General features: G+C 38.5%; 2 protein-coding genes and 1 long non-coding RNA gene across 3 annotated transcripts in view; 2 read left to right on the forward strand and 1 right to left on the reverse strand.

The window, feature by feature from the left end:
• Window positions 1-10,673: 10,673 nt before the first annotated feature.
• Window positions 10,674-30,592, forward strand: LOC120295894 (probable disease resistance protein At4g27220). The gene is made up of 6 exons (XM_039317502.1): window positions 10,674-10,992; window positions 22,662-23,294; window positions 23,396-25,299; window positions 25,417-25,515; window positions 29,420-30,430; window positions 30,542-30,592. Exons 1-6 carry the CDS (start codon window positions 10,674-10,676, stop codon window positions 30,590-30,592), a joined length of 4,017 nt encoding a protein of 1,338 aa, XP_039173436.1.
• Window positions 30,593-65,365: 34,773 nt separating this feature from the next.
• Window positions 65,366-68,070, forward strand: LOC104420780 (ammonium transporter 2 member 3). The gene is given in 8 exon segments (XM_010032560.3): window positions 65,366-65,681; window positions 65,684-65,875; window positions 65,878-65,993; window positions 66,789-67,074; window positions 67,484-67,505; window positions 67,507-67,611; window positions 67,613-67,642; window positions 67,644-68,070. Coding segments are annotated over 8 exon segments (1,494 nt in total).
• Window positions 68,071-70,089: 2,019 nt separating this feature from the next.
• LOC120295524 overlaps window positions 70,090-72,089 on the reverse strand; it is a 2,875-nt gene continuing 875 nt past the window's right edge. Inside the window, exon 2 of the long non-coding RNA XR_005552918.1 lies at window positions 70,090-70,578. This is a non-coding gene — a long non-coding RNA (uncharacterized LOC120295524). The remainder of the gene's footprint in view (window positions 70,579-72,089) is intronic.

A 72,089-nucleotide genomic window follows, 5' to 3' on the forward strand; every position in this document is an offset into this window, starting at 1 on the left:
ATTGTACTATTTATCTAGAAGGGTTCGGGAAATTTTCGGTTCCGTATTGGTATTTAATTTAATAATTTTGGCCAAGGTTAGTATTTTTAGAAATTAAAATGAATGAATTAATTAATTTTCGAAATTAATTAATTAATAATTATTTTCCGGAATTTAGGCCGAGATTGTCGGTGACCAGAATTTTGTGCTTGATTGCAATGATGTGGTTAAATTCTGCAATTGAGTGTTAAATTATGCAAATTGAGTGCTGATTGGATTTTTGTTATTTAATTCCAAAAATTGTGAAATTCCAATGTTTATTCAGAAAATCCCGGGTGTCGGGTTTTAACACCGAAAATGGATTTTAAGTACTATATCAAATAGTGGGGTTTGAAAAAGATAGGTATCAGTCTTCTGGTTCGAATTGACCGTGTACCCACATACGACTATTTTCAGGATATTTTTAATACGAAGGAAATAGGCCAGGATCACTATTTTAATGGAGGCATTTGAGTGCAATGCATAGTGTCCTGGGCTGAGATTGAGTGGTCGTGTGTTGGTTAAGAGAACCAATCTCGAGTAATTATGCCGAACGTTACTAAATCCCTTTTCGGGTTACCCATGCATTAGGATAGCGGGTCACAGTAGATTTTGGACGTATGCCCCTTCGGGGAAGTCGTCTAATTGAGAGACGTTGCCGTGCTCAAATGGGGTGAGACGACGCCTGGCAATGCTAGAAGACCGCCAATAGAGTTGGCCATACCCTTGAGGGGTGTAATTAACAATTGGAATGCATGATGGTTGAGTTTGATGCGCCAGATTATGGGACAAAATTGTGTGACATGGTATGGGACGTGCTACAACGATTTGGCCATATAACTGGACCCCGTGATTTATTGAGTTGAGTGATGCGTTTCAATTCTTTGGATGTATTGATTCTATACATAGGCCCCGTTTGGTTCAACTTTCCCAAGGGGCTTTGCACCCGCAAAGCCCCTTGGGGAAAATTTTTGCGTTTGGTTCGGCTTTTCAAGTTTGCATTGAGCATTTGGAATGCTAGTCTAGGTTTTAATGATTTTTTTATTTCCAATATTGCCCTTATTGATATTTGTGTTTTCCTTTTTGCCCTCGAAAAGTACTTGTTCATCGTCTTCTTCCTTCTCTCTCACGAAGCTCGGCCGCGAGGGCGCTCGGCCGCGAGCGGCCAGATCTGCCGCGGGAAGCCTCGCTCGAGGTCGCACGACCTCGGGCGAGGTGGCTGAGGTCGGGCGACCTCGGGCGTCGCTTGGGTCGCGCGACCCGGGCTGCGTCTCTGGGTTGCTCGACCTCGGGCGGCGTCGCCGAGGCCGCGCGACCTCGGGCGATGCCCCAGGTCACGCCCGAGGTCCCGCGCCTGAGGTCGAGCGACCCAGGCGACGCCGTCGACGGCGACAGCGACGCCGGCACTCAACAGCCCCAGAAAACGACGGCGAGAAAATCCTTCCTGAAACCCGCGACGATCGGAAGAAGATGACGACGACCACGAGTTCAAGAGCGCGCTACCCGGGAGGCCGGAGAAGGATCGAGGGAGAAATCGACCCAGGCGACGTCGCTTGAGGTCGCGCAGCCTCAGGCGGAGTCGCCTAGGTCGCTCGACCTCAGGCGGCGTTGCCTGAGGCCGCCCGACTCAGGCGTCGCCTGGGTCGTGCGACCCGGGGTGTCGCCTGAGGTCGGCGACCTCAGGCGAGCCGCCTTCCCCCATTGCCACCCCTACCGCCGCCACCACCACCACCAGCCGCCTCTCTATCGCCATCGCCCGCCTCCCCACCACCACCCCCCCCACCGCCAAGCAAATGCATCTCCTCTTCCCTTTCTTTTCCTTTATTTTTTTCCTTTTTCTTTTCACCTCAAAACTACTTTGCAAAATATACACAAAAGTGAGTTCCCAAACACACTTTGCATTCCCCAAATGCCCATTCTCTCAAGGATACTTGGGGAAATGCAAAGCCATTTCCCCAAAGTTGAACCAAACGGGGCCATAATGCATATGAACTGTGCTGACCTGCAGGTTGGAACTGAGACGAGGTAAATCCTCTATGCTAATTGTATGATTGCGTGGTTAGGACGTTTCTTGGCGTATTTCCCTCCTAATTGGGTTTAGAGTTTAGACTCGCTGAGATTTTATCTCACCCCGTTGTGGGATAACATTTTCAGGGTCGTCGAGTGGAGGACCTAGAGCTAAGAGAAGGTGATCAGAAGCGTAGGTCAGTTAGGACCACTTCTTTTGGAAGGCTAGTCTTTTGTAGTCTTTTGGTCATAGACCTTGTGCTTGACATTATGTGAATATATAAAAGCATGTTTGTTTCGTGAATTCGTATCTAGCTTTTCTATCTCGAGATGATTATTGTCAGGGGATTTCTTTTCGCTTCTGCATGTGCAATAAAATGGAAAGGGTCGGCGACTCGTCCTGGGAAGTCGCAAATTATTATCGACCAGATAGGGATGGGCACATGCTCGATGTTCGGGGCGTGACAAGTATGTTGTCCGTGACTTGTTCTAGCTTGAATGAACAATGCTTTGATATCACTTGTGAAAGAAAAATTCTACTTTTCTTTCTCGCAACTTCAATTCCAAAGAAATATATTTAATTCCCACTTGTCTACCCGCTTGAGATTTCTATTTAAATTTCCTATTATTGGAAAATTGACCGAATGTCATTCCGGTTAATGGCGTACGACGACTAATGGCGTCGGAAATGATGGGATTCTGATTTTAAGAGCTGAACGGCTGGGAATGGGTTGGGCCTTATTAGCAAATAGCGTCCCCCGCGGGTGGGTGGGGGGCTGGGCTGTAGCCGACCAGGCTTAACGCACTTACGATGAAATTTCATCTAGGGAGAGCTAAGTGAGTTGGGCCACAAACCAGAAGAGCGCCCCCTTTTTAACACCCATCATTTTTTAAGAGTTCATTTTTTTTTAAAATTAGTTTATCATTTATTTATTTGTTTATCCATTCTTTTTCACTGCTTTTTGTTGTTTTTGCTATTTTCTATTTTTGTAATTTTACAAGGACCGACGCTTGAATTGTTAATAAAAATTCAGGTGTAGACAATATACGTAAAACATTGTTAGTGCCATGGAAAACTCGGTACTAATGTAAAAGTTGTTTGACAAGTGTATTATGTATTGACTAACACATTCCTTGTAAATATTTTCCACAAAACCAAAAATAATAATAAGGATAAAAAGAAAATGCCCCTCCCCTCTTGAAATTAGTCAAATTTAATAGTATAGGAATCAAAATTACATTCTATATCGGCATTACCGAAAAGTTTTTTTGTTAAATTGTTACGCCCCCATCTTCTTGCAAACTCATCTTTAAGTCTACTACCACGAAGCAGATTGAAACTAAATAGTAACTAATGTATGAAACTCCTTAAACATTAATGGTTAGATTACTTCCACAAAAATCAGGACAAAAATTGGGCATGGGGACGAGAGAGAGTGTGTAGTGAAAGCTTGTTTAAGTGGAGTCTGATCATTATTTTCCTCTATAGTTGCAGTGAAACTTAGCACTCGTGGACATATATTAAGATTAGTCAATGCAAAAGCCAACTCAATGATTGCCAAGTTAAACTAGAAAGGGCTTAACAAAAAATTTGAAAGGCAAAAGCATCACATGATTCATTCTAAAGCAAGCTCCAAAAGTGATTGCATCTCTTAATATTTCTAAATATATAGAATTTACATATTGAGAAATGATGATGAAAATGTTGTAGCTAGAAGCCCAAATCAAGGTAATGAGATACAAGCTGGTCAAAAGCCATAACTGTAAATCCTACTAGATTTCATTTCCACTATGGATACAATATGTTCCTTGGTGGGTAGCGTAATAATTCAAGAATGACGGATTTTGCATCGAATCGAATAAAATAATCCAACCTTAGACATAAGACCAGGAACCACTATGGTTCGCTTGTTAAGCCACCGGAATGAGCTACAAAACGATTCTCATCCAACTGATCCGATCTAATACTTCGGTTTTGCAGCAATCCTGATGTCGAATCCTGCGGTAACATCATCACCATTGAATCTAGCATCAATCGAAAGTGAATCGACAAATGTCAAATTCCAAGACCTCAATGCCGCATCAAAAGCGACTTAAGAAAATTGATGGGAAGAGAAGGAGGGGGGAGGAGCCATGTGGTGAAAAAAGGAGGAACGGCCTACTGTTGGGACTACGGTGGCATTGTCGGAGTGGCCCCTAATCCTTGGATACGTTGGAGATCGGACTTATCAACAGCGGTGACAGTGGTGTCGAGGGCAGTAGCAATGACCTTGGCGTGGGAGGGAGGAGAGGAAGAAATGGAGGGGTTTCTAAGTAGTGTGACTGGAGGGACCAGAAAATGTGAAATCAGAAGGGAAAACCAAATCCCAATTGATTTGAGAATTTTAGTTGCACCTATGTATTGTCTTACCTTCCGGTCTAATACATGAATACTACCAAATTATAAATTTTGGACAAAATTACCCTTATTTAAGTCGTCGGAAAACGTCAGTTGGTGGCCAGTACATAAGCTTAGACCCTAATTTGAGGCCAGTTTATGCCCTAACTTATAGAGCAAGATTGACACTTTTCTTTTTCTCCATAAAGGAAGCTTGCTAGATGAAAATGGAGAAGCTGGACTTGAAAGATTTGCAGGAAGACTTCTCGGCAACTTTGACTTAGTAAAACTTTTGGACTATGATCACAAGAAAATTTATCGGATGATGATTATTGTATCTTTTGTTATTTCAATTTTGAAGAGCTTGAATGCTTTAGGATCTTATTTCTCTTGAATTCTTCTTCTTTACAAGCACAATTGTCTACAAAGAGCATTCATATGATACGCACGGCAAAGCAAACATCTATTCATGGTTAGTCAATTAAAACAATTTTTTACACCAACATCTACTAAGGCTTCATCCATTTCGTAAAAAATATTACGTTTTTGGAAAATATTTTATAGGAAATCATTTTCTAAGAAAATGATAATATTTTCCAATGTTTGCTTGAAACTTAAAAATGAATTAGAAAATATTTTTCACCATTCGGTTTGGAAAATTTAATTTGATTTCCCTTTGTGTACTAATTTTAACAAATTTTTTATCTTTAAACAAATCAAATTTTCAATTTTTATTTTTCATTTATTTTCTATTTTTTTCTTCTTACATCTTATTTTATTTTTTCCTTGTATTTTTTTCTTTTCCTCCTCCTTCTTCTTTAGTTGATCATCATGACCACAGTGACAGCCGAAAAGCTTGAGGCCTTGAGCCTCACCAAATCGGCAAGCCGATGAGCCAAAGGCTCACACTCACTAACTTGGAGAGGCTTGAGCTCAAGGCCTTGGGCCTCGCTAGATCGGCGAGCGAACTTGCTACTCAACAAAGGCTTGCTTGATTGGTGAGTGATGAGCATAGCTTGCCAATCTGGCGAGCCCTAAGCTCACCTATGGTTGGTTGCCGACAACCAGCCTAGACACAAGGAAAAAAAAAAGAAAAAAAAATTCAATTTTAAAAAATAAAATATAAAAAAGAAAGAAAGGAAGGATAATGAGGGTATGAGATAAGAGAGAACGAGTGAGGAAAATATTTAACTTAAAAAAAGCGAAAAATATTTTCCTCTATATTAAAATACTTTTTTTTCATTGATAAAAATATTTTCACCGTCTAGTTTATTCTTATGAAACCAACGCTAAAAAATCTGGAAAATATTTTCCTGAAAGTTATTTTTCGCGAAATGAACTAAGCTTAAATTTGCACCGTGGAAATTGATTTCTAGTCACCGCCGTTGCCCTCGACCATGCTGCCAAATGATATGATATCACAAGAAAGTCCCCCGACGTGGAAGGAGCAGCTTTACTATTTCTATTATTATAGAAATGGGAAGTAGTCTCTATGCAGATTGAGCCACTCTGAGTGGGTTTTTCATGGTCTTTCACTTCCAAGACCTCTCATTACTTTTTCAAAATGGTGATACCGCATCTTATATGAATTGTCTGGTAAGATCTTGAGCTTCAATTAGCACCGATATACCTAGAGCTCAATTATGGTTGCTAGCACTTACAATACCATGACCGCTTTAGTGTTCAATGTGCACTTGTTGGAGATTTTTTTTCATCTATATTGTGTTCATATATAATCCAATAGAATACTACAATGATACTCATTAATAAATGTATTAGAAAATGATGTTAGCTATTAATTTCTTTCATCCTTAAGCACTTTAAAACAGATAAATTTATGCTTGGATTTCTTCAACTTCAAATCATTACTGTCTTGCTCTTTGCCCTCCAATTTTATCTTTGGATTTCTCATTTCACTTATGTAATTTCATAGCTCGATCATTCAAACATGTAAATGTGTAGAGTATTCCGGATGGATTCATTAAGCAACATATTCAGGAGAAGCAAAAAGTAACTATGTGCTTATCACTACTTGTGACTCGGTGCCTCCATGTAACTATGTCCTTTTTCTTATCCACATTTAGTGTTGAAAATCCACAAAGACACTACCTTAGATCTCCATGATTTGTATTTCTAGAGTCCCTATGCTAATCTGCCATCATAAGATACATGTATACAAAAACAAATGCAGCAAATGGCCTATCATCTATGAAGAAGTTGCCTAGGAGTGAGCTTTTGGAGCTCACCAATTTCCTACCCCGCGTTAGAACAGAATGAACAGCACATAATATTGATATTAATAACCATGAAGCAAAGGAGACCCAAGATAATTAATTCAACCCCTAGAACAGTAGAGCACATGATTAACAAATCAAATTTGACAAGATGAATCATTGACTAATTACACTCGTTACCAAATGTGACAATTTAGAGAATAACGTTTAAGCTATGCAATGATAGGTCACCCATCAAAGTTTATGAGGGCAAAGAGTCAAAATAGCAAAGCTATTACTACATCGGAACAAGAGAGGCTTGTCCAAAATTTGCGAATGATTGCTTACCCTTTCAAACAAAAGAAGGCAGGAAAAGGACGGAGGAGACGTGAAGCTTTCTGAGGCTAATACCAATATTACAAGCCGATGAAATTAGTGTAATAACAATCGTCCCATCCTGCACCAACGTTATTATATTGAGCATGTGTCATTGAATTATCTCATTTTTCTGTGCTCATGTTGGTACCATCATAAGATCAAACTGAAAAGAAGTTTGAATGCATTATCGTCATGGAGTGGATAGTTTGAGTGGAAATTTACTCAAAGCAACGTAACTAACACACTGCATTAAGAAATTAGTGACTGCCAATCTGAAAAAAGTAGAGGATGAGGAAGCACTTTGGTTGGAGGAACTTACCAGTGATGTTATACAATTCATTTCGCTAACTCTCATTTTGCCAACTCTCATTTCCCATGCCACGAACGATTCTCGTGTCTGATAGATCCTGAGGGTGATGAGTGATCTAACGAGGCCAGATTCCGTAAAGATTCCCCCAGGTTGGATGGCGACGTCTTCACTCAGCCTAGGAGTGATGGGTGGCAACTCCTCTTGTAGCTCCTCTTGAAACTATAGGGATGATATATCGCCAGCTGACATGAGTCCATCTTTGTAGGAGAATTTGTAAAGTAGTCAAACAACTGCACAATGAAGTACACTCCGCGACAGGCATGAGACCATAGAAAGCAATGTTAATTTCAACTCCACAATAGGCCTAAGACTATAGAATCGAGGACTTGATTACACTAATTAATCAGATGGTGCCCTTTCGGTGTCTAATGTTGTTCATTTTACAAAAAGATATTTATCAAGCAGTTTGAATAGATTTTAGATCTATCCCTAATATGTGATTATGCGGGTGCGCAATTATTATAATAGCAACTAGCAACCAAGGACATCGAATAAATTGCATGGCAAAATGATTATTGAATGCTAATAGATAAGAAAGATATCATTCCTAACTAGTCTAGGGGTAAATGACAATATATATATATATATATATATATATATATATATATATTTATTGAAAAATGCGTAATCAAGTGATAATTCTTGTCAAAAAAGAAAACATTGAAATGCTATGGCAAAGCCCAAAGAGTTTGTTTAAATATTGAGCATGATTTTTTTATCAATGATTTTCCACAATTTTAAGAGAAGACTTCCCAAAAGACTATTTTAAAGCTTTTTCCAAGGAATTCTATTTTTCAAAAGCTTTTTCTAATTTTTCAGAAAATTTAAAATTTTTAATTCTTCTAATTTTTAATTATTTTTTTATATTTTCGAATCTTTAATAAAAATAATTTTTTATTTTGAAATGGGACTCGGGCTGGGCCCATCGCCTAATAGGGGTTTGGCGAACAGCCTCAAAATCTCTGATTTCACTTTTGAAATAATTATTCTGCCCTCAACTAAATACCAAAACCAGCCCACATTTGCCAAGCCAACTTGAGTCCAACGCCCACTCCCATCTCTTAGGTCGTTGTTCATGGCCTCATCTTCGGCTCGAAGACGGCGACGAGACGGTTCATGGCCTCATCTTCATGACAAATCGGGCTATGTGGTATGCCGCCTTGGTATCTTCGAGCCAGGATCGTTAGGCAAGGGAGGATTGAACCGAAAAAGAAACTCACCGGCGACAGAGATTTGGGAGCGAAAGATGGTGTGCGCATCAGCCAGAGGTCGTCAGAGAGGGTTCGAGCGTGACAGAACTATTGGAGAACTCCTTCTCCCTATCAAGTTTTACTCTCCTCCTCAACTCTCACTTGGATCTCCCTTTGTTCTCCGAACCTTCTTCGTTCGATTCTTGTGGCCGTGCAAGAGAGGAGCGCACTTGACCAGCCCCACCTTTGGTCCTTCACCGCCGCAACGTCACCTCCTCCACCACCGGAACGCTACCACCACCAAAGATGTTGAGAGTGCAGTCGGTTCTCTCTCTCTCTCTCTTTCTTTCTCCAAGAACTAGCCTCCCTCTGGCTCACCCTCTCTCGAGCTTGCTCTTTCTCTCTGTGTGGCTCCCACAAGCAACTCTCACCGTCTCCTTCTTGAGCAGCACTCATCGTCTCTAGTTTTCAGCCGAACCCCTCGAGAAGTAGCCCTCGCCCTTTCTCTCCATCTATTTTCAGCCGATCAAGAAGCCCTCTCGAGCTCACTCCCTCTTTCTCTCCCGATCTCACTCACCGGATCTCTCTCGCTCTCTCTCTCTCTCTTCTCTCCTCTCCCCCAGTTCTCTCCCAAGCTCAAGGAAATATCCCGTGGTTTGCTCTCACCACGTCATTAGCTGACGTGTCAAGCATTGTTTTGCTTCCATCCAATTACAGCTTGGCCCATATTTGCTAATATGGAATTTGAAATTGCTAGTAGAACACCTAGAGATGGTGAATAGGTGTGAAAACAGATTTTTACAAAATGCAATAAAAATGCTATACTTTTAAATTGAGTCTGATTGACTACAGACTTTGCAGAAGGGTTTTGATTTTAACAACTATTTTAAAACACATAATTATATCACAATAAATAAAGTAAATGAGGTCGGGGAAGAGAAAAATATACACAAGATTTATATTGGTTCGACTTTGATCAAGCATACGTCCACTCTCCCATGATGATAGCCTTCTGGCTGGTTTCCACTATGAATCGAAAGAGAATGTTACAACCTGTGATCTCGACTTTTTAGTGAAGTGATTCTACTACTCTCATAAAATCACTCTCTAAAGTTTCTCTCTTTCGAATACAATTTTAAGCACTAAATAATGAAGGACAAGTGATTTGGAAACTTCAGACTTTGGAATTCTTCTTTCACACTCTCCTCGAATGACATGAAAAACCTCCTTAAATACTCCTCAATGCCTTCTCGACCGTTGGCACTTTCCAGAGAATTTCTTTCAATCAACATGTTGGATAGAATAAATCAAGGAGATCTTGAGCCATTTAAAGATTGAGATGAAAGCTCGTCAATCTTATTCGCCCATACAATTAGGATCTTGATTTCCACAAGTAGATTCTTTCCAAATAAGCTTGCCTTCCAAAATGATATGCTTCTTCGAAAATGATTCCCATTAAGATAACCAATATGGTAAGTGATATTTTCAACTAGAAAGCCTGATATGTCTTGTACATGCTGAAGCCTTGAAGGAAGAAAAATAATCCTGAGTTTGAATAAGTCTTCATTCTTCACTTGCATTCAGTTTGGAATTTGTCTGAGTGGACAGACTTTTGATGAAAGATAGACTTTGACACAGAAGTTTGGCAATCTTTATAATAGAACTTAGATAAGTTTTGTTAGCTTCAAAACATCATAGAAGTTTTCTCCAACAAAATTAAATGAAAAAAAGAGAGTAGAAATTCTCTCATTCCACCACTTTCTCTCTCTTCCTCCTTTGTTCCTCCTTTGTCCACACCACCAGCTTGACCTTTGCACCTCCCGCCATCATCGGCGTCAACACCGTCTCCAGGCCAACTACACATCCAAACTGAGTCACCCTCTCTGTCATCTTCCTCACTTCGTCTTCGGCTTCGTCTTTCTCCCAGCGTCTATTTGTCTTCATATTCAAGTTGCTAGCTAGATTTGGTTGCTTCGTCTTCCTGTTGTCACCATGGTAGCTTGGGGAGAAAATATTACTTTTTAGTTTTTAGTTTTCTCCCCGACCACCTCACTGCTCGGGGAGAAAGTATTCACTGGCCTTGTCTTCCTCCCAGCGTCTGTTCGTCTTTGTCTTCCACCATGGCCAGATCTAGTCGCTTCGTCTTCCTCCTAGCATCTGTTTGTCTTCATTTCCATGCGACCGAGATGCTTAGAAAATCGCTGGGTGAGGTATTGGTCAAGTTCTATCCATTTGCAGGGAGACTCGTCGTGGGGAGTGACGGGAAGATGGTGATGAGATGTAGGAGAGAAGGTAACTTGTTCGTCGAAGGGATGTCGGAGGATGACGTTGGAATGCTGGGCGACATTAGCATCATCAATTTGCCAACGCTGCGAAAACTCATGAACAACAGCGATGGAGCCCAAACCATATTGGAAAAAACCTTTGCCGACAGTGCGGGTAATGTTTTTATGAATAAGACTTGAGATTATATTGTGTACCAAATGTATAGTATGAGAGCACAAATTTTGACAGGTTAACATGGATGACTTTAGAATGATGCACCTTAAGGGTGCAGATTATAAGTCCTAAATTTAGCAAATACTTTCAAATTTCATTCTATGTGCTTATATTATGGTCTTTCATATTCATACATTGCTTGTGCAAATATGATTGCGGGAAGACAATTCTCTTTGCAATTTTGCATGGATATATTGAGGGAAATAATTGAATACAAATCTTTGGTGTTCAGACAGATTGTGCATTGTGAAGCCAAGTATCCATTACATCTTGTCAAAAAGATGAGAACTAAATTACATTTAACTTATTCTCTGTCAAGTTTGAGATGCAATCACAAGAGTTTAGTGGTGCCACTTGTAATTTTATAAGCCATTTTTTTTGTTGCATCCGATCTTTCGATTGGTGTTGAATTGAAGGACATCTTTACGAGTAGTAGACACTTAAAAATATGAGTTCCTATTAATCGATAAGTATCACATGGCGAATGATTTGATTTGATGACAGCATTCAATACTCTTAGTTTATACTTTCATTTTCTATAACATCCTTATTAAAGTTATTAATTTTTTAGAAAAGCAGCCATGCATTATTACCCCAATGCCATGATTAAACCATTTGTGCAAAAATGGATCCATATGTATTCGTTTGTTGGTCATTGGAAAAAAGCTATGCATGTGGCTCATGTTTAGGAGATCCAATAATTTGACTGAAATTAGATATTGGGGTGTCCTCACTCCCAGTCGAGTCCACATTTGATCATGATGAGGCTTGAGCTATTACTACCTCATCCATTGATAATTCGGGGCTTTAGCTGCCCGATCAAACAATGATAACGTTTATCTAAGATTAAATAGCATCGTTTCATGTCATTTTAGTTCATATCACACCATCACCCTTACATATAAGATAATGATTAGATTGACATGTGAAACAAATGAGACAAAACTTGGCCGAGAGAACTTGATTACACTATTCCTCAAAGAGTTAAGATTAAATTGGTTCAATTGAAATGTTTAAAACTTGATTACATTCCGTATAATATGTTTAATACCGCTTGTGCAATTTTCTCAGCATACCAAAACACTAGTACCTCGAATTTGATGAAAATAGAAGATTCTTGTGTATGTCTTCATATTGATCATGACACAATCTTAACCTCGTAGATTTCATAATATCTCAAATAAATTGATAATTTGCTCTTGTCAATTTTGATCGTCTAATTTGATGTCCTCCCTTGATTGTGAAACTCTATTTCCACACATGAAAAACTCTATGCTATTAAAGTAATTAGATAAAGTGATGTTTCGAAGATATTTGGGTTTCAACATTTATCATATGGATCTCAAGTGAAGATCACATAATAGAAAGTGTGAGATCATTTGGGCTTAGGAGGATAGGGTTCATGCAATTAAAAAGCCATTTTGTTTCTGCAAAATTTGGCTCCGATGGCAATAAGGAACATCCTTCACTCATCTGCCAAGCTCAATTTGATCTTTTCTATTTTCTTATTTTTATAATTGGTTAAGTTGAAATAGCTCATCTTTTTTCATATTATCTAATTTTTCTCATTGTCTGTGTTTATATTTTGATTTTTTGTATTTATACATTGCTTTTTCAAATATGCATGTGGGCAGATAATTCTCTTTGCATTATTCAAGGAATCTATTAAGAAAAATAATCGAATTGCAACTCTTTGGCATTTAAACAAATCGTGGATGATGGAGCCGAAGATCCATCACATCTTGTCAAAAGTTGAGGATTGAATTATATTTACCTTATTCTCTACCAAGTCTGAACTATAATCATTAGAGTTTGGTAGTGTCTCTTGTACTTTTATAAGCCATGTTTTTTTTTTCCTCATATTGCTATCTTTTGACTGGTTTTTAGTTAAATCGCATCTTTTACAAATGGCAAGTACTTAAAAATATGAGACCCTATCAACGATGAGCATTTTATGTCACATGATTTGATGATGGCATTTAGTTCTCTTGCCCTATACTTTCGTTTTCTATGGCATCATTGTTAAAGTTATTATTTCCAAGAAGGCTACAATGCATAATTTCCCCGGTCCAAGATTGAACCATGTATGCAAAAGTGGGGTTCATATGTACTATTTTGTCTTATAGAGCTCTATCGTTGGAGAATATCTTTGCATGTTGCTTAGGCCCAGAAGAAGCAATTATTTAACTTGACATTAAAAGTCAAGATAATACATGAAAAGTCAATACTTTTTTTTCAACATATGGTATTAATAAGAAGAACATTATTCAAAATTGCTATTAATATATAATCTCTACATTGGCATGTCGTCGAGATCACCGATCTCTTTAATTCTTAATGGGACATCACAAGGTTTATTTTCTTCTATCATCCTAATGGCGCAGTAGAGACACGACGCAGGAGGATTCTGCAGTAGATGATTTGCATCTCATGTATTAAAAAGGGATTGAAAGAATTAAAATATATATACACACACATACACAATGTACAGGCACAATTGACCAAGAAAAAAGAGTTCAAAGACTTACTGACAATTTTCTCAAAAAATTCAATTACTACTATGCCTAAATTTCTTATTAATTATCAAATCCTGCTCCAAATCTAGTTTGAGCCATCATCTATTTTTTTGGAAAATGCAATGAATGAAAACCGTTTCTTTTATTTCACATGTTGCCCTATTAATTCGTGCATGATGCGTTGAGTCTGCAAACTACCTCTACTTTGTGGGCCAATGCCAACACATGTCCCTTCGAGCTCCATTGATGTACCATCAAGTTCCTATTAGTCTTCACCGAAGAAGATGTGTTTGTTCGATACTCCTCAAAAGGTGCGACCATCCAAGTGCATCGAGTCCATTCAAAAGATCAATAATATGATTCTAGTGGATGCATTAGGACAGACTATTGAAGTGCGTGAAATGGAACAGCTCATCTATCAATTTGAAAGAGGAAAGGACGAAAGTTTTGATAGCTCAATGAATACTTCGAGTGAATAGAAACACCTCAATGCCTCACTTTGGGTGCTGTGTAAGGCATCTTGTCTTGCACAATGCCTCATAGGCGTGCATTATTGAGTCCACTTTGCATTATTGGTGCGAGACTTGCTCTCTTTCTCAGAAGAAAAGTCAAAGGAAATTATCAATTGAATCTGGCGTTCGAAAATAATAGATATAAATACATTAAAATCATATCAATAAGTAATGTTTGAAAGAGCAAGAATAGAGAGGTAATAAAAATATGGCAATTTTATGATAATTATTTCACATTCTAATTTAATAATTATGATGGGCATAAAAATTAGATAACTTCAAATTTATTTTGTGAATTGAGTTTTTTTTTTTTTTTTTTTTTCACTTAAAGGGATGCCTAGAGGGGCTTTCTTTCAACAAATTTGCAAAGATAATACATGAAAAGTCAAGACTTACTAATGGTTAATATTAGTTAGACATAAGGATCTAAGTTAGCCAAAGTCTAATGTGTCAATAAGGAGAACATTATCAAAAACTGCTAATCGATATATAATCTCTATAATGGAAAATCATCAAGATCACTCATCTTTTGAACTCTAAAAGGTACATTACATACCTCATGCAACAAGGGTTAACTGAAGTGAAGAGAGAAGTTTGTTCATTTGGGCCTCATCAAGAGAGTTGTCAGTTTTCGCTTAATAATTGGCAACTCTTTTGCTTAATGAATCATTGCCTCAAGAGGGGTGAAGTAGGGAAGTAATGTTTGTTGATTGTAAAAGGAAAGAGGCCAGACAAGTGAGGGCACCTGGTCAATTCATGCATTTACGAATACCTAGATGTTTGTCCAATAGCGATGGACCAAAGGACGTAGAGGTAGACATCGGCAATGGGGACTAGTCGAGGAAAGGAATAGCAAAATGCAGAAATCCATCTCAGCTTTTACAACCACCCTCTATTACTCTCTCTCCCTCTCCCTCTCCCACAACTTACCCTAATTAAAGCAATCTTTCATATATTTGGATGGTTGTCCACGAGCAGTGGAAGAAAGGAGGTGGAGACTTGGACATTAGTGATGGGAATTGATCAAGGAACAGTAAAATGTAAAAAAAAAAATCATCCATTATGTATATATACTTACATTTTATGAGTCATCTATATCTATCATTGGATTGTTTATAAGACATATATTGTTCATCTTGATGGAGGCTACCGACATATAGAGGCCCTTTTGTAATTTTTTTTCTTTTGGCCAGTGATGACATGGGGGCAATCTACTTACCACTCAACTTCCCAAGTGGATCTCCATCCATACCCTATCTCCTCTTTCTTCCTTGGGTTTTTGAGTCATTCTTGAATTTCTAAATCATCGGATAGCTAGTATTAGAACTCAGCCGTTTATTGCAAAATGTTGTTGTTTTTCAACACTCCCATCCTTCAAAAAAATTAAAAGTGAAAGAAAAAGTAGGGTTATAAATTATCAAAAGCCACATAACTTCATTTATCAATAAGTGTATATTTTTGTAAAATTTTAAAATCGATTTGTGATAATTGCAATATTTGAAAAATAAATCTTAAAAATAAAATACCCAAAATAGATCCAAGCATTTGAAAGAAAAGGGGAAAACTCCAATTGAAATGACAAAGCACAAAACAATGTAAGTGGTGACTCGAATTGTTTCCCATATTAATGCTGTCCCATAAAAAGTAGCATTATTCAAAAAGTAAACTGGTTTAGAATGTTTATTTAGAATTTTTGATCTAAAATGTTATAGGCGACTTCAATTGTTTCCCACATTAATTGTGTCCTGTAAAGAGTAGTATTATTCCAAAAAGTAAACCAGTTTAAAATGTTTAATTTACTTAGAATTTTTGCTCTAACAATTCTATATGAAGTTACGTCTAATATAACAATTACAATTGACATTCTAATATAATAATTTGCTTAGTTATAATGTTACTTCTATGACAAAAAAAAAAAAGAAAAAGAAAACCCAAACTAATATACTTATGATAAATTTACCCCAAATGAAAAACTCCAAACTAATACACATGTGATAAATTTACCCTCAATTAATTTACGTTAAATTTTACCCTCAAATTATTAAATGATATATGACAGTTGATAGGTGTATCAATTTAGATTTTTACCTTTTGTCTATCACATTTGTACTAGTTTTGTTTTTAGCCTCTTTTTATCACATGTGTACCAGTTTGTCACTTTTTGTGATATTAATCCAATTTCATGGAAACTATGGAAGAATAATTTGGTCACAAATGTACCAATTTAGAGTTTTTGAGGTTCAAAAAGTTAGTTTTTGATAAATTTATCACAAGTCTATCAATTTAGGGTCGTTGATGGTCAAAAGAAATATTATCAATTTTGGGTTTTTCTTGATATTAACCTTTTTAAATATGATTTCCTTGACTTGCGCAAGGAGCGGATTTAGGATTAGTACCTTATTGGTGTTTGTCCATTGATAGTGAAGGAAAGGATGAAAGGATGGATCAAAACTACCACATTAGCGGTGGGAAAGGAGGAAAGAATGGATAACTCATCAATGTTTGTCCATTAGTGGTGGAGGAAAGAAAGGAGACAAGGACATCGGTGACGGTGAGGGTGAGAGTGCATTTAGTAACCATTATATTCCTCAACACAATTTATGCTTAAAAATATATTTTTTTCAATTCTATTCCCTTGACAAATTTCTAAGCATTCAAATGCATTTAGTAATTGTATAAAATTTCTATTCCCGAAGTAGAAATACGTTTAGTACAATCCTTAATTTTTTTTTCTTTTTCTTAGAATTTTTTTAATTTTTTAATAATTTTTTCCTTTTCTTTTTATTCTTTCTCTAGCTTGTTGCCAGCTACAGGAAGAAGAAGAAGAAGAAAAAAAAGAAAAGACAAAAAAAATTACTCGATTCTTGAGTCATTCTTAGGAACAAATAAATAACTTTTTTCTACTTCTTGATTCTGTTCTAAATCTACTTTATGGAATAATTCTATTCTCAGTAACAAAAACATTACCAAACAGGACCTAAAGGAACAATGATGTAGAAAATCATACATTTCTATGCTCAAAGGATTGACCAGTGTTTAGTTAAGGCCTAACTATAGCTAGGTTAACGAGCTCCATGGTCTATGCCCATCTCCTCTTTTTTCCTCGTGGTTTGAGTCTTTGCTACAAAATCATTCATTTATATGTCCATTAATTGGTGTTTACGTTTTAAAATGTTCATTCAATAGTCATGACTTTTAATCAATCACTTAAGTATCATAAATTTTTTAGAATTTTTAATTTAAATGTCAAAAATCTGACATGACATAATATTTTGAATGAACGCTTTGAAATATTTGTGACATTTAAATTAGTACCGCACAATTATTATAACATGTGCTATCCTTTTCTCGAGATCTTTAGTAGCAAAATATGCAAGGAATCATGAGAGATTTATTGATAGGTCTAGCAAGCCCTCTGTAGCATGCAACCACTAAGACTAATTATCAGCTTTTCCAGCAATAAGTTGCTACGTTTTAATGCTACCCTTCATCCTTCTTTGCACCCAAATCTCTTCGCCTTCTTCTTCTTTCAACGTTCTTGGTCTGTTTCAATCTTTCTTTCTCTAAAGAACAATTAGAGAAAATTCCGATCGATGTTGTTGTTGAGAATAACTTGAAAAATTATATTGAATTCATATCAAGAAGTAGTTTTTAAAAGAGCAAGAACAAGGAGAAATTAACAAAATGCCTACCATATCATCATATGACAATTTTATGATTCTATAATGACACCGAATGCCAAATACAATTACTCTCTTTAACATCAATCCCTCATCCATCTTTATACTGGCCCGCAATCTGTAGTGACCTCCAATTCGGTCGCCACCCTTACCTCACAGCTGACGTCAAGGTTGAGGCCCACCATATTATCAAAATATACTTATTCCTTATAATAAAAAAGGATTAATGTAGTTGGGCAAGAACTTAAACTGTTCATGAATCTTGTTCATGAATCTTGCAAGATAACTTATGGGCTTTTAGATAAACTGGTTATCATGTCCGTGCCCTTATAAAAGAATTGCTTTTATTTAGGATGATTCTAACTTTACATGATAAATTTTTATATGCACCTTGTTATTATGCAAATTATCCTTAAGAACTTAATTACAAGGAAAACGTTCCTTATGACTTTAATTAGTCATAACATTTTTTTCTTTAGAAATTTGTCATGACATTTTCAAATAGTCATAATAGAATACTGATTTAGGAGCAATTTCACAGTCTAATCTAATAATTATGGTTGGCATAGAAATTAAATAGCCTGAGTTTTTTTTTTTTTTTTTTTTTCACTTAAAGGGACGCTTTGAGTGGCTTTCTCTCAACCGATACGGGAAAGATAGTACATGATAGGTTAAGATTTATTTTCAATTTATGATAAATATTAATTAGATATAAGGGTCTAAGTCAACCCAAATCTAATTCGTCAATAAGAGAACATTATCAAAAATTGTTAGTCAACATATTATATTTGGATTGGCAAATCATCGAGACCATTCCCCTTAAACCCTTGATAGGACATCTCATATCCTAGCACGACAAGGGTAATTTGAGGTGAAGCGAAAGCTTGTTCATTTGGGCCTCATCAATGGAGCTTTCAGTTTTAGCTTAATAAGTGACAACTCTTTGCTTAATTGATCATTTCCTCGGGAGGGATGAAGTGGGAAAACAAGGTTTCTCAGAGGTAAAAGGAAAGAAGGAAGACAAGTGAGGGCACCGGTCAGTTGCCATACATTTACGTACACTTCGATCTTTGTCCAGTAGTGGTGGAAGAAATGACGTGGAGATAGACATAAGTGATGGTGATCGGTCCAGCAAAGGAATAGTAAAATGTAGAAAATCCATCCACTTCTAGAAGAGGGACCTGTCATGTTGAAGTCTGTAACTTTCCTTGTCAATAATTGTGTATTTTTGAAAATTTGCAATATTTGGAAAATAAATGTTTGAAGAAAAAGACTCAAAACAGACCCAAGTATAAAGAGAAGGGTTAATAACCTTAAAAACCTCAAATTGGTACACCTGTGATAAATTTACTCCAAACTATTTTTTTTTTTATCACCAAAAACCCCAAATTGGTATACTTTTGACAAATTTACCACAAACCGATACACTTGTGACAAATTTACCTTATGTTAATTTTCGTTAAATTTTACTATCAAATTATTAAGTTAAATAACACGTAACAGTATATCAATTTGGGATTTTACGCTTTATTTGTCATAGTTTACAATTTTTTGTGATTTTTTTGTGGTATTAATCCAATTTAGCGGATGGTATATTTATCACAAATTTACCAGCTTGGGGTTTTTTGTAGTCGAATAAATTAGTTTGAGGTACATTTGTCATAAATGTACCAGTTTATGATTTTTTATGGTCAATCGGGGTAAATTTGTCATGAGTATACTGGTTTGGGGTTTTTTATGGTCAAAAAAATAATTTTGGGGTAAATTTGTCACAGGTGTATCAGTTTGGGGGGTTTTTTAGTGTATTAATACTAAAGAGAATGGGGAAACTCCAATTGGAATAAGAGACCACGTAACAATATTGTAGTGACTTGAAATGTTTCCCATATTGTTTTTGTTGTGTAAAGAGTAGCAGTAATCAACAAAATAATCTTAATAAAGAATGACAAAAGTATAATTTACTTACAAGTTTTGATCTAACAATTTTAATTGAAGTTACGTCCAATGTAACAATTGCAATTGACATTCTAATCTAACAACTTGCTTAATTATAATGTTACTCCTATATTTTAGATATGATTTCATTGACCTGCGCAAGGAGCGGGTTTAGGACTAATACCAATAAGTGTCTGTCCAATTAATGATGGAAGAAAAGATGAAAGGATGCATTAGAACAAATACGTTAGTGTTGGAAAAGGATGAAAGGACCATTTGCAGTGGCAAAGGATGAAAGGATGGACGACTCATCAATGTCTACCATCAGTGGTAGGGGAAAGGATGGGAGTGGTGATGGTAATTGGTCCACTAAAGGAACGTAGAAAATTAGCCATTTCTATGTCCAAAGAATTGACTGGTGTTTAGTTAAGGCCTAAACTAAGGTTAGGTTAACGAGCTTCATAGTTTATATCCATCTTCTCTTTTTTCCTTGAGGTTTAGGTCTTTGCTATAAAATTCATCCATTTCTATGTCCATCTATTGGTGTTTACATTTAATTAATCACTATCCGTCATAAAATTTCAAGTAGTCATAATAAATAAAAGGATTTATGAGTAACTTGACATTATAATCCAACAATTATGGTTGGCAAAAAAAGATTAAACAACTTCAATTTTTCCTTATGAATCGAGTTTTTTTTTTTTTTTTTTTTGCTCTTTCACTTGAAGGGATGGCGATGAGGTGCTTTCTATTAGCAAATTAGTGAAAATTTGAAGGACAATACACCAAAAGTCAAGACTTATTTTTAACTGATGGTCCATATTAATTGGACAGAAGGGTCTAAGTTGGGCCAAGTCAAATATGTCAATAAGTAGGATATTATCAATAACTGCTATTTAATATGTAAATCAATAACACATCCATTTTACATTTTAGATTTATGTACAACTTTGAAAACTAAATTCAATTTTTTACCATTTACTTAGCTTAATTATAATATTAACTTCTATATTTTTTATATGCTTTCACAACCCACAAAGGAATGGGTTTTAGGACTAGTACCTAATTCTTTTTTGCACCCAAAACCCTTCCCCTTCTTTGTCTCTTATCATTCTTGCTCTGTTGTGCTCCTTCATCATTCTCTTTACGTCTCTCTGTTTTGTCCCTTTTTTTTTTTTTTGAGTTAAAAAAAAAAAATTGTTAGATCTGCTTTTTGTTCCTTTCTTTTTCGAAAAGAGAATTAAAAAAAAAAAAACGTTAGATCAATACTGTTGTTAAGAAAAATTGGAAAAATCATATTAAACTCATATCAATAAGTAAATCGTTGATGCAAGGGTATAAGTTATGATTCAATGAGCAAGAAAAGAGAGCCATTAGAAAAATTTCAACTATATCATCATATGTCAATTTTTATAATCTTCTACTTGGGATATGAGTATATATACCTCAAATAATCCACCTCTCCGGGAACTCCATCAATTTTACTTTTAACTCCTTTTCTTTAAAGTGGAAGTCATGATGGCTTTTTCTTGGATTGCAACAAACTTTAATGTTAAATATTTTGGACGCTGACGAATAATCAATGATGATATTGACATGCTTTTCTAATCTTTCATTGATGCATAATCAACATTATCAGTAAATACGTATTTAAAGTGAAAGTCATGATAGGGCTTTCTTGCACTAAAGGGTGAAATTCACCAAGACTAAAAAAAAAAAAAAAAAAGATTCCTCTAGTGAGCCTTCCATTCCACCAAAACCTTCGAAAAATGGTTAGGAAGATCTTCTAAAGTTGTTGTGATGATTGATGTACAAACATGCATGTTGGGTGGGGGCTATTTACGTGCTCAATTTAGCTTAAATTACATCATTCTAAGTAAAGTCAATCGTTAATGGACCCGACTTTTATTTCTAAAGAGAATAATAAATCTGCCCTTTTCATTTTCTCTCTCATCTATTGTCTCATTTATTTTCTTATTTACTATAGACATTTGATAAGAGATTTTGGTTTGAATCTTATCACCTACTCTTTTGATTCCACAAATTTGTTTATGTAAGAATTTATCTGAAGAACGTCTTCAGCCTTTGAATCATAGGAAAAAGAGAGAGGCTAATTTGTTTAAAAGAAGATTGAACCATAAGCATGTTCTGAAATATTAAATTACATTTATGCTTTCATCAAGCTTTAGCTGTAATTTATTCAAAATATCATGTTCAAACGTCCAATTATTTTTATTATTTCTAGAAGAGATCGTTTCAACAAGTTAATTTGGTAGTAAAGTTTATTTAGCTTAGTCCATATGTCAGTGAACTAAGAAATGATTCTCTTTATATAGATATTGGTTTTGACACATTATAAGTAATTTTTTTTTATAGCTAATTCGTTATCCTGCACTAATAATGCTGGAAAGTTTGGGTGATCACTGGGTAAGAGTGTCATTTTGTGCATATTAATTCCTTTTTTTTCGCTGCATCTCTATAGTTATATTAAGAGCAATAGTAGTTGCTAAACAGAAGAAAGAAATACAGAAGCCCGTCCGTAAATTCAACTTGTCGACTATCCAGAATCTTTTGGCATTATGAAGCGCATTAAAAATTGATTTGACGGCCAACCGTGTGAAGTTACAAGTCACGTGTTCTCTCTTTGTCAAACAGTACCGCGTGGTAAGCGTTAGAACTCCATGTCACGTGGGTACTGACACACCCTGTAAACTACATATCCCGAGGGTCGAATCACCTGTTCACTACTTTAACAGGTGATAATCATCTCTCCTTTATCCATTCATCACCCTTTTTCTGTGCTCAAATCTCTTGGCTCTGTTCGTCCTCTTGCTTTGTTTCGCTGCTAAACCATTCTTCTTCCTCCTCTTTAGTTTCTGCTGCTCCTTTTCATTATTCTCCCTCTCCGTCTCTTTTTTCTCGCTCTTTCTTTCTCGGAAAAAAAAATCAAAGAAAATTGTCGGCAGATTCTGTCGTTGGTATTGGATGGGATGTCTTGAAGCGCTATGTAATTGTTCCCATCGAACGTGGATTCGGATACGTGATCTTCTCCAAGAGATTCGCCAACCGTCTTCGGGGAGAAGTCCAGAATCTGAAGAACGAGGTTCAGAGGGTCGAGGTTCTTGCGGAACAGGCTAGAAGCAATGTTCGGAAATTCAACGATGTCTTCACGGCGTGGGAGGCAAATGCTGGCAAGGCCTTGGAGGAGGCGCGAGAGCTGTTGGACGAGTTCGAAAAGGCGACCAAGACTTGCTGCTACGGGACTCTTCCTGACCCCAGATCTCTTTACCAGTTCAGCAGGAAGGCTGAGGGCAATATCGAGGTCATTAATCAACTCACTCAAAAATGCAACAGATTCAACGGACTGGACATCTCCTTCATCGATCCTGCTTTGGGGAGTGTCGCTGCCTCGAATCCGGCCAGGAGAGAAGGCAAAGATGTTGTTCAGTCGACCACTGCAACAGGTTCTGCTTCTTTTGTGTCAACGTCGATGAAGCTTAGGGACGGTGGCGTCTTTGAATCCAGAGCTTTGATGATACAGAACATCATGGACGCTCTTGCTGATAACGGCAATAGCGTGGTCGGGATTTACGGGATGGGTGGGGTCGGCAAGTCCACCCTTTTGGCGGATACCGAAAAATAATAAGGGAAGAGAAGTCCTTCGATCTGGTTGCTCACGCTGACGTGTCCGAACATCAAGACATCAAGAGGATTCAAGAAGAGATTGCACACAAGTTGGGCTTAAGTGACCTAAAGAATGAAGAGTATGTCAGCGTGCGAGCGGAACTCCTTCAGGGGAGGTTGAAAGTCGAGGAGAGGAACAAAAAGACGGTCCTCATAATACTAGACAACCTTTGGAAGGGGCTCGACTTGAAATCAGTCGGCATTCCTTGTGAACCTAACAACAAAGTCATGGGATGCAAGTTGTTGTTGACGTCGAGAGATCGCGATGTTTTACGAAGGGATATGGGCTGTGACAAGGACTTCCACCTTGGTGGGCTGAAGGAGGAAGAGGCAAAAAGATTGTTTGAGAGGATAGTTGGAGACAAAGTTCATGATGATAAGTTCAAACCTTGGGTGGAAGTAGCACTCGACAAATGTGCAGGTGTGCCTTTCTTAATCATCGCAGTGGCAAAGCGTTTTAAAGACGTCGGTTTATTTGAATGGAAGGACACTTTGAAAAAAATCAAGAAGTTTAAAGATAACAAAATCAATGACTTGATAAATCAGATGTTGAAATGGAGTTATGATAGATTAGAAGAGGATGAGAAGTCATTATTACAACTTTGTGTTGTTTATGGTATCTCCACGCCTTCTCTTGAAAATTTGGTGAGGTACGGCGTCGGTTTGGGGTTATTTGAAGAAGTTAGCAGCATGGAAGACGCTAGGGATAGGTTGAGCTCACAGATTCGAACTTTTCAAGCCTCCTCCCTTTTGTTAGATAGTGAAGATGTGGATGGTTTCAAGATACATGACTTGGTTTGTGAGTTTGTTGCCTCTGTTGCATCAAAAGATCACCCTCTTCTCGTGTTGAAAGATAAAGATAAGTCGATAACAAAGTTGTTGAAAGACAAGCTTAAAAGTTGTAGAGCGGTATGCTTTCGACACATTGACATGAAGGAGTTTCCTAAAGAATTAGATTGCCCCGAATTACGCATCTTTTTTCTTTTCACCAACGATGAATCTTTTGAGGTTCTAGATTCATATTTCAACTCTATGGAGAAACTCATGGTCTTAACTCTTACTAGCATACGTCTCGTTCATTCGCCAAAGCCATTTCAATTCTTAGAGAACTTACATACTCTATGTCTTAAGTACCGTTCGCTAGAGGATGTGGCCATTCTTGGCAAGCTAAAAGGATTACAAATTCTTAGCATTGTGGACTCTGAAATTCAACGATTGCCAAAAGAAATTGGGCAACTAACACAGTTGAGGTTGTTGGACTTGAACTATTGTTCACATCTTCAGATGATTGAACTGGGTGTGCTTGGAAGATTGATCAAATTGGAGGAGTTGTATATGAAGAATAGCTTTAATCAATGGAATCCTGTGGAGCAAACTCAACCAACTAATGCTAGTCTGATTGAGTTGAATCACTTGAAGAATCTTTGCACTCTACATGTCTCCATTCCTGATCCAAGTGCACTCCTAGAGGACCTAAATGTTGAGAAATTTTCCAAGTTCAATATTAATATAGGTAATGTGCATCGCTGGCCAAGTGAAAAAGGATCGAGCACATTAAACCTCAAGTTGGATCCATTAAGCGATATTCTTCGGAAAGGATGCATACAAAGTATCTTAGGCAAAAGTGATGATTTGTTTTTGGACGGGTTGAGCGAAATTGAGCAAAGTATCTGTGCGTTATCTCAAAAGGATTTTCTAGAATTAAAGCAATTACAGGTCAAGAATAGTCCCTCCATCCATTACATCCTCCAATTGCCATCCCACACAAAGTTCAAGATGTTGGAGTCGTTAATTCTTAAGAATCTCATCAACTTGGAGAAGATATCCAAAAAGAATATCACCTCAAAGTCCTTTAGTGCATTAAAAGTACTACGAGTTGAAAGTTGTGACAAGATGGAAGTTCTATTTCCTCTTTTAGTGGTGAGAGAACTTTCAAAGATAGAAAAGATTGAACTTGTCAATTGCAAATTAATGCGCGGGATTATAGAAACCGATGATTGTGGCAAAGTAGAGTTGCATAATTTGCATGTATTGTAGTTTCATAACTTGCCAAATATCAAGAACTTTTTTGCTGTTGGAAGTAGTACATTAGGCGACCAGGTTGGCACTGAAATTGCATTCTTCAATGGGCAGCAGGTAACTTTCTATCAAAAGAGCTAGTGTATCTGCACACAACTTATCTTTTTCCCATGTTTTGAGCTTCCATGAACAGAGCTCGCTTTGAAAGATAATGAAGCCAGTTCAGGGAAATTTTGCCAAAAGCTTTTGTGACTTTGCCAAAAGGATCATTTTTGCATCCTTTACACCAAGTTTAAAGAAGATGACAAATTTTCAAGTTCAAAAAGGGGAACAATAATTACAAAGTTGATAAATTATATTGTCACAGCAACAATTAATGGCATCCAATTGAAAGTGAGGGCGATTATTTGTAATATATTAAATTCTAGACTAGTAGGTGGAAATGTAGTCAACACTTTAGCTAGCTTTAGTGATAACATTTTATAGGAGATCCTTTTGGCATAATATCTACTGCTAGTTTGAAGAAGATGACAAATCATGCAAGCTCAAAAACAGAAGCAATTATAGGTGAAAAATCCTTTGTTATTTATTTTTATCAATGAAAATGATATTAGACCGCTGTAGATATATTTTATGGTCCTATCTACACTTCTAAGAATAGTAATTTACTAACATGAAAGAAAATTAGTAGACCAAGGATAAACAATGCCCTCAATCAAGGAAGCTCAAGGCTATATTTTATATGGGGGGAAAACGTTGCAGGGAAAGGGTTTTATTTGACTAGATAAGATTGCTCTTTCATAGTGGCATGGGCCCAAGGCTCATGCCATACGTTAGTTCCCCTGTGGGGAGATATAAGTGGTGGGTCCCACAAGATTGTGATGTCAGAGTGACTTTTCTTCAGCCCATGCTTTGAGCTTCCATGGAGAGAGCTTGCTTTAAAAAAAAAATAATGGAACTAGATCGGAAATTTTATGAAGAGCCTTTGTGGCTTTGCTTTTTTTTTTTTTTTTTTTAGTGTTTGCAGCTTTTAACTTTCTAGGATTCCAAATCTTCATTAAAGTTTGTTGCCTTAGCTTTTAACTTTATTATTATTATTATTATTATTATTATTATTATTATTATGATTCATTAAATCTTCATTAAAGAGTTATTATTTGCCTTATTACCTTTTATTATTATTATTATTATTATTATTATTATTATTATTATTATTATTATTATTATTATTATTATTATTATTATTATTATTATTATTATTATTATTATTATTATTATGTAAAATCTAGAGATGCAAAGATCCATGCGTTTATAATAAAATGTTTCTTCAAATTGTAATAAATCTCCTCCGACATTATAAAGCAGTGGCATCCTACAAACAAGTAGTCTAAATTGGCTTGTTGGAGATAACAATAGACTAATGAACAAAATGCAAAAAAGTTAAATTTGTTGTATAGGTGGGAGCAATGTTATGGCAAGGTAGATGGGAGATTGAGAGTAACTTGGCAGATGAAAGCTTTCCTAGAGTTGTAGCAATGAACTTTTAGAAAAAACTAGTTACTCTTTACAAAAAAGAAAAAGAAAAAAAGAAGTAAATAAAGCTTTCCACCGTCATGGGGACTAAGGGTCTCTTCACTTTTTAGACATGTTGATTAAGGAAATTATGACAACAAAGAAGATTAATTGGGATAGGCTACATATACATCCGACTTGAAAGGAGTACTTGAGGTGATTAAAAAAGGATAGGGAAAAAGAAATCCAAATAATCTCAAGTTATTTACTATTTTTCAAGGATAGTTAGGATCTCAACCATTGGTGATGACTAGTGGCTACTCAATTATTATGATGTCCCATGTCTACTCAATTATTATGATATCCCAATTGCTGACATGTCTAATTTTATGTTGTTTTGCGGGTAAATTAGTCCCTTTTGCCTTACCTAAATGGATGAGGAATGATGTCACGTTCAACTATCAACTCCTTATGTCCATAAGTCATATTCATATACCATTGTTCGCCCAAGGTTTAATTTTTGAGTTAGGCTCGTAACTAGATGATATATATGGGAGGCCCAATCTCACCTTAGACTAATGAGACATAAGCTAGGTGTATCTCCATCTAATCGATATAATTTGACAATAAGAAAAATATTTCATGCATAAATTAATTGTCATTAGTAACCAAAATGAGTACGAATTCTTAAATATTTCAATTCCTAATATTGATAGTAAAATGCAAACAAAATTCAATCGTAATAGCAGCCCTTGTTATATTGTAATACAGGGGCTATTCGGTACCGAATCATTGATGGAACAAAAGTATAAGTGTTCAGAGTTGCTGACATGTATGAGTTGCATCTTCTCACTTTTAAATTCTCTAGAAATAGTTTCCATAAAGATGGTTGAACATCTCTTATGGTACTTGCGCAAAGCATGAATGGGTAGTACAATTGCCGAATAGGATCTCTAGAAGCCTTCTGATATTCACAAGAAGCTTAAAACTCTCAACAACCTCACACGAATGGCTTAGACATTGCACACATGTACATTGAAAGCAATTGAAAACAATCGAGAGGAAAGTGAGCTATAAGGTTCAAGAAGCTGGAGATGAAGGGCCTTTAAGACACTCACTTGACTTCATTTGCACTTACAAGATCTCATGTTTTTTTTTTTTTACTAGTCAAGGGAAGCTTTACTCTCTCTTAAGTGCACGAGCAAAGGGAATCGAAGCCTTCTCCGTTGCCTAACTGAGCAAGACCTCTCGGGTCTTGGGCTTCAGATATCACCCCTCTTAGTTCTTACATGAACTACAAGACCATTCTCATGGAACTTTTATCAAAGAAATAAAATACATTTCGCAAATCATCCATTTCAGTTGAGTCATCTTAATTGTCGAGCGCATAGTGGAAGAATGTTTTCATTGAAATGAAATATAGCAACGTACAGGCAGGTTGACTTTGACTAAACTAAAAGCAATATAGGCCGTTCACCTAAAATGTTGTTTGTACAGGCTGTACAAATGCGCCCTCCCACGGGATTAATACGTCGACCTTCTTAGATATTTTTAATCCATTATAATGAGATATTTAGCACTGTTTCTATAATTTGACTCGAGTATATGTATATGATTTGTCGTTTGCATATAATTGACCTTCCAGCATTAACAGAAAAACAATTTTAAAAGGAAATTTCAATCGATTAAGTATATATAGTGGTTTGAAGTGGGGAATGATGTGAGTAGGATTTGTTCATTTGACCCAAGCGATTCCTTTTCTAATCGCTTTCTCTTAGCCTAACTATATAATTGCTTTAGAGTGACCTAATGTTGATTTGAGGCATTCGGTATTAGATAAAATCATATCTCTTACTATAGTGCACCATTCGATGGCTAATCTATTGCCTTTTTTTTTTATCTCAATCTCACCATCATTTTCTTTCTAATGGCTAATATTTCTCCTCAAGCGATCCCTCAGCTGCATTCTCTAATGGTGATTACCTGTTTGACTTGCTTTTTGTTTCTTTAAATAAATTCTTCCTCATTATTAATTAATTTACGAAATGGTGCAATTTCACTGAAGAAGTTCATTTGTATTGGAACTTAAATGACTTAAATGACCTTCTCTAAGTGATTTAACAATTGCTAGTATAGTAGCTATTTCATTCTCGGGTTAGCCAAAAAGGTACAAAGGGAGAGATTTTATTTGAGTTTGGGATCTATGAAACACTAATGTCATTAGATGATTGTACATGAGTGTATCCAAATTACCATTTTGCCTATGCTTAACACATTCTGATCAGAATCCCTACTTAGCACTTTTTGTTTTGTCTCTAGTATATTCCAATAGCCTTTACGTTATGGAGTCATCAACATTAGTATGGAGATTTTTTTTTTTGTGCGACTTAAGATAGAATTACCAATTCCATGAATTTGTAATTTACGTCTTGGCACTCTTCTTTATTTACATCTTGGAAGTTCATGAATTCGTAATTTAACTAAATCACCAATTCTGTGAGTATTGCAGGTTGCATTTCCTAACTTGGAGAATTTATATATCAAGGGCATAGATAACATCAAGATGATATGGCATGAACCAATTCAAGTGGATTCATTCTCTAAGCTAAAATTGCTTTCAGTTAGTGAATGCAAAAAGCTTGTGAACATTGTACCTTCTTTCATTCTAGGATGGCTCTTGAGCTTGGAAACTTTGACGGCAAAAGGATGTGATTCCCTTGAAGTTGTTTTCAAACTCCAGCCACCAAATCCTCTAGATGGAAAGAGTGTTGCTTGTTCTCCACTAAAAGAGCTGAAGTTAGATGACTTACCAATGCTAAACTGTGTATGGGAGAAGGAACTCTACCGTCATATTAAATTCCATTGTCTACGTTCGGTTACCCTTCGGAGATGCGGTAGGCTTGCCTCTTTGTTTTTGACCTCAATAGCCAGAGATCTAATCCAACTTGAGGAGTTGGAGATCAATCAATGTAGCATTGTGGAACTCATCGAGAAGGAAGGACTAAGTGAGCTGTGCATCAATGTGGAAGCCATAGAATGCCCAAGTCATGAGCTAAAAGTAGCATCATCCTTTCCTAGTTATTTTCAGCATATGAAAACTCTAGATGTGTCACTTTGTGATGGGTTATCAAATATGTTCACATCAACAATAGCTGAAAATTTGGTGGGACTCACAAAATTGAGGATTAAAAAATGTGAAATATTGACAAAAGTCATTAGTGATGAGGGAGGAAATGATGGGCATGTAGTGACTTTCAGTCAATTGAAGTATATGGAACTTGATGGGTTGACTAGATTGAGGTGTTTTAGCTCAAATGGATACACTTTGATGTTCCCTCTCTTGGAAGATATCATTGTGAATAGATGTCCCCAGATGAAGTTCTTCCACAATGGACAAATAGAGGTGCCAAAGCTAAAGGGAGTAAAAGTAGGTTTGAATGAAGGGTATGAAGCGACAAAGTGCCAGTATTTTTGGAAGGGAAACCTCAACATGACCATCCAAAATATGTTGGAAGAAATGGTACGCTTTAGTTGCTAAATTCTATGCAATTTGATTTTTTCTTATCACCAATAAAGTAATTTTTTTTTTTGCTAACTAGAATTTTATGTTTAATGATGCATTTTCTAATAGGCTACGTTTGCTGGGACTAAGTATATGCAGTTGCTTGAGTTCCCGAGCTGATTGGAAAATGGCATGGCAAACTTAATCCCATCACATCATCTTGGCAATTAGAATCATTAGTGGTGGATAAATGTCCATCATTTACTAATGCTATTCTATCCAGTTTGATGCTTGTTTTAAAAAGAATGACAAGCTTGCAAGTGCGCAATTGTGAGCCTTTGGAAGAAATATTCGATCTTGAAGGGCTTGAGGCTATGGATTGCACTCAGGTGTTGCCTTTGCTACAGTATCTGCACTAGGTCAATCTACCAAAGTTGAGGCAACTATGGAATAGAGATCTCCAAGGAACAATGTGCTTCAATTCTCTACAACATCTTAGCCTTTATAAATGTGGTAACTTGAGACATGCTTTTGTTCCATCAATGGCTTGGTGCCTTCCCAATCTATGGTAGATCGAAATAAAGGAGTGTGATCAAATGGAAGGAGTGATTGTAGATGAAGAAGGGCAAGGAAGTGCAAGGGACGAGATTACATTCCCATATCTTAAGTGGATAACTTTGGAATGCTTGCCCAATTTGACTAGTTTCCTCTCGTGGAAGAATCATATGCTAGAATGCCCTGTTTTATTAAAGTTGAGCATTGCCCATTGCCCCAAGATGAGAAGTCTAACTTGGCAATCTTTGATGGAGATTAACAATGGCACCGCTTCACTTTTCACTCCATAGGCCAGTCTCTCAAATAAATGCATTTTGGGCACTTCATTTGAACATATTCGTTCGCATATAATTGGACAATGCATGGTAAGTAGACAAAAGTGCTAGTTATAATTGTTTGTAATATCAATCGTCAATGCTTTGCTCAAATTTGATCGGGACTCTGTGTTTCATACCTAAACAAAGATGACCAGAATATTTTCCTTCCCACAATAATCCATGATCACATCCATAAACTATTAATGCAAAACAATTTAGACATTGATAACCATGTGCGTTTTTAAAATCATTTAATTATACATATCCATGTACATAATCTATTAATATTTACTTAAAAGATTAAAATTTTTCTAATCCTCAGCAAATATAAGTATTAATTGTCCATATCCATATATTTTTAGAAGTATTATTTCTGTGAGCTCATAAAATCATATTGTATATGCAGTACCTCAAAATTGATTTTAGAGGGATTTTAAACAAGTTATGACAATAATCTTATAAAAACATTTACTTTTTGAAATTTCGACTATAAAGAACAAAACAAGTAAACATATAATATCATTTAAAAATGGCAAAAAAAAATGAAGTATCACCCACTTCATATTTTCTTGCACAGAAGCAAACTAGCGTTGTTATGTTAAACATGAAGAAAAGGGGAAAAGAAAACTTCATAATTATAAAAGCCTAGTTCACAAATTGCTTAGCTATTACAGCTCTTTGTACCATAATCATCTTCCCAAACAATGAAATTGGAGGAATTAGAGAGAATTGCTCTTTTCATTGGAGTGCTCTAAAATTCAATAATGATCGGTGCAATCAACTTTTTTTTTTTTTTTATCTTAATAATCACAAATGCTTGAGCTGGCTCTTGATAAAAAAATAAACAAAAATAAAAAAGCCAATATGCATGAAGTTGTCTATCATCTTTGTCGATTTATCGCTATACTTCAACAACCTATCAAATTACGTACCTACATTATACAATAAATATTAACTCTAATTTATCATATTGAGTGATAATTAGTGTGATACTGCAGACGATCTATGCTTGGCAAGAGAAAATGAAGATTGCTTTTTTCAAAAAAGAATTGGCGAAAAAAAAGGAAAAAAATAAAAAAGAGAATAGGATAGCTAGACAATAAATAGTAGCAATGCCGTGGATGGTCGCCGGCATTGTGAGTCTTAGTTCATAACTAGATGACAATATTTAGTCAATGTCCTAGCTAAAATAAAAATTTGAAAAAAAGTGATGTGGTGATCAAATTTAAAGATAAAAGATGAAAATTAACCCATGATATGATGTGCATAATGATATGCATGATGATGATGATGATGATATGTGATGTGATATGATGATCACCCATGATATGATATGCATGATGATGATGATGATGATGATATGTGACGTGATATGATGATCACCCATGATATGATATGCATGATGATATGCATGATGATAATGATGATATGTGATGTGATATGATGATCACCCATGATATGATATGCATGATGATATGCATGATGATGATGATGATGATATGTGATGTGATATGATGATCACCCATGATATGATGTGCATGATGATATGCATGATGATGATGATGATGATATGTGATGTGATATGATGATCACCCATGATATGATATGCATGATGATATGCATGGTGATGATAATGATGATGATATATGATATGAAATGTGTAGTGTGATGATGTCATGATGATGATGACATGTATGATGTAATGATGCCATGATGATAATGACATGTGTAGTGTGATGATGTCATGATGATGATGACATGTATGATACGATGATGATACACATGTATGCGTTATAAATTGATATGATGATGCATGATAGTGTGTGCATGGCTTCAAGGTAAGTAATGCTTGCAATGCATGTGTAAATTTGCATGATGTATTGAGTTGTTATTGGATTTCCCTATCTGCTGAGTGGTTGTACTCACCCCTTTGGGGACCCACATTTCAGATTAGCGGTATGCCGCTTCCCCGCCATCATGCGTGGTGTATTTTATGGTCTACCATCCGATGTAGAGGTCGAGTGTCTTTGAGATAGACTGTCCTACGTTCTCGGACTGACTTTTATTCGAGTTCGCTGTCTAGTGATGTACAACGTAGGCCTGGCTGAGGGCCCTGTTATTCAGGAGTTCATATCCGTACATGTTCGTCGGGATGGAGAGATGCGAGGGATGTTGCCGCCGCCACCACCTGATGCATCGGGTTGGGTGTGAGACCTGCGCGCGACGAGTAGGAGCTGTTTTTTTTTTTTAGGATAGTTAGCCGACACTTATGATGGGGGTTGTTGCACGTGTGATGTTGAGGGTCGTTTCTTTTTGAGGTTTAGGCTGGACGTGGCTGAGTCATAGCTTTTCCTTTTTGATGTACCGACCCAAAAGAAATCCCATCTTGAAAATATATATGTAAATAAAGTGTCGTGGCTTGTTTATAAAATTATGGTGAGTAGTGGTGTGTATTTGTATCATGGTTGGTAGGGGGAGAGACGGTGATGTTTTAATTTGCTTCCGCATAATGAGTCGCGCTGGGACCGTTTTGTTTAAAAAAAAAAATGTGTCTACGAATTAGGACACTTCTTCAAAGGAGAAAGGTAATAAGGTGTAACATTGGCGCTGGTGACGACTTGCGAAGGGTTCGGGGTGTCACACCCTATGTCCAAGCCGAGCATGGCCAACTTCCTCTGTTTGGTCCGTCTCATCGTTCTACAGATCTCGAAATCTGGCCATCCATAGCAACAAAGTTGCAGATCTAGAAGTCGACCACTATCGCTCGCAGCCATGGACGAGCCACTGTCGCTGGAGCCATGGCTGCAGATCTGGAAGTCCCGTCGCAAGCAACAATGGCTTATTATACATTTGTTTACATTTTTTTATTGTAAGAGTTATTGCTAATTATTTATTTACTTTTGATGTCATTTGCATGTATAAGTTGTCATGTAATAATAGGTATTCTCACATTTTGAGGATATTTCAAAAGTCATTATAACAAAAGCAAGAATACTAATAAATTTGGGGAAGCATAAAAATATTCATATGATTTTTTGGTAGTGACAAGTTGTGATAGCGTTAATTTCATTTTTATGTCAAATATGAGCTGTCTCAATAATAGGTTTCTCCCACATTGTTAGATAATTTCAAATACTCATCAAAATCTTCAATTAAGAGTATTAATAGATTAAGGGAAGTGTGGAAAGTCATTTTGTTTCTTTTTTTTTTTTTTTTTTTTTGCTATGACAAGTCATAGTTGCATTAATTTTATTGTAACCAAATGAAAAATACCACTCCCTTTTTTTTTGTCATTGACAACCGCTCAAATTCTCATTATTTGTGAGAGTGGGGGAAGTTTAGAAATTCTTTCTTTGAGGTCTTAACTCAATGTAATTACATTCATTACGTCATTTTCTCAATATGCCAAGTACAATGTCCCAGCTTAGGTGGATGGTTCTCTCCCAATGGACAATTTAAGCAAAATATGGAGTGGCGGTCCTCAAGAAACTCTCACTTTTGACAATTTATGGAAATTGCATATTCTAAATTGTGGGAGCCTTGACAAAGTGTTTTCGCATTGGGTGGCTACAAGTCTAACCCAACTTAAGGAACTTCAAGTGGAGTCTTGTGGGATTGAGGAAATAGTTGCTAGTGGGAATGAGACTCCACATTCCAATACTACTCAAGATCTTTTTCCAAAACTAACCTCTCTAGTGTTACACGATGTGCCAAACCTCAAGAACTTCTGCACCAACTTGCCCACTTTGAATTGGCCATTCTTGAAGGAATTGCGAGTAAGTCATTGTGATAAAGCAAACATGTTGTCTTTTGTAGCATCTATGAGCAATTGGGCTAAAAAAGATTATCACCAGGGCCTTTCTAATCAAGAAGCACACTCTTTATTTGAGAGGGTATGATTTGAGTTGCTCTCCCTTAGTTTCTATTTTATTCTTTAAAGCACTCACCGATCTCATATCCACTACATAATCAAGCCATGTTATATTGCTATAGAAAACATGATTGGCCTTACTTATTAGTTTGTTGACAACATTAAAAAAATTCTTATATCTTAAGTATACTTTTCATCTGTGGACACCCATAAGATATTTCATTACCTATAATTACAAAAATAACTATAGATTTTTTTTGAAAGCGCAATATATTCCTAATCTAGTCTAGTGGTGCTCTTTGGGGGAAATCATTGAAAATTTGACATGAGGTCCACTTGATTGTTGACATGTGTTGTGCATTTGAATTTTTCTTCTCTCTCTCTCTCTCTCTCTCTCTCTTTTTGGAATAGGAGGAACTAGCTTGCAGCTGACAGCCGCGCCGTAAACCCCCCGGTGACGCTAGCGCATGACCCACCACCACGGCGTCACGCTTAAGACCACTAGTGACCACGCTGGGATTTGAACTCATCCCCTTCGTGAGGGGGATGGAAGCACAAGCCAACGTGGCCACCACATGGGGTGGTATTTTTCTTCTCTCTTTCATCTTCTAAAATTTTTTAAAAAATCAATAAAAACAATTTTAACAAAAATACCATTAGTACCTTAATGCAATATTTTCTATTGTATTCCTTAATTGATCTCGTCTTATACATAGTCATCCTATTGTATTACTATAGATAACCTAAAACTCCTTACCTATGAGTTTGAAGACAACATAAGATATTTTATTATATCTTAAGCACACTTTTAAGTTTGTGAACCCATACGTTTTAGTAATATCATCCGTGCATCCCATTACATAAGTTTCCGAAGATGACTAATTTTAGTTGACAAGATAAGATATTTCTAATTAAAGATGAATTTGGTGAGCTTGGAGGGATCTTGACAAATTCACTCTACAAACTTAACCATACCAACCTCTATTTGAGACTTTTAAAAGCTTGAGACTTGAATGTAGGGCTCTTGAGATATAATGAACTTTAAGAAGATGGCCACCTTCCATGTGAATCATCTTAATAGGTTTACTTTTTACAGAACATGATTTATTGTTGAAACTTTGTTGAATTTACTTCTTTTGTTGTATTGGCAATTCGACAGGACTTCCCCAACTTGGAGAGACTTTTATTAGTCGATAACAATATTCAAATGATACAAGATTGAGATTTTCCAGAGGGCATCTTTGGCAAGCTAAAAACACTAACATTGGCATGCTTTCATGATGAAAAGGCCATTTTTCCTCTCAAATTCCTCCTAGAGAGATTTCAGAATCTACAAAGCCTTGGGGTCTTCTGTAACTCCTTTGAAGATATATTCCTGGATGAAGGACTTGTTGACAATGGTAAACATCCGGTGCTTGAAAGTTTAAGAGAACTTAAGTTAAACAAGCTACACAGCCTAAAGAGTGTATGGAGAGAAGGCTCTTTAGTGTTGAAAATTCTTCAAAGCATCAAGACATTTGAGGTTTGGGATTGTCCTTGTTTGACAACAATATTTCTGACCGTGACATCCTTCAAGAATCTAACGGCATTAGTGGTGAAGAATTCCTCTGGATTGGTACATCTAGTAACCACTTCAGTGGTCACAAATTTGGTGAATCTCGATTGCATGACTATTATAGGATGTGAAAGAATGAAAGAAATAGTGGCAAATGATGGAGACGAAGAAGGAAAAGTGATTTGGGATCTTGATGAGTTGACACTCCAAAATTTGCCAAACCTAGAATGCTTCTCTTCCATCCCGAGTTGCACTTTCAAGTTTCCATTCTTAAGGAGTATTGAAGTAGAAGAGTGCCCGAAGATGAAGACATTTTCTAAGGGTACACTAATCACACCGGAACTAGAAGATTTGTCACTATTTAGATACAAGTGGGATGGGAATTGGGGGGAGGGTGATGATCTCAATACAATCATACCAAAGTTATCAGCATGAAACAAATGCGCATAGAATTGGTAAAGATTCAATTGATGTCCTTTTCTCATTCATTCTTTTTTCTTTTCCTTTTTTTCGGTAGCACTGTAAAATTTTAAAACTTTTCTCTTTTTTTTTTTTTTTTTTGTAACTTTTCTAGTACTGATTACGTCCGATCAGCGCATCATCAACTCTGTCTATCGATCGATCTCGCCTCCTCCTTCGCTGAACAGCAGGAAGCAAAGCAGGGCTCTCCTTCTCCTTCTTGACACCATAGGCGTCAAACGAAGCGTCGGGAATGCCAGGACTGAGAGAAGCGAAGCTGCTGCACTTAGCGGAGCGGAGCCAAGTAGGAGAGAGAGGGAGATTCAACCAGATGGAGTCTTATCGTGGTCGTCGTTGCTGGAGAGAAGACCGTGCTCTCTCTCTCCTCCGCCCTTGAACCCAGCAAGCTCGTAAGTTCTTCCGATTTTGGTGTCTTATTGCGTGTGAATTAGTTTGAAGCAGGAAGTTGGTTTCGTAGAGACCTTCCTCAATCTTCGCCTTCTTCTTCTTCTTCTTCAGCTAGGGCTCTGTTCTTCAAACCAGCAATTTTATTGCCCCTAAATCCACATCTTCCGTGCTTTCCTCGCAAGCATTGGCGAGAAAACGCGTCAGCGTAGGACAATTCTGCGTGTTTGAGCTCTCATCAATGGAGTTGATATAAGGAGAGATTTCTTTTAAAAATCTAAAACTTGAAAATATTCAGAGAGAATTCCATGCCTTGTCAAAAATATGAGGGCGCCACTTTTACGACTTGTTCTCAATATAGTCCGAACTGCTCATCCTCATGAGAATTTCTTGCGGTTTAACGTGTCTTTGTTTCTGCTTGCATAACTCTCTTTGCCGTTGTTCTTTTCAAATTCTAGAATAATTTTTTGAAGCTCTGTTTCTTTTCTTGATTGGTTACGAGATGCTGCAAGGATTAAATTTGTTTCCAATTTATGTTAAATCTTTTTCATGACAAGTCAAACTAATGAAGTGTGGTTAACCTGCCTCTTCACGGAACCATCTCTCTCGCTGCTTCGCTTGCCATCCTCAGTTACGAGTGTTCTTCTTCTATGGGTTCGTTTTGCTCGACTCGGGGTGCCCTCATTGTCTGGCTCTTCTTTTATCTATAGAAATAGCATGGAATTAGCTTCAGTTTTCATTCAGTTCCTTTCGAAGAGTAGTTTCTGCTGACCATATTTGAATTTGATTCTTACCTATTTTGCTTCGGCATACTGCATGTCTAGTCAATGGGAGGGATTTCCCAGCGTTCATCTTTTTTGGTGGGGAATGGTTTTTGCAAAAAGAGAAGGGTGACTCTGAGCTTCTACTGTTGAAAAGGATAAAGTCGTGCTCTTAGATGTGCATCCACTACAGAAGGCTTTCATGGCCTGCGGTACTTTGTATGATAAGGTTTTGGATAGTGGATACATCTAGAGTTAGGTGGTCCTATTGGTTGATTGTTCGTCCTTTTTGAAGTCGACGCAACTATGATGGTCGTGGAAGGCATGTGCTTCATTTCATTGGCTGCGGGAGATGATGTCGATGAGAGTATAATCATGTAGAAGATGTGGATATGCACGGTGCACTTGAAGAAAAACAACCTCGACCGGTGTTTTGGTTGGGGATGTATGCACTGAAGTAGTAAAGCTTCTTGTCTTTTTCTCGCACAGCGTCTGATGTGATTGAAGAATCTGGTATGCCCTTGCACTTCTTGAATTGCACTAGATTTTGTGTGGTAAAATCACAAGGCATGTGCAATCGATGTGTGTAGAGGATTAGCGATATGCAGATGATGAAGCTGAATTTACATTTATAATTTCTTGCTATTGCAGCTAAAGCTGAATTTCTCCCTGGATTCCCTGGTATAGAGTCTGTCCTTGTGTGGCATCCCAAAATTCAAAGTCAAGTTATAAGGTGTGTAAAGCCTCTAATTAGGTAATGAAATTACGTATGGATTATGCTTTAGCCATTAGTCTCTTTTTAAGATTAGGTGATTTGTGCTTATGTTCATGAGATTTTAAATTAGATAGATTAATGATAATAATCTATGCTTGGCCATGCACCTTATGAATTAAATTCCTATAAATAAAATGTCACAAGACTTTGGCCATGTGGAAATTAGAAATTAAAAATTTATAGAAGAAATTATGAAAAGGGGAAAATTTAAATTTTATTAGGATGGGCCTTAGGCCCATTGGCCTAAGCTTTAGTGGGCCAAGCTAGTCGGCCCAATAGGAGCCCACGGAGGGGTTGTCGACCGGCCCATCGAGGCCCAAGGAGGAGTGGCAGTCGGCCACAAAAGGAGGCCCAAGAGGAGGCCCAAGCCCAAGCCCAAAAGCCCAAGCCCATTATGCATGCATTGAGACAAGTGGCACAAAGGAAGATGACATGCATTGGCTAATTAGGAGGCAAGCAATGATTACAAATGATGAGGTTTAGGGGAAATAAAAGGGAAGAAGAGAGGAGAGAGAATGGCTGGTTAGCCATTTGCCCAAAGAGAGAGAGAGAGATTGTGTGAGAGAGAGAGGGAGAGAGTGGCCGAGAGAGGAGAAGCCGAGGAGGAGTTGCCGTCGCGCCGTCCGTCCGCCGTGTGCCGCCGTGTGCTGTCGTCCGTCCGGTCTAGAGGCAAGTTGGAGTCCTCTAGCTGCTCTTGCATGTGTGTGTGCTACATGTATGTCAAATTTTGGGTGATTAGGAGAGGAAAACCGAAGCTTGGATGGCTTGTTCTTGAGTGGTGTTGCTGTTTTCGCTTGAACAGTTTGAGTCAGAATGTTGTGTGAGCTTGCACGCATGTTTAGAGTCAGATTTTGGCTTCGTCTCTTCATGAAAGTTGTAGCTAACATCTTAAACTACAACATACAAAAATTTGGTGGAAAATGATGGAGATTTGAGGGGTTAAACTCTCATCCTACGGAGACCTCAGATCTGGAAAGATTTCACTGACCTTTTGATGGATTTGTGGTTGCATGTTGATTTGTGCTAAGAATCTCTCTTCGATATCTTCATGAAAGTTATAGATAACATCTTAAAATACAACATACTAAAATTTGGTGGAAAATGATGGATATTTGAGGGGTTAAACTCTCATCCTACGGAGACCTCAGATCTGGAAAGATTTCATTGACCTTTTGATGGATTTGTGGTTGCATGTTGATTTGTCCTAAGAATATTTCTTTGATTTCTTCATGAAAGTTGTAGGGGACATCGTAAAATACAACATACTCAAATTTGAAGTGAAATGAACAAGTATAACCTAGTAAATCGACTAGATCTTGAAGACGGTAATTCTGGAGATGTATTACAGGACACCCGAGACTTCATGGACCTAAATGTCGACTATAATCTGGATATTTGACTTGGATCTCTTCACAAAACTTGTAGAGAACATCTTTATGTATAACATATTCAAATTTCAGAGGAAATGAAGAAGAATAGGTAGGTGAAAACTCAATATTTCGGAGAAGCATGTACTGGACTGGACGTTTTGGTGTTGGATCCAGAAGCTTCGTGAGACTGTAGAAAATAATCTGAAAAGAATATGACTTGGAAGTCTTGATAAAAATGTACTTTAATGTCTTGGCTATAACTCGGCAAAATTTCGTAATTTTTGGAGGTCGTGTTGATATTTTAATCGAATTTCTTCGGAAACTGTGCATTCTGATTTCATCCGAAAATTATATGCTGTTTTGTGTGATTTATGGAATTATGTGAAATTTTATTTGGCCATGTATTTTACATGAAATAATCATCCTATTGTCTTGTTTATCAGTTGCCTTAATTTTATGATTTTTGAGATTATATAAATAATTAAATTTAATATTTTTGAAAATGGCACAAGCTGGAATTTAAATAAAATAAAAATAAAAAGGGGCATGACAATGGATTATTTTAATTGGCATAAATTCCATGAATTTTATTTTATAAATAATTGCACCATGTAGTATGTGTGATGAGGTTTTGATATATGCATTGAGATGCATGTGTGAATTCAAATGCTGAACATGATTGTTGATTTCCAATACATCATATGCCATGCTAAATTAAGACCGAAATTAGTGAACATGAGTAATGTTAAATGAGGAGATGGTTGTGGTGGATGATGATGCCCGGAATGTATAGAGATACATTGCCGGATGGCCCTGGGAGATTCAGGATGCTCGGAGAGTCGAGGGTGCCGGAAGCCCTGTCGGAGGTCTTTGCCCGAGGGGAATGCCTCGCGATGCCAGGATTGGGGTGTGGGATGCCCGGCCAGGGAGTGTAAATGCCGGATCCCTGTCGGAGGTCTTTGCCCGAGGGGAATGCCTCTTGATGCCAGCTGGGATGTGAGATGCCCGAAATGTGGGGGGGCCGGATGCCCGGTGGCCTGGAATGGCTGAATGCCGGAGGTTTTCTTTCTCGCATGGGATGCGAGTGTAAAATATGAGATGAAATTGGTGATCCGAGGAAGGGTGATGTGGTGATCGAATGGGAAGTTAAAAAGTGGAAAATTAAACCATGCATGACATGTGTATGACATGATGATGATGATCACCCATGGCATGATGATATGCATGATATGATATGGCATGATGATGATGATCACCTATGGCATGATGATATGCATGATATGATATGACATGATGATGATGACATGTGTGATATGATATGACATGATGATGATGACATGTGTGATTTGATGATGACGATATGTGTGATGTGATGATGCTGATATGTGTGATGTGATGATGCCATGACGATAACGACATGTGTGATGTGATGATGCCGATATGTGTGATGTGATGATGCCATGACGATAATGACATGTGTGATGTGATGATGACATGATGATGATGACACGTGTGTAATATAATAATGTCATGATGACGACTATATGAGTATGACATGATGATACACATGTATGTGTTTTGATTGTGATGATGATGCATGATAGTATGCGCATGGCTTCAAGGTAAGTAATGCCTGAAATGCATGTATGACTTGTATGATGCATTGAGTGGTTATTGGATTCCTTTACCTGCTGAGTGGTTGTACTCACCCCTTTTTGGGGACCAATATTTCAGATTAGTAGCATGCCGCTCCCTGCCGTCACGCGGGGTGTATTTTACGGTCTACCATCCGATGTCGAGGTTGAGTGCGAGGAGTTCGGCTGTCCTTTTGTGCCTGGATTGACGTATATACGAGTGCGCTGTTTTGTCATGTATGACATAGGCCTAGTTGGGGGCTCGATTGTCCAGGAGTTCGTCTTCGTCCACGTTCGTCGCGACGGGGTGATGAGAGGGATGTTGCCACCGCCACCGCCTGATGCACCGGATTGGGTGTGAGGCCCGTGCGTGACGAGTAGGAGCTGGATCTTTTTGGGATAGTTAACCGACACTAATGATGGGGGTTGTGCACGTGAGATGTAGAGGGTCGAGGGTTCTTTTTGGGGTTTTAGGCCAGACATGGCTGAGTCTTGGCTTTTCCTTTTTGATGTATCAACCCAAAAGAAGTCCCATCTTGAAAATATATGTAAATAAATGTCATAACTTGTCTATAAAATCATGATGATTAGTGGTGTGTATTTGTATCATGGTTGGTAGGGGGAGAGATGGTGATATTTTAATTTGCTTCCGCTAATGAGTCGCACTGGGACCGTTTTGTTTTAAAAAAAAATGTTTACGAATTACGACGCTTCGGCTAAGAGATGTAATTAGGTGTAACGCCAGGTGCCTGTGGCGACCCTAGGTGGTTCGGTGTCACACTTTGGCCCTCAATTGCCTCAGATTGAGGCATCTTGAGTTGGTTTATTATGGTCCCATGCGTCCAAGGCCTCTCACTGCTCTTAAATTAGCTGACAAATTTTCCAATGGAGCAGGTGGTGATGAGGCCCTCTCATGTTCAGTATGGCTTGGTATGATCTCACACTTATTGACTCAGACTGGCAATGTCTGAAAATCAAATACATCAATGCTGTTTAGATCTTTGCTTATACTCTAGTGTCTTTCCAAGTTTACTTCATTGTGTGGTATATTACATGATATGTTATTTTCCTTGAAGTGTCCGTGGGTGTATATTTAAACCAGGTATAAATATCTTAACTCTGGAGTAATTGAAGCAGGAAATAGATGAAAGTACAGTTATTGGGACATAGCTGGTGGTTGGAGGTACGAAAAAGATAACAATCATCTCTTTTTTTTTTCTTTTTTTTCTTTTGGATAGATGCTGTTTTTTTTTTTTTTTTTTTGGAGCAAGGATAGATGCTGTTGGAAAAGTTATTGCTGAGGCTTCTTAAGAATAGAATCCAAGTTCTCTAATATGGAGAAATTGGACAATGTTATTTAATGTTGTAAACGTAGAATATATATATGTAAATCACACCACGAGACTAATTGATATGGACAAGCAAATTGCAAAGAATGTTGCTGCCTCCATAACTAAAGAGAAATACCTAATAGATAAGGAGGAGGCTTGTTATGATTCTGAAATTTCATTGTAGATCTAATGACTGATAATTTTGTTTTCAAATGGGAGATACTGTTGTATTTTGTTATATTAATCAGATTTGGGGGAAAAAGATGATTTTACTTTGTCAAATTGAACCAATAGCTTGATAAAACCTTATTTGAGCTGCACTTGAAAGAATCAAACAGCTTAAGTTTAAATGATCAATTCTATCAATGTTCCAGTTATCAATTTATTTGCTCTTTCCCTTGTGATTGTGATTGTGTGGCTGAAATTGAAATATTTAAAATATATTTAGGACTTGGAAGGCTTCTGTACCCTATTGCATTCTGGAAGCATAGATTTGACCTTGACTTTAGATTAATGGCTTTCGTTGTATGGTCTACTGTCTATTAATTTAGGACTTGATTTACATTGATTGAGATGAACTCTGGAATTGTCACTTTCGTTGGTCCAAAATGAATTCGGTATTCCAAATAATATCCGTGACATCTTGATTTTCAGACTTTGATTTCAATTGGTTAAATTGGGCATTTCATCGATGCGACTATAGTGTTTTTCTCTGAGTTGGCCACTAACGAGATAACTAGACTAGTTGGGTAGGCTATTAAAGACTTTAAGGCAGATAAACTGAGAATTTAACCATGAATCGATTTCCTAACCGTGTTCATCTTTAGAGATCATTACGGCACAGTTAAAAATCGAATTAAGATTAGAGATAGGTCGGTTTGATTGAGATGAATGACCGATCATAGGTGACTTTACTAAATTGGAAAATTCTCATCGACCAGCACTAACTTGATCTTACTATTGTTTTGGTACCCTGTGTCCGTATTTGAATCCTAGAGATTTTCACGACAATCGAGAATCGCCAATGTGTCGAGTGGGTTCATCGCGGCTCAAAGAAAATCGACCACTGGTCATTTGTCCTAAAAAGTTCTGAAAACTACCCGGTAGTCTAGGTCACACTAAAAGCACGTCCGAGTGAAATTAACCGCCAATCTAAGTCCAATTTTAGAAATTAGAAGTTCTGTCATGTCACAGGTCATTTTAGGAACGTCAACTCAGTCTCAAAAGATTTTTCTGACAACTGAGACTCTTTGGGAAAAAGTCAGTTTATGGCCGTTTTCGTTCAGTTGAAGCCGAGGATTGTGAAATTGAGAAGCATGAGGGATTCTTGGATGAGGAAAATAATCAATTTGATAAGTAAGACATCAATTGATTTTTTAGAGTTATTTGAGAGAAATTCAAGAGGAAATTGGATGCAAAAATGAGAGTGGGGACTGAGTACTCTAATCTGAAATTATTTTGGGAATCTATGAGCTTATTCAAAAGAAAATGAAATAAGAATTTTCTATTTGAGGAGATTCTTTTCTTTTGAATTTATTCCCATTTATTTTTCCCCATTTGGCCAAACACATTTTTCACCACAAGCTCTCTCTTCTTTCTTTCTTTCATTCTCTCTCTCTCTCTCTCTCTCTCTCTCTCTCTCTCTCATTTTCCCCTCGTGCGAAATGCCCCCTCCACCGTATACCTTGCTGTCTTCAACTTTGCTTCTCCTTTCTTTTCTACTTTTTGACTTTTCAACACTTATTCTCTCTCTCTTATCTTCTTCTCTCTTCTCTCTCGTAACCGACCCTCTCTCCCTCCTCTTGTTCGTGCAAACCAACAAAACAGAAACAGAAACAGAAGCAGAAGCAGCGACAAGCGCCACTTGAAGGAGTTGCAGGACGAAGCTGCCATTGCTGTCGTGCCGGAATACTACCGTCGTCCGTCTCCCTCTCGCCCGCTCGAACGCCCTCCGCCCTTCTCTCTCCTCCTCTCCCTCTTAGTCGTTCGAACCAGCAAGGGCAGAAATAGAGAGAGCAGCTTGTTGTCGCAACTAGTAGCCGAAATCAGAGCCAAGGCCGTTGTCACCGCCTAACGCCGTGCCCTGTCACAGCTCCACGGCCACCCATCCGCGCCATTTGCCCTCGTCCAGTCGAGCTACCATCCACGACCCCGTCTAGCTAGCTGCTGTTTGGTGGTCATGAGGGACAGTAGAGGCCCGCTGGAGCTCCCTCCGACCACCGTGTGCCGCCACCTCGAACTGCTGGAGCTCCGCTCGGCCCTAGCCACCCTTGCTCGCCTCAACCCGAGCCTTCCCCTCACCTTTCTCGACCTCAACCGCAGTGGACAGAGGGCTGGAAAAATGGGTATGGCAGCACCTATTTGGCCTGTTTTAGCAATCTTCCCGAGCCCGGATGCTCGGCCCGCTTTGAGGAAAGTCGATCCTCGCGTCGACCTCGTCGTTTTGTGTGAGTTTTGCTCACTAATGCCTTCTTAGTTTGCTAATTATACTTAAATGTTGATTAGTGTTAGTTAAGTGCAATTAGGTGGTAGATTAGAGTAGATTAGTGATTATTAGATAATTGGGATGCATGTTAGTCAATTGGATTGTGCAATTAGCGAGTAGGCACGTAATACTATTTATTGAATGCTTGGGATTTTTCCCGACCCTTATCGGGTGTTAATTAGGCAATTTAGGGCATAAGTGGAATTTTTAGGAATTAATTATTAATTTTCGAAATTAATTATTTAATTATTTATTTCCGAAATTCAACCGGGATGGCCATTGACCGGGATTTTATGCTGATGATCGTGGTGTAGTCCATTTATTTAATTGAGCTTTATATTGTGCTAAATTGAATTTATCGTATTTATTTATTTAATTTTTGAAATTAATTATTTAATTATTTATTTCCCGGAAATTCAACCTGATGGCCAGTGACCGGAATTTCATGGTTCGTTTATTTATTCAAGCCTTAATTTGTGAGAAATTGATTTATTAGTGATTTTAGAATTTATTCCTAAATTGAATAATCTTTGGTTATTAATTGAAGAATAACCAGGCATCGGTTGATAATGCCACTAAATCTAAATTTGCCGAGTGGGGCCGTGATGGCACTATATATTGAAAGTTTTCGAGTGGGGCCGTGATGCCACTACATATTGGAAATTGCCGAGTGGGGCTGTGATGCCACTAAATATTGAAAGTTTCTGAGTGGGGCCATGATGCCACTAAATCTAAGAAAATTGCTCGGTGGGGCCGTGATTACCACCTATAATTAAGTTGTGTCCTAAGGACTGTGGTTCATAATTGGGAATTAAATTGGAATAGTTGAAATGACCGGAAGTGGTCTTGTTGATATGTAATCGACTAGGTTGATTGATCGATGATTCGATCTGAGTGTGATTAGATGTGATTCATTACTTTAATATGATGTTGTGAATTGATTGATTGAATGGAATGATCGGTGAATGGTTGATTAAGACGTAATCAACTAGGTCGATTGATCATTGCCTTGAATTGATATTGTAAATTGGTTGGAATAATGGAAATGACCGTGAGTGGTCTTGTTGGCGTGTAATCGACTAGGTCGATTTGATCAATGCTTCGATCAGTGATGTGATTGCTTGGATGCCTATTTGATTTGTGCTAATATGCAGGTGGAATCTGAGGCCAAGGTAAGTCCTCTGACTTGTGTTGTGCATAGGCAGCCCTAAGGTGTATTAGTTTACTAATCGGGTCTTAAGGGGTAGAACTTGCTGAGGTATTTGTCTCAGTGGTTATTGAATAACCATTTTAGGACCCAGATGAGAAGCCTAAGGAGGAGGAATCTGACGAGGAGATCCCTGATGAGGAACCCGAAGAAGAGTACTAAGGAGGAGAAGCCCGAGGATAACCCCGAGTACGACTCGGATGAGGACTGAGATCCCGTCCTATCTTATCAGACCTTGTCTGCATGTGAATAGATGTTAGATTCGACTTATGTATATATAGTATTGTAGAATACAATGAGATGTGTATAAAAAGAGATCAGTTGAGAATTTCAGTATGAAAATTATGGCCTGCTTTTCTATCACATTGTTTTATTGTTTGGGGATTTATAATTACTTCCGCATGTGCATATTTAAATGAAAGGGTCGGCGATACTTAGTCCTTGGATATCGCATTTTAAAAATCGACCAAAGGTAAGGGATGTATGCGTGCCTGAGGATCGGGGCATGAAAATATCTCCTTTATATAGTCTTGAGGAATCAAGGAAGTGTGTACTTCTATGCCAATTGGGTTTTATGAGGTTGATCATAATCCAGATGCACACTCATTAATGCCACATTCCAAATCTGAATGAACTGAAAAGTATGTGCTTCAAGATGTCCTTTTTGGTTTATGCATTCTTGTTATGTTGTTCTTCGTTTGAATTTGAAATCAGGTCTCATAGGCTTATTAAGATTATGGGTTTTATTTTTCCTACAGGGAATAACAAAAAGGTTTAGGAGGATGCTTTTGAGAGAATGGTGCAATTATTTGGCCCGTGGAATTGGAAAAATGTGATGAGATGGTTTGGCTAGCAAAGGGTTTGAATGAATCTATAGAGCACCACTGTGGGGGCCAATCTTTGGTCTTCTAATTTGGAGGGGACTCCATTTTCCATGTCACTGTAATTGATGAAAGGATGTTTGAGATGGAATATCCATCGATCAATGTCAATGTGAGGAACTGAGCCTCAGCCATCGTGGAATTGTCTTGCTGAAAGTGGAAGATGCCTTTGCTTGCTGTGATGTTTCAGTCGAGCTTGAAGTCTGGGGGGATGAACTGCATTCAGCCAAGTGTCCTTAGTCTTGTATAGAAATAGAATTTGATCAGGTTTGCAAAGTTCATGGCGATTCCTATGCACATTCATCAACTAAGTTTGCAGAGGGACAAAAGTTCGAACTACTCATCACAAGATTTTCCAGGTTTGAATATGTGAATCTTAATATATTAGCTAATTCTCCCCTTGAGTGTGTTGTTCTCGTGTTTGATTCAAATATCGTATAGGAACTGTCCATGTCTTTAGGCTAAGAGAAACTGCATTAGAGTTAATGTAAGAGAAACTGTGTTACAGCTAATTCATTCTTTTAGTGTTTCTCTGTCTCCAGATCTCCCGTGTGTGCATATGTATGTGTCGCACCCCGATTTACAAGAAAAAAGGGGCATGACACGGCTGTCCTTTTACCAAAGGACACAGCCTCAACATAACCAAAATTCAACTAGATTTCAACATATATACATCCACATATATATTTAACAAAAATGGGTATTTGGTTACAATATCAGAGTATATCGATAATCCACCAAAATCAAAACATAAATCTTTTACAATGTGATATCCCAGATTTTCAGTCATGTTTTCAATTGAATAAATTGGGCATTTCATTGACACGTCTATAGGGCTGTTATCAGAGCTGATTACTCTCGAGATAACTAGACTACCTGGGGAAGCCATTAAGGATTTTAAGGCAAATGGACTTAAGAATTCCACCAGGAATCGGCTTTTCGACTGTGCCTATCTTTAGAGGTCAATACGACACAATATAAAATCGATTCAAAATCAGAGATAGACTGGTTCGATTGAGATGTGTGGCTAATTGTGGGTGACACCACTAAATTAAAAAATTATCGGGATTTTCACAACAATCGAGAGTCGCTAATGAGTTGAGTGGGTTCATAGTGGCTCGAAGAAAATCGACCACGAGTCAGTTGCACTAAAAATGCCTGAAGGTTACTTGGTAGCCTAGGTCACGCTAAAAACGCGTCAAGTGAAATTAACTCTGAATTCAAGTCCGATTTTAGAAATTGGAATTTCTGTCTTGTCACAATAAATTCTAGGAGTGTCGACTCAGTCTCAGAAGATTTTTATGACACCCGACACTTTTTGGGAAACAAAAGTTGTCGTGTGGCCATTTTGTTCAATTAAAGCCGGGAATTATTTTGTTGGTGAAATTGAGGAGCATGAGGGATTATTGGATAAATAAAATAATCAATTTGATAAAGGAAATATCAATTGATTTTGGGAGAGTTATTTGAGAGAAATTTAAGAGGGAATTTGGATGCAAAACGCAAGTGGGGAACAAAAATTCTAAATTGAAATTCCTTTGAGAATCTATGAGCTTATTTAAAAGAAATTGGGATTAGAATTTTCTATTTGAGGAAATTCTTTTATTTTTGTGATCTTCCCATTTATTTTGCATTTTTAGCCAAACACCTTTCCCTTTCTCTCTCCCTCTTCCTTTATTTCTTTCTTTTTTCTCTCTCTTCTCTTTTTCTTTTCCTTGTGCGCAGCCCTTCCCCCTTCCACACCGAATGCTTGGGCGCTTCCACTTTGCTTTTCTTTTTGACCATTCAAACTTCTTCACTCTTATCTCTTCTTCTCTCTCTTCTCTCTTCTCTCTCTTTCCTCTCTCCCCCTCTCGTTCGAATGAAAACAGAAGCCAAGTAGAAGCTGCAAGCGCATGAAGATAGGAGCCGCTCGCTGCCGCTCGCGCTCCACCACCCGTGTGCCGCTCGCGCTCCGCTGCTCGCCGTTGTCTCTTCCTCATCCCCTCAGCCGTCGTCGCCGCCCCTTCTCTTCCTCTCTGTTTTTGTGCAAAGACAGAAGATAGCAGAAACAGAAGTAGCGGCCATCGTCGTCTGAAGACCGGAGCTACTGTCACCGTCGAAGCCACGCCGGACCGCCGTCCGCTCCACCCGCATGACACCACCCATCGCCATTCATCTTCAGCTCGCCCGCTCGTGCACCGTTCGCCCCGTCCAACTGAGTTGTCACCTCTGCCCAGCTCGTCTCAGCCACCATAGGCCGCGACCCGACCTACTCCGGCCGCCGTTCGGACCCGCCAGAGCCCCTCTTTGCCCTCCGCCGACCTCGCCCAACCAGCTCAGCCACCGGATGAGCTTCGTCCAGCCAGAGCAATGGCTGGAAAATGGGTTTCCAGCATTGTTCAAGGCCTGCTTTGGGCCGTTTCTAGGCCGAACCCGAGCCGTGCTTGGGGTTTATTGTTCCTCACGCCGTCCCCGTCGGATTGATCCCGATTTGCGCGCGATTCCAGGTGAGTAATCTCACTAATCCCCGCTTAGTTGGCTAATTATGCTTAGGGTTGGTTAGGTTTAATTAAATGTAATTAGGTGGTTAGATTAGAATGGATTAGTATTTATTAGTCAATTGTGATGCGAATTAGACAAATTGAGTGAGCTTTAGCAAGTAGACATGATGCGCTATTTATTGAAAGTATCTCAGATTTTCTCGACCCTTAGTGGGCTTCAATTAGGCTTTTCGGGCCTAAGTGGAATTTTAGTATTTAAATATTAATTTTCGGAATTAAATTATATAATTATTTTTTTTCCGAAAATTCAACTGAGATAGTCGTGACCGGAATTTTATGTTGGTGTTCGGGATCTCGATTTCAATTTGATTGTAACACCCCTACTTGATAGGACAGGGTAGGGGTCGCATCGTAGACGAAGAAAAGCCATTAAATTTCGGAGGATCCCGTGTGGTTGGAAAAGCATCACATAAGAGATGACATTCTACTGCACAAATCAAATAAAACAATAAATAAATAAATCTTCCTTTTCCAAATGGTCGTCTAGTCTAGGAGAGATATTAAATGGCAACTTCCCCAAGTAGTTAGGTGTGGGCTTTCGACGAGGAGTGATTCCGGTCATTGTTACATTAATGCTTTTATGTGTATGGCATTTGCCTAACGCCATTCGCACTTTGAAACTGTGGACACTGACCTTTTTAGGACCAAAATTCATGGGTATCTTTTAAAGCTCGATGTACAGCGAACGTGTCGAGCTAACTCCCCAGCGATTTGATCCCAGGCGGCTGACCGCCCAGCCTTGGTACCGCTTTGTTGGTTCGCGGTGAGTCTGACCAGTTAATCAATCAATCGACTTATATGTTATGTATCTTAAACACGGATGGAGTACTTATTAGGACGAGAATTATAAAGGATGTGCTGTTTTGCTTCTATGCTTCATTTGGCGACTCCAAGTTTCACCTTAGGCGAATAAATTTCAGGATCATTTAATCATGAATTACTTAAACTCGAGCATGTTTTGTTTGGTCAACGGGAATTCATGAATGGGGTTTGAAGCGTGCAAATTAGTGTTGAATGATTAAAAACAATGATGTCAAAGATTCGAATTTTGAAAGAGATCGTGTTCTGGTGATCAATATATGCATCAAAATATTTTATTGAGCCCTGGAGAACCCGATTGCCGTAACACTTCGTATCGAATTGATGGGGGGTTCATTAGTACTCAAATAATGAATTATGAAGTGAAGTGCCCATTAGTTCTAGATAAATACATGATGTCATATAGAGATCGTGTTAACGAGTGTTTTGGAACACTGTTAAGTATATTTTATATGGGACGATGCAATTTTTCAAAGCACTGTTTCTCAATAATATGAGAAAAATCCTGCATTGAAAACTGCAAAATTTGGTTGTTCGATAGCTTAATGCCCAATGGGCACTTATTAACAAAATCTAGATTAAAAATGCTATAAGTTAGTGCATCCTCTCAGGTACATTTGCACCATCAAGTCTCTTGCGATCCAGTCAGATTGACATCTTACGCCATCGGATTCCACGTTTAGATAATTTCAGGGTGCTTGGTAAATGAAATGATATATATATATATATAAAGAATCAATTTGAAAAGGCAATTGCAGAAATAAGAAATTTTTACAGTATGTGTTGTACACTGTACTTTTCTTGTTTTAAATTTTCATTTGGTACAACAATTGCACAATATCAGAACAAGCAAAGCCAATCACTTATTCTACAAAACTTACTTCGCACAACACTAAAAATTCAAAACATTAATCATTTTTTTTCAATTTAAAATCGGATTGATGATGTGAATCCCATTACGTAAGATAGTTTCTTGTTTCGCTCTACCCGAAAGAAACCAAAGAAAATAGTACTTGATTGAAGAAACCGCTTACCGGATTTCTTCCAAATTTCTAGACCGTAAACAGAAAAACATGTGGTGACAAACTATGGTCAATAATCTAAATATATATTCAGAAATCAATAAGGGTCCACAATACCGCTTTATATGTTGATATCAAGATAAACAAACAATCTTCTATCTTTTGATGCAAATATCACAAGTTAGTGAACAAAAAGAGCACGACTTATATACCTTTTTCCAGTCAAAACCTCATGAGCTGGGTTTTCTTCAAGTAATGGATTACCTATAGTACAAATACACAAAACCACTAGTAGGATATGACTAGCTGCTAGTTCTGTAAATATTCATTAAATCTACGGTCGACTATAATATCTTCTCAACATTAACTGTAGGGATACAATATTCTTCGCAAAGGACGTCAAATCGAGGACATCGTAAGGCTCGTAATCACCTAAACTTACCCATCCGCCACGCCACCGTAACGTCCGGAGAAATTATCCTTTTTCCGCTCTCTTTTTTCGCGTTTTTTGTGCTTCCGATTACAAGAAATTTTACATCGGAATACCCAAGGCCGAGCTCGGTTGTAAATGTCCTCCATCCGACAGTCGATGTAACAAGAATGTTCGAACGAGATTAGTCTAATTTAAACCGTAAATCGATGGTTAAGCAACAAAAGCACATCATCGTGTGACTATGTTCTGAAACTCGTCTTCCTTAATAGGACCACAAACCTGTCAATAATCCTCTGGAAGCCTTACACGCAGACAAGCACACACCATACATAAACCATGTGCATTGAGCTAGGGTTTCTTGATGTTTCCGCGAAAAGCCAAGCATGAATTCATGAGACCAGGAAGAGGAAAAAGACAGTTTTATCACCTTTGTTGCTGGCGAAACCTAACGAGAAACTTACCACCATCGATGTTGCTCCGGATCGTGCGCTTGGAGAGGACGTAAAAGATTATAAGGCTTTTCGGCAAACCCTCGTCGTGGAGAAATTGGAAGAGCACTGAGATATTGGCACGGCTCAATCAGAGACCAAGAAACGGAGAGAGCAAGCCTCTCCCATCGAGTCTTTGACTGCAAAAAAACGACATCTTCAGGCGGTGTCTGAGTGAACCAGGCCAATATCCAAGTGAACTGTTCCATGTACACAATCACAGTAGAAGGAGGGTGCGACCCACAGAGAGAGAGAGAGAGAGAGAGAGAGAGAGAGAGAGAGAGAGGCAGAGAGGCAGTTCTCTATTATTGCATGGACGAGGATATGAAGGAGATCGTGAAGAGCAACTCTCTCCCTCTCTCCCTTTCTGAGAGAACAGCAAACGAACAGAGAGAAGAGAGAGCTCAGAGAGACGGAGAGAGAGAGAGAGGAGAGAGTGAGTGAAAGGGGAGCGGGGGAGCGGGGAGGAGCGGTGAGAATGTCTGAGGGAGGGGATTTAAGAAGATGCAAAGAAGGGTGAAAGCATTTAAAACCCACGACTACCAAAGCAGAAATTTGGGCCACTGCATTAAATCCCTCCTGTGTATGTTTGTGTTATTCTCTCTCTCCCTCTCTAAATTATTTTCTCTACTTCCTCCCCGCCCCCCTCCCCCCCTCGGGGCTGTAGACTCCATTTATTCACGCCACCTTGGAGGATTCTAAAACCCTAGCTTTGTTATACGGGACATCAACCTCATAAGCCATGTTAAGACAGTATACCGACCGTCCATGTAAAAAAGTAACGGTGGAGTATATAGTTATGGCAAATGAATTGAGAATATGTCGTAAGTTATTAAATTATTTTCTTTGGATCATATGAAAACCGGGACTTTAATTAGATTTATGGCCATCCTAAAATTAAAGCGTGCTTCCTAAGAGTCGGTTTTGGAGAGACGTGACTTTCGAGGTGGTACTTATTAATATACTAGAAAAGTCAAAAACGCTTCTTCGAAAATGTTATATCAAAGTTGTTAGTGAATAATTATCTGAATCTGTAGAAATTTAGGTATCTAGTACTTAGGTCACTAGGGTAAGCTAACAAAAGAGAAAAGATACACTTAGTTTTGCAAGAATAGCAAATTATTGTCTATCCCCATACACATCATGGACAAAATCGAGACTCACAAATTGCTAGAGCATGCCGAGTGAAAAACGGTGAAAGTACCATCTTTTTATAACATAACATGGAGAATTCCATCCACATCTTGGGAAGAAGACGCGGTTTTCCATTTCTGTCCACTTCTCTATTTCACTGTATCAAATCACGGATAAAAGCATAGTTTATAAATCACGTTGAAGGATCGGCAACAAAGATCTTGGGGTGGAAAAGATCTTGTTCTTCATCAACAAGAATCAATTGCGCCCGAAGGTGAAATAACGGAATTCACATCGAAAATATACAAGTAGTTTTGTCCTTTTGAATGAAATCAGGTTCTTGACTCCTGGGGTTCGCAAGAAGTTTTGAAAACAGAGGAGGGTTAGAAAAAGAAGAAAAGCCCTAAAAACAGAGAAACACGAGATGCCCGACGAAAGGATCGACCATATGAACCATGATGGCGATGCTTACAGTACCGAACCAGAGAGAGGAAGGAAGAAGAACCACCCCGCTTTAAATGAGAAAGAATCTCTCTGCAACGCACAGTCCCTGCAAAAAAATGAGGAAAATAAATAGTAGAAGACATTAATAAGCAAGGTGCCCATGACTCATGTCCCTCTTTTCAGATCTCTCTTTATGAACCCTAATTTAACCGTATCGGCTCCTTTTTGGACTTTTCTTTCCAGTGAAGGAGGGAAAAAGAACACAGTTGACCTTCGTCGTCACCGTCATCAATCATATAAACGGCTGATTATATAAAGCTACTTAGTCTAATTAGGGAGTCAAAGGTAGTGGTTGACTTCGTAATAATGCGTTATGCGGCATCTTTAGACGTTATACATATGCATCGATAACCCTAATAAGAAAGATCCTGCCAAACTTAGGTCGTTCTTTTGATGAGGAGACTTGAGGCCTTGATTCGCTAGTGAAAAAAGGATCATTATGTGAGAGAATTTGCCGTCTCGTCGCTTAACCTAAAATGGGTTTTTGCAAACAGATTACCAATTGCAATGAAAACATAATAACAGGATCAAGATTAGGGTTTGGGGATCTTGGGGATATTCTTTCTTCTTTTTCTTGACGCCCTGTGTGAATTGGGTTGTTTCCTTTTTACTGAACCATGCAAAGTTATGGCGGTGTCCAGTAAAAGCTACTTTGCATCCCACCGCATGCGGACATGTTCGGTACACTTGTACTGGTCTTCCCCTTAAAGCAACGGCAGCATCAAAACCCTCGAATTTATTGCGAGAGAGAGAGAGAGAGAGAGTGAGTGAGAGCTTTTCAATTTCGAAATCGTATCTACTTGGTAAGTTATTGACTGAATGGCCTTCAAATTTATTGTTGATTGTGTCTTTGAATTTGTTCTTGATCCTCACCCAGACTCTGATATAATTTTGATGAAGCCGAGGCCAGCATTCTAGGTTCATGCAATCTTACTCAAATGGCCATGTGTTCTGTTATGTCAATGGTGAAAGTAGATGCATAAGATGCTTTCTCGTGAAAAGGAGTTTGCATCTTTTTTCTTCTTTTTTGAGCAAATGCATCTATTCACGTCGAACAAAAGTTAGGTTAAGAGTATCTAATGAGGTTTCCTAGCCAAATATTGTCGAATTCTTAGTGATCTAAGGAAAAGCACCAACGCCTTTACTTTTGCATAGTTACCTTCCTTCAAGGGTAGCCACATTGAATATTTCATTTTAAATACTCGTCTTCCGTTGCTCAAACCAAAAGGCAATGCACTTCTTTGAACCCTGCCCATTTGATTAGGTGAAGTTTGATGTACGAAATATGTGTGACCTCTTCTACCTCGCATGAACCACCTTTATTTAGTACCAAAATATCCCGAGCATAAATAAGTAATTTTTTTTTTTTTAAATTCTCACCCTGCAAGGTGGTTCATATAAAGACAAATTGTTCAATATGTACATAGGAGCTACCGTCCTTTCGAACTGAATCGGCAGTTTGATTTCTACGTTCCTCTTTCTTGATTTGCGCAAAAGAACTTTCATTAAATCACTAGCCAGTTTTAGTTCAACATAATGATCACTTTATGTACTTTGGGAGCAAGTAGCTTATAACATGTGACCTTGTAACGCATGCCTTATAGGGAATCTCATCTGCTCATCGCATGTAAATCGCATGGCAATTTCCTTGCCGTTTATGTTCGTCGGTCAAAGGCTTTCAAAGTCCATTGAAACTCTCGCAAGTAACTTAAAGATGCGATTAATATTAATAGATGTATGTAGTAATCGAGAGAAGAAACAAGAAAATTAGCCCCACTTGTATTTATTATGATGATTTGAAGTTCTCAAATGCCGACTTCAATAAGATCAAGATTACAAGGGCAATATTCACAAAAGAGATAGAATACCATGTTAGAAAATTGAATCCAAAACTTATATTATTAAGTGGAGGAGTCCATACTAATATAAAGAGAATTTAAAACCCATTGTCAAACAATGTAGGACATAATTTCAGATTGATTTGGTTTAATTTTCCACCAAAACATAGTCAAGGAGTTTTGCATTTATGTTTTTTCTTCTTTTCCTTATACGTAAGATGACGACAAGAACTGTATATCCGCCTTGATAAATTGGTGTTACACGCTTGAGCCAGCCCATGCACTACCTGGTGACCAAGGATAGTGCATACCACACGGGTTTTGAAGTGAGCCAACGGCTCGACCGTGACACTTATCGAGAGTGGCCTCTGGTTATGTGGTTATATAGGCTAACACTAATTAAGGCATCAGCACTAGGCTCAATGCACATATTCGATGGCCTTGGGCAAGTCTGCTCATTTGTTTGTTTGTTTGTTTTTTTTCTACGCAAGGTCATGTGAGTGGAGACCTAACTACTTGAAAAACCAATTCGGTCATTTACATCGAAATATGTAGTACTTTAAAAAATTATGGGTGGAGTTGGATAAGGTCCTTCAAACCTAGTATTGGACTGGCATAATTAGCCGATCGATCAGCTCTATTGGCAACAACCATGGAGAAATTCATCACCGGATGATTTGAAGGGGTTCAAACCAAGTGAATCCGCGGGATGTGGACTAAAGTTCATGTTTTCCTAGAGTAGCCATTACAGGAGGCACAATTAATTTGGCACGTGGTGTGCTAAAAAGTTCGCAATGTTTGGTGAGCGAAAGAAAAGTAGATCCGCACATTACCTCTCTCAAATCCACGTACGATCTGTCCTCCCTGTAGAACTTCCAAAGTAAGATTTTAGCAAACTTTGTACCTCTTCTCCTAATTTCAAACTTTATGTCCCCCATCGCTTTGACGTGTGATGTTACGTGCAACTTTGTCCGAAGGTAGGCATCATAGCAAGTCACATGGGATGTATCGCAAGGTTTTATTGTTACATTTGTTGTGCCGCGGTTGATTGGAGAATTGGGGGATTTCTAATTCTGAAATTTGGAGGTCGTCTGTTCAAATTCCACAAAATTACATCCACTTGTATCCTACTTCGGCTAGATCTTCACACCCAAAAAAATCTTTCTTTTCCCCTATCAATTGATATTGTTTACGTATTTTAATTATCCTTCCTAAATATAAACAATACTCCGGGTTTGCCTCTATTGAAATCACATTTTTAAACTTTTGTGATATTTGGTTTATATGATCTTTTTCACTTTTGTGTGGTTCTTACTACTTGAGAGTTGAAATAAAATTTTAAAAAAGGGTCTTTGAAGGTGTTATTATATTAGTAACATTTAAAGTCATGAGGATGTGACAGTTTTGTGCGGGCAATGGCGTCAGAGAGTGAGGTCTACATCGTCATGTAAGGTGGGTATGGGGGCAAGATGTTTGGGACACACACTAAGGTCGAGAATAGGAGTCGCCGGTTTTAAGATTGGTCAATTCCAATCTAAAATCGGGAGCCGAACATGTGACCCCACGGTTAACTGATCGGTTGTAAAACTATCAGCTCTTGGATCGGCCAATTTCAATCAGGCCCCCGATTCTCTTTTTGAACCGGTTCTCCTTAGAACCTGGCTTTGGATCAAGCGGCTCAGGTATCCCCGAGCTGAAATCCTCTGCATTTTAAAACTAAATCCCAGCAGAAGATAATATATCTTCAAGCAAAACAATCCTCCTCAATCGAATTCTATCTCGCACTCAGTACAATTTATCCTGATATTATCCCTCCAACTCAAAATAGGGTTGAAAAAAAAAAGGAGAGAGAAGAAATTATTAACTCCAGCTGTACTGTCCGAGGTTACGTTCACGTATGTGGAAAAGCATTGAAGTCGTCCTCCTCCCGCCCTGTAACTACTTTCTTCATATATAATCATAAATACGCGATGCCCCAGCTATGAAATATAAAATAAGAACAAAATTATATAATTAATTGGCTGAAATTAAATTCAAAGGCGACATGGGCCCCCAAGATGAGGCGGTGAACTGTCTCGATCGAATCTCAGCCGTACGTCGATGGGCCCCACCCACCCTTCATCTCCAACTAGACGAAAGCTGGTGAGGCTTGCTTCTGGGAAATGAGCGAAGCGAATTCACACGCACAAAGCCGCGTACACCCAAATTAAACTGGATTATATATATATATATATATAGAGAGAGAGAGAGAGAGAGAGAGAGAGAGAGAGGAGCTGGTGACGTAGAAGTTTAATCTTGATTTCTAGGGTTGTCTCCTTATCATCTAAGCGTGGGGGTTGTACCATAGAAATTTGGATTCCTCTCCTTATCGTTCTGAATTATGATTTCTCCGACGGGGCGGCGGTAATGAGCTTCGTTCGCATGCGAATTTAGATGGGTCAATGCGCCTCTCGGCCAGTGTCGAGGGACAGCTGCGGGCGGTGGCAGCATGGCGGGGTCGGCGGTTCCTCGGGCGACCCAGGAAAGGGTGGGTGTTGGGCCATGGTGAGGAGCAGAAATCCAGGTTCTACATCGCGAGGAGGTGCATCGTGATGCTGCTCTGTTGGCACAAATACGGCAAGTGCTGAAACCTCATTCATTTCGTCTCATTTATTTCTTGGCTTGGCTCCTTCCTCCTCTTCCTCCTCCTCCTCCTGCTGATCTCCCTGTTTCATTTATTCCTGTAATTTATGGCAATGTATCCACCAGTACCAGTGGATCCCTGTTAGGGTTGTCCCCCAAAACGTTCATCATATGGGATCCTGATCTCTCTCTCTCTCTCTCTCTCTCTACAGGTTGAATAGAAGTAGAGATTCCAGGTCAAATTAATTGTCGCTGGGTTGCAGGATTTGATTCCCAAGTGCTGAAACGATGTTATGCGCGCAAATGTAGGGATTGGTTTTGATTCTGCAGTCGAGATATCTGATGGGTTATTTCTCCCCCCCAGAAGTAGGGTTGCCTGTCATAAGAAATGATTCAGACTAGGAAAGCATACGTGTATTATATCATTTTCATCGTATGAAAGAATTATTTGAATCGAGATAAGGTGCGTAGTGATTTAAATTTTTCACTGTTTGGTAGTTGTTGTATTGCCAAAACCTTATCTTAGATGCAAGTGACTTAGAACATTAATGTAAGTAATTTGTTTACGTTACATATTGTTATTCATTTGGTTATACATTTGTTTTTGCTCTTCCTCCCTTTCTTTCCAATGGTGTGTTTTTCGGTGTCCACAAATGATGAAACTGACTTACCATTTTTTTTTTGTATAACTTGTTCAAGACTCGAATTTACTAATTTCTATGTGAAATTTCAATCTTAATCAATATGCATACAAAATTTTCTTTCATTAAGTTACAAACTAGTTTTTAATTACTAACCCTCATTCGAGTTATTTATAAACGTCTACTTTTTTCGACCGCAATAAGATCTTAATAAAGATCCAAGAAAAAGGCATGCATGATCCTCATTTACTAGCTCATAGGTCTAGTCAACTTGAATTAAACTTTAGTCCTCGATCAAGAGATAATCTAGTTTATTTTTAAGCACATCAATTCCTCACAGGGCCAGCAAGGCCACTGCGGGATGGCTGAGGGCAGGCAACCTTCGTCCGATGGGCGAGGACCACTAAGCCTTCACTAGCCACAAGCAAGGCAGCCACGATGAGGATGTGTGACGGTCATGATACCCTTGTTGTGGCTTATCGGGCTCAAGACACCCTCGTCAATCATAGCAAGGGTGGGATAAGGGTGCGATAACCACGCTGTGGCTTGTGAGGGCTCGCGATGCCCTCACTAGATCCAAAGAGGGCCGCAACCCTCATTGCCCCTCGCTTGCAGTCCAAGGTTGCCAGCTCTTGACTAGTAGTTGACAAGCCCATCAGCCCTTTGAACCCAAAAAGTAATGAGAGAAAAGAAAAGAAAAGAATTTAAAAAATTATCAATATTGACACAGTTGCACTATGTAGGATGGCCGTCTCTAATTGAATTACCACGTTAACGATTTCGGTCAAAATTAATCGGACATAATACATTGATAATTCATTAAAAGATTTAAAAGTAAATTAGCAAATCCTGAAAAGGTTTAGGACTAAATTGGATGGAATTAGCAAATTGTCATAAGATTTAAAATTAAACTAGTATAATTAAAATGTTTATGACTAAATTAGTTGTCATACAATAAGTTTAAGACTTTTTGAGCAATTTTTCAATGTGTGTTTATATAAGGCTGATGCCTCGAAAAACAATATGCTCAAGTGAAACCTACTCATAATCAAACATATTAAGTACATAATTCAATATGTACAAGATACTTGATATATTGGAGACATGCCGGATACCATCGGCAAAATTGACCTTCTTTTCTTTTTCTTTTTCTTTTTGGCAATCGCTATAGGGGTTATCAATACCCCGGTTGGACTAGTTTCACCTTAAAACCAAGATCTGGACCTATCAATCCTGATAAAATTCCCTAGTTAGACAAATTTAGTTTAAGGTTCTGGCATTTTCCTTTTATCTACTCTTTAAAAGAAAAGAATAATTAATAATAATAAACATATTGCTCGGTTTAATTCGGGCAGATCGGTTCCCCACCTAATAGAGAACCGGAACAATTATTCCTGCTTCTAAATATTTGAAACTAGGAACCAACTGGCTTGGTATGTTCTCGTGCACACTCCCAGTTAGTGTCATCCATGTCTAATTGGAGCAAAATAATTAGCATAGGAAAAGAATATGACATGACATTCCGTGAACATGGAACAATTCAAATGAACTTGGCACACTTTTAATTAGGCCAACCTCAACTCTTCTGTCCTCCTCATTTGCAAGACAATGTCTCGCCCAAGAAGTATCTTTCTTGCATTCGTTAAGCGTCGTCCTAATGTAGTATCATCGAGTCAATCATAATACTCACGAATTTGTGAAATGTGAACGTCTCGGTTGTTTGTGAAATATGGAGAAGCATAATTAACCTGTTAATACAATCTCTCTCTCTCTCTCTCTCCCTCAACTTTTGCAATGAAAAGTTCAAGAATGAACATGGCATTGTCCTTCCCCCCTTTCTTTTTTCAAATCATTTCATTGCACGCGATTTTCACCCGCCAACATACTTCTCTTGTTTCCCCGTACCAATTTCCCTTTGCCGAATGTATATGGCTTGTAAGTGTAAAGTGCAGCCTACAAACATATAAATACGGGCTAATTCCATAAAAAAAAAGCATCAACTTTAGGTTGATGGACAAATCTGGCGAAAACTTTGTTTTGTCTCATAAAAAGCACAAACTTTAGGTTGAGGAACAAATCCCAAACTTTTGTCTTGTAAAAGTACCAACTTTAGGTTAAGTGACAATATTCTAGCCTCATTTTTGTTTTGTCTCATAAAAGATAACAAATTTTCACTCATATCCAAAATCTAACCCCTACCATTAACTTTCTATTTGAAGTTAACCTTATTTCAAGAGAAAAGGTTCTAGCCATGAGGTTAGTGAATCTCATACATGGTTTCTCTTGACAGCGATGATCTACACATATTATGACAAAACAATAAATTCTAGCCAAAGAGATTCAATCGAGAGATTTTTTTACTTGCTAATGAAGTATAGGAGACGGCACAATTTCACCGTTATTCTTCAAGCCGTGGCTTAAACAAGAAGACAATGGATAGTGTTAGTCAGCAAGTAAGGACAATCAATGAATCTAAGTAAAGGGGGCATATTTAGGATTTAAGTGAAAGTTGATAATTTTTTTCGAAACAAAAAAATTGAGCAAGAATTGTCATTCGACCTAAAGTTAGTGCTTTTACAAGACAAAAGTTTGGGCCAAATGTCCATCGACCTAAAGTTAGTGTTTACAAGACAAAAGCAAGATTTGTTCATTGACTTAAAGTTGGCGTGAATTAACCCTATAAATACAGGTGAGAATCTTACGTCTAGTGTGCACGGACTACGAGAGCTCGGCTGTCCCAAGAGCCTAGACAATTTGCATACAATCCATCCGGATGGGCAAATGAATCTGGATGGCTTGATGGGGGTACATTCACTCCGACCTATTGTTGATTTTGGCGATGGCAAGAATCGCTCTATCTAAGGAAGAAAAGAGCAATTTGTACAGATTACGCTGTCTAATATGCTTTGACTCCATCGTAAGTGTAAAGTCAAGCCTCAAGCCAGTGGGAGGATGAGAGAGCTTCATGGGGGACCACGGATACGTTTTCTCTTGCCCTATTCTTATTCGTGGTAATTAGGTGAACTTTCACTATTTTCAGGTCATATTTCATGTGATGTTTTGCCTTGGACTAAATTTTTGCCTCGCAGCTTGTGCAATTTGAAATTTGTTCATCGATTACTTCTTCTTTTTTCCAATCAAAATCCTGTAATTTTTGCAATCCAAACTTTATTACATGTAGAGGACCAAAGACCTAGTGCCCAAGAGGGAAAATTGTCCAAAAAGTCCTAAACCTATTGCACTTTTGCAAATTCAATCATAAACCTTTTAACTTTGCCAATTGAGTTCTAAACATTTTCACTTCTTGTCGATTTAGTCCATCCAGTCAATTTTGGCGGAAAATGGTGACGTGGACGCGGCGGTGCCACAGACTACCGACACCGATGTGGAAAATTTTTAATAATATTTTAGTAATTTTTTTGAATTATTATTATTATTATTTTATTTTATTTTGCTTTCTTGGCCTTTTCCGATGGCCGGCCACACCATAGCGATGGCCGCCATCGGCAACAGTTGCTGCCCGCTAGGCGAGGACGAGCCTCACCGAGCCAAGGCGGCCTCGCTAGGTGTTGGCCGGGTGACACTAGGCGAGGCCGCCCGGCCCAGGCAAGGGCCGGCCTCGCCGCATCCGACAAGGGAGCCTCGCGGGCTCGCCCCTGCCCGCCGCGTCGGCCTCGCCTAGACCAGATTTGGTGAGCCGACCTCCCCCGGCCGAGCGACGAGTGAGAGCGAGAATTTGTCCATACCGCTCTAATTGTTCCCGGCTCTCCTTTCCCCGCTGTCTTCTTCTTTTCCTTGTCGTTCATGATTGGCGTGTCGCAAGTCGTCATTGTTGCCTAGCCGGGGCGAGGACCGGCCCTCACAGGGCTCATCCTCGCTCAACCGAGCCTTGCCTATGGTGGGCAAGGCGGCCGATTGGTTGTGGCCGATAGCCGGCCACTGGAAAAGGCCAAGAAAGCCAAAAAAAGAAGAGGAAAAATAATAAAAATTCAAAAAAATTAAAATATTATTAAAAATTATCCACATCGTGTGGCGTCTTATGTGGCACCGCTGGTATCCATGTCGCATTTTCCGATCAAAATTGGCCGAATGGACTAAATCAAAGAAGTGAAAAGTTTAATACTCAATTGGCAAAGTTAAAATGTTTAGGATTGAATTGGCAAACGTGCAATAAGTTTAGGACTCTTTGAATAATTTTCTTACCCAAAAGGGGTATAGCAGTCCATGTGTAAATGAAAATGAGTCTTAATAGGGCCATTATCACTGCTTATGGATGTGAACTTGAGCAACGAAGAGTTTGGACCAGTAAAGGGTCTTGTTTGGTTAATGGGAATGGATGAACGAGTATGTAATTTACTTATGTTTAGAGATGGTGGTTGTAAATTTTCCATGAGTATAAGCAACAGTAAAGTCAAAACATGTATCAACCATAACAAGTTTTTTCTATGTAAGTTGCCAGAGCTCTAAACTTAATTATTGATGGAATTTATCGTCAATCATTCAAATTCATTCGTCCCCATTCACTTCTATGCATCCCCCACACAACCCAGTAAACGAGTAGTTTTTTTCTGAACATTTCCGCATAAAAATATCCATTAATTTGAATTAATGGAAGAATATTATTTAACATTTTTGTATAGTCTAATGATTAAATTGAACATATACCAAAAATTCAGAGATTTTATTGAATAAATTAAAAGTTCATGAATGACATTATATATTGTGACCAAAGTTTAAAAACTCACATAGATTATTTAACATTTTCGTATAGTCTAATGATTAAATTGATCATATACAAAAATTTGGAGACTTTATTGAATAAATTAAAAATTCAAACGATTCATATCGTTTCTCATTGTTTTCTTGTTGGTTGACGCATGAGTTTCAATTTGGAAAGATTGCCTTGAGTTAAACTCTAAAATTTGCTTTCTTTCCCACAAACACCAATTGTCCTTTTAGTTTCTATCAACCATACCAACAAGAAGAAGTGCACAGATTTAACTCGACACAACTATGGATCAAAAGATGTCTATATAATATTATTGGCTGAAAAGAGAATCTGCTAAGGTTGATGTTGATGATCGTTAAGAACTATCGAAATTGAATCTTGGAGCTATAGACAGCAAAGAATGTTAGAGGATCCTGATACCTGCCAAAACCTACCTTAGATGATACCAATGCGACCCCCGTGCATACCTCCAAAACTCAACTCTTCTTTATCACCCTCATTCTCACTCCAATCCTGAAATTTCAATTCCATCTCTTCCATTACACCCCTCTTACGCAGATCGGTATTAGGACCGATGAGTTACGCCGATGGCAGCCCGGTATACTTGCCGCAAAACCTCGCGCCAAACGAAGCGTCCCCGGGGTGGAACAACAAGGCCGACAACGCCTGGCAGCTGACGGCGGCGACGCTGGTGGGCATGCAGAGCGTCCCGGGCCTCGTGATCCTGTACGGGAGCATGGTCAAGAAGAAGTGGGCCGTGAACTCGGCCTTCATGGCCCTCTACGCCTTCGCCGCCGTCCTCGTCTGCTGGGTCCTCTGGGCCCACTCCATGGCGTTCGGGGACCCCCTCTGCCCGCTGATGGGGAAGCCCCACCCGATGCTCTCCCAGCACTCCTCCTGAACCATTTGAACTTCGGGTCGATGCCGAAGTCGATGCCGACGGCGGATTACGTCTACTTCCAGTTCGCGTTCGCGGCGATCACGGTGATCTTGCTGGCCGGTTCGTTGCTCGGGAGGATGAACTTCTACGCCTGGATGATGTTCGTGCCGCTGTGGCTGACGTTTAGCTACACGGTTGGCGCCTTTGTATATGGGGAGACGGTTTCTTGAATCGGCAGGATGGGATTAGAACCATTGATTATGCGGGTGGTTTCGTGATCCATCTCTCTTCTGGTGTGGCCGGTTTCACAGCTGCTTACTGGGTAATAAGAACACAATATTCATAACCCACAATAACAACCATAATGACTGAAAGTCCATCGCACGTTCATTTTCCCTAGGTAAGTTCGACCTAGCAAAGTTCAGGGAAAGAAATGCCATGGTGAGAGTTAAACCCCTCAAGATCAAACTTAAGATAGCTAAGTCATCATCATTAGCGATTCTTACATAGACTAGATTCGTGTAGGGTTAACTGTATAATCATTTTACATGCAAACTGTTGGATCATGCACGATAAGCTACCAGTGATCACAAAGAGCTAAGTCTAGCAAAATACTGATATGAATTGCATCATCTCCAAGTTACCATGACATGTTTCCTTCAGTTCTGTACTATTTTGTTATTTAAGACAATTCTAAAGATACAAGGACTGAATTCTCAAATTAGGGTATGAAGGCCATGTGAATATACTTTCTCCTTGTGGCTATCTTAGAGATATAAAGTCGGGTAAAGTTTCAAGATCTTTCTCTATCAGAGACATCAAGGAGAATGATAGTTTCACAAGAATCCATTCGAACATCCTCCTACTTTGGATAGCAACCCCATCTGCATAGCACTCCTAAACGATTATACATGGATCACCAACAAATCTGGGAATCACCTTGGATTACTGCTTCGATTTTTCCTAGCAAACTCTCTCATTCATGTTCTTGGTTCAATCTTCCGATGAATGTAGTGCACCTGTCTGCATACGCATCATGCATTCTGTTCCGTTACTTTTTGTGTCTATAATGCAAGTGCGCTTTTCATTTTTGGTGGGCGATTTTTGTATGTCGCAGGTTGGACCAAGGCTTTCGCACGACAGGCAAAACTTCCCACCGAACAACATAATACACATGTTGGGAGGCGCAGGGTTCTTGTGGCTGGGTTGGACTGGGTTCAATGGCGGCTCACCATTCGTCGTTAGCAGGATTGCATCTCTGGCCATCCTCAACACCCATCTCTGCACCTCCACAAGCCTCATCGTCTGGGTTTCGCTTGACATGATCTTCTACAGGAAAAGCTCTGTCATTGGTGCTGTCCAGGGAATGATCACTGGCCTTGTTTGCATCACACCCGGGGCAGGTTTGACACTCTTCCAAGTTCGAAACCACGCCGATTTATGTCAGAAAACATTTTCATTTCCAAATGTAAAAGAAACACTATATTTTCGTTCTGCGAACTGTCACGAAATTTTAAAATGTTTGGACTTTGGACTGTATCGATTACGGCTAGAAGTTTCCTGGACTCGCCACCGAGTACAGTTTTTCAAGCATTGTACACCCTGTCCGGAGTCGACATCATTCACCGAGCTAACTACTTGGTCGCCAATCTCATTATTCACTTTGCTCGCACTTCTAATGTAATTTACTGTCGCATTCCGTTACTAAACTCATTCAATCACTCACTTAAAGCACGTGAGTCGCAAGGTACGATTTGTAGTGATGAAACTGGGGCTGCATCATTGCTTAAATTAAACCGATCGCAACTGCAGGAGTCGTGGACCCGTGGGCAGCAGCTTGATGGGAGCAGTGTCCGGCCAGTACCATGGTACACCATGATGATACTCCACAGAAGATCGGCTTTCTTCCAGAAAGTGGACGACACGTTGGCCGTCTTCCACACACGCAGTGGCCGGAGTTCTGGGGGGCATCCTCTGGGCTGTTTGCGAAACCCAATCTCCTGCGTATGTTCTATTTCTTGGATAATTACACAGGCTTGTTATATGGCATCAACGGGAAGGCCAGTCAAGGACTCCAGCAGATGCTGTACCAACTCGCCGGAGTAGCTTTCATCACGGTATGGAACGTCACCACAAGTTTCATTTGCCTTCTCATAAACAGAATTGTCAACCTGAGAATGGTGGAAGACGAACTGGAAGTAGGCGATGGTGCCGCGCACGGGGAGGAGGCATATGCGCTCTGGGGAGATGGGGAGAAAATGCCGAATCCTCTGCGTTTTCGAATACCTCCAAGAATCCCCCTCCATCTGTCGGCGCCTGCCTTGATTTTTCCTTTTCCCGCCGAGGTCGATGATTATCACTGCGCGGTGATGCTCGAGTTGAAATCTCTAAGATACTAAGCTTGTATTAAGGCAGTAATGCTCGTTACCGCAGCATTTTCTCCGGTTTGGAAGTGTTCTCTTTCGAATTCTGGTTCCAAGAAATACATGATCAGCGACTGTACAGACAATCTTCCTGATGATTCTGTACAAATTGCTGCATAACGAGGAAAGTAGTATCCACAAGTGCAGAAAATTACACGAACTGAGCGAATCTGTTTACCCTCGCTGAGGGCCAACATTGATCTATGCCAAAAGAAAATGAATTATAGCTAGAGGTCCATATCAACTAATCTTTGTGGGAAATTGAGTGCATACACAAATATTGCATTCGATATAATAGTTTTGAGCAGCTATAGAGTTTAAATAAGTAGTCGACAAAGAATATTTTCAATATCGACAACAATTTATATCTAAACATTTTCATGGACGTATTTAAAATATTTTTCATTAGTCCATTTTTGTAAGTAATAATATAATTAGTGAACAAATTTAGTAGAATCATAGTATATTTAGCATTGCTCCAAAGTTCTAAAATGAAAACAAAAGCTAGCGAGGATTCTTTCTACGCATCTGCCAAACATGGGGCTTTCCTGTCAAAACCAAAGATGATTGTCGATGGTTACCCGGTAAAGGTGGCAGATCAAATATCATCAAAGGTGGGCTCCTAGCAACAGTTAAGGAGTTAGAACAAGATTGAGCATGACAGAATCACGCCACAATTCAGTTGGGATAAAAAGTACCAAAAAATTATAGTGTAGTGATGATAATTCAGTTTTAAACTTTACAATTTGATCATTTTAGTTATAAACATTCTCACATAAGTAGTAATTAAGTTCATCTGGTCAATTTAAATGAAAATGACTGACATGAATGTCGACTGCCTAACGACATGAGTTGACATTGACATTTTTTAATAATTATTTTTAATTTTTCCTTTTTCTTTTGACACGGGCCATGGCCAAGGCAATGAGCCTTGCCACCACAAGCAAGGCAAGAAGGGCAAGTGTTGGTGAGGCTGACCTTCAACTCGGCCATGAAACCTCGTTGGTTGTTGCTTGAGAGAAGGTCAACCTCACTAAATCTGCAAGGGCAACTTCCATCTGCAAGTCTCATCAGCCATTGGGAGTGAGAGCTCCGAGTTCTAGATGGCACTTGTACAAAACCCGTGAATTGCTCATCCCCAATGGCCGACGAGACTCGTCCTAGAACTTGGAAATTATCCATTAAAATAGGTTCTTCATTTTTCAAAATCTGAAACTCAACTGTCATAGGTTTTAGGTTATTATTAATTAAATGATTGTAGTGAATCATCTCATTTAATGAATAACACTTGCTGCTACAATTAACCGAATTACAGACTTTTAACAAGGTAATAGTCTCGCACCATAAAATGAAAACTTAAACTAGTAATTTCAAAATTATACACTCATCATCGAATATTATGAAATATCATAGGTTGTGTGAAGACAAAAAAAAAAAAAAATACTTGTTTCAAGTTCCAAATCACAAGTTCCAAGTTTCACCAACCCAATTTTTGAACCTAAAACCTATTTTAAATACCTCGGAACTTGGAATCGAGCAAATTCCTTCCAATCTAGTTCAAGTATACCATCGCTACCGGCCATGGCTTGTGTCGACATATAAAAGAGAGAAAAAATAAGAAAAAAACTCAAAAAATTATTTTTAAAAAATAGTTCATGTAAGCGCAAGCCGTGCCATGAGATAGCCAATATCTACGTCAACAATTTCTCCTACCTAAATTAACAAGATGAAATCAATTGGTACCAATATATAAAGATTTGGCATTAGATTAGTACAGTTAAAAAATTTATGACCGAATTGATACTAATTCAATATATTTTGAATCTTTTTTTTTTTTTTTGTACTTTTCCCCTTCAGTCAGTCAGCCTCGAAATAGTTTCGAGGATGTACGTTAAAACTTGTCAGGAGATGGCCACATATAAAAACTTAAGGAAGGCTGACCAGTCAAGACTCGTCTTCGAGAAAAGAGGAACCAAAGCTGGGCTAGAGACAGGCTGAAACTGACAAATATGAATTCCTACAAGCAGAGTTCAAACTTCGAAAGCCACACATCCTTAACTTATCCAACACTTTGCTAAATAATGAGAGCATTTACATGTATGTACACAGACATTAGCATTCAACTGATGTGGTATAACATATCGGTCGTATTTTGGGACGATACATGTTTAACTATGTGATTTGAGTACGATCGGTACTTCCAAGTAATAATGGTGCTCTGTAGTATAAAAGGAGGCGGGCATACATGATTGTGGAGTCAAGTTAGAGGCGGCACTCATCTAACCCAAAGCTGTACATTTCGGAGCTGCCTCAATTTTCTAGAACTCAGAAACTTACTTTAACCGCCCTTCGACCTGCATTTGATCCCCCATGCCTTTTTACCCCAGTCAATTTTCAGGGTCCCCCGAGTGAAGTCTGGAAACATGCCACCATCACGACCAAGTACTTGGGATCGGTAGGCACTTTCTTTTGTACAAGAGAATCCTAAAAGGAAAATTAATAAGGAGAATAATGTCAAACACCACAAATTGTACCTCAGTAAAAGAATAAAAAATAAAAGCATAATGAAGAATGTCTGCTACAGCAGAGCCTGCAGTAAGCCACTAACCTACAGATTTATGCATTACTTTCTCACGGATTATTTAACAAATAAAAAGAAAACTGCAAAACATTCCTGTGCCGTTGTACTGGTATTGAGGTCAGATCTCATTGTTGATCGCTGTATTTCAGTTCATTTGCTATTGGGTCATCAATGAACTGAACTTCAAGGGACCAAAGTTAATTTCTTTACAATTGATATACTTTGGCTAGCTGATGTCTGATCCAATTATCAGCCAAATGCTGATGTGGCTTTTCTTACCAGTGCACAAAATGCTATTATAAAAAAGAAAGGGGGGAGGGAGGGAGGGGTAAAGGCAAGGAAGGCCAACTTTGTGGAGAGACGCGATACCCCAACCATTTCACAGAAAGCGTGACCTGAGATCCTGACCCTGCCATTGATTGGTCAAGGGTCACTAATCTTTGCATGAGAGAGTGAGGTCCAGCGACCACTTCCCCCACCCCTTGTACTCTCTCTCTCTCCCTTCCCCCACCCCTTGTACTCTCTCTCTCTCTCCTCCTCCTCCTCCTCCGCCCCCCTCTTCCCTCTCCTTTTTTTCTTCCTTTCTGGTTTTCCTTTATTTTCGAAAGTATTGCTACCACATGTACAACCTGAAAAAGCTACATCAACATTTTATCTATGGAAATCCAGGCAAATTAAATCAATTGTATGTATAACGCCGATCAAAATCACACTGATTATCCAATTGAAAAATGGACCAAAGTAAAGTGATCCCTGAAAATATTTACCACAAATTGAGATACTAGTTGTGAATCAAGATATTACAATGAATCATGTCCAATTTTCAATGTCTGGCAAAGGAGACTAAACTTATAATCTGTGCCTCAGAGCAACAAAATTAAACCTGTTGCAAAATAACATGCTTTGAGTGATGTAAAGTGATTTAATACAAACACCTGGGCTGATGCTGCAGCACTGAGGGATTGACTTGACAATTAAGACAGGCAAGTTTGGACTTCGCCCTACACCTTTCAATCTTTACTGTCACTAAGGTGTATGGAAATTGGAAATGGGCTAACCCCGAAGAGGTTTCAAAGGTGCGCAGGCCTATGAAGAAATGGATTTCCTCCACATGAGCCAAAACAAGGTGATTACATGATAAAGACAAGGAAGAATGCCACTCACACTTAATATCATATTCTAGAAAATATTGCCATATACAGACTCAAACCAGTTATATCATTTGTATGTGCTCCGGCGACAAAATCATCATAAAACGGGGATATAAAAATAGCTTATATTGTGGCAGAACTATCATTCCCACATAGTGGGATTCCTTTTACTTTGACTTGAAGCATCTGAAATATGTCAGTTTGGTAAAAAGTGGAGAACAAAAAAGGTTATGGGAAATTCATGCTGCATAAATTCACCAGTT

This window comes from Eucalyptus grandis, chromosome 7 (genome assembly GCF_016545825.1).
Source record: "Eucalyptus grandis isolate ANBG69807.140 chromosome 7, ASM1654582v1, whole genome shotgun sequence".
In the NCBI taxonomy this organism is placed as follows: domain Eukaryota; kingdom Viridiplantae; phylum Streptophyta; class Magnoliopsida; order Myrtales; family Myrtaceae; genus Eucalyptus; species Eucalyptus grandis.

Coding starts and splice junctions, on each gene's coding strand:
- LOC120295894 (XM_039317502.1), top strand. CDS start 10,674: ATGGCCAGATCTAGTCGCTTCGTCTTCCTCCTAGCATCTGTTTGTCTT. Junction 23,295..23,395: donor GGTCGGGATTTACGGGATGG/GTGGGGTCGGCA, acceptor CCGAACATCAAG/ACATCAAGAGGATTCAAGAA. Junction 25,516..29,419: donor CATTCTTCAATGGGCAGCAG/GTAACTTTCTAT, acceptor TGAGTATTGCAG/GTTGCATTTCCTAACTTGGA.